General features: G+C 45.1%; 2 protein-coding genes and 1 long non-coding RNA gene across 5 annotated transcripts; 1 reads left to right on the forward strand and 2 right to left on the reverse strand.

Annotated features, from left to right (window-relative positions):
* Positions 1–22425: 22425 nt before the first annotated feature.
* LOC136488543 (trihelix transcription factor GT-3a-like) lies at positions 22426–35305 on the reverse strand. Of its 2 annotated transcripts, XM_066485446.1 has the most exons (3): positions 35140–35305; positions 32539–33989; positions 22426–22627 (listed from the first exon to the last, which is right to left on the reverse strand). In XM_066485446.1, the coding sequence occupies exon 2, from the start codon at positions 33889–33891 to the stop codon at positions 32581–32583; it is 1311 nt and encodes a 436-aa protein (XP_066341543.1). In that variant the 5' UTR covers positions 33892–33989; positions 35140–35305; the 3' UTR covers positions 22426–22627; positions 32539–32580. The 2 variants fall into 2 exon arrangements, with proteins under 2 accessions (XP_066341543.1, XP_066341544.1); XM_066485447.1 differs by lacking the exon at positions 22426–22627 and having other exon boundaries at positions 32491–33989.
* Positions 35306–44992: 9687 nt separating this feature from the next.
* LOC136486379 (actin-7) lies at positions 44993–47473 on the reverse strand. 2 transcript variants are annotated; one of them, XM_066483255.1, is made up of 5 exons: positions 47358–47473; positions 46656–46727; positions 46173–46566; positions 45474–46087; positions 44993–45355 (listed from the first exon to the last, which is right to left on the reverse strand). In XM_066483255.1, exons 2-5 carry the CDS (start codon positions 46713–46715, stop codon positions 45290–45292), a joined length of 1134 nt encoding a protein of 377 aa, XP_066339352.1. In that variant the 5' UTR covers positions 46716–46727; positions 47358–47473; the 3' UTR covers positions 44993–45289. The 2 variants fall into 2 exon arrangements, with proteins under 2 accessions (XP_066339352.1, XP_066339353.1); XM_066483256.1 differs by having other exon boundaries at positions 46656–46718; positions 47358–47426.
* Positions 47474–52326: 4853 nt separating this feature from the next.
* On the forward strand, positions 52327–55078 carry LOC136488556 (uncharacterized). The gene is made up of 4 exons (XR_010767392.1): positions 52327–52443; positions 53553–53630; positions 54550–54639; positions 54739–55078. It is a non-coding gene; the product is annotated as an uncharacterized lncRNA (long non-coding RNA).
* The last annotated feature ends 17011 nt before the right edge of the window (positions 55079–72089 follow it).

The raw sequence follows: 72089 nt of genomic DNA on the forward strand, positions 1-72089 counted from the left end.
TATTCTAATCGACCAGGATCTTGCTTGATCTCCAAGTCTGTCTTGACTCCTTGTGCGGGACTCCGAGCAGATCGGCCGAGCCACGCGTCGTCTTCTAGTGGACCGGACCCCCTAGACTAGGCCAGCCCAAACCTAGCCGTAAGGGTATAGGGGTTAATACCCCCATAGCTAGTCCCCGAGCACCATGTATTATGTTGCGACACGCTATTTGATCTTCTTCGGCTAATGCAGTCTGTCTTCATGTCATCTCCAACTGGTTGAAACATCGACCAAGCAAATATGCTAGTATTCTGGTCTGCACAGAGAGTAGTAAACCATGATTATAGCCAAAAATTCCGGTTGTCCGAAGAATGCATGGCGCTCTAAAGAAAAAAGAAAAAGATTTATTTCCTGATCAAGTGTGCCCACTTGTATTTCTAAAAAGAAATATAAGTGACCCTTGTACAGTAGTTGTTATGGCCAACAGTCAGAGCGTAGGGGTCAATAAAATAAACACATTCACTGCAAGGTGAAGTGTGCCCACTTAGTCCCCGAGCCTGGTAGTAGGTGACGCAGGCACGTGGTGCCAGGGTCTAAAAAGAATTCCCAATTAAGTTGAAAATCCAATCATCATACAAGCGATACGAGATGCACCGGCAGGTGCATCGTACCGATGTAGTCCCCGAGCTTGCTGGAAGGCGAGGTATCAGCCTTGTAGCAAGGTCTAAATAAATGCCTCTCAACTATATGTGAGTACAAATCACATGTAGCCGAGGAGAGCGGTCTCCGAGCAATGTTCGAAGAGTGGTCGGGGCAGTCCTCAAGCATGAGAGTGGTCGAAACAGTCCCTGAGCACGATAGTGGTCGGGGCAGTCCCCGAGCATGATAGTGGTCGGGACAGTCCCCGAGTATGATAGTGGTCGGAACAGTCCCCGAGCACGATGGTGGTCTGGACAGTCCCCAAGCACAAGAAGTGCGGCGAAAAACCATATGCCACTTGTGCTATTATCTTTTGTATTTATTTAATTACTTGACCTGTCAAGTCCAATCTGACATATCTGGTCAAAAAAGTAGACGGGTATAGCACGTCATACTGCCTTCTTGTCTTTTCAAGCAAACAGTTGCGTGACACCTGTAAGTAGGTGCGTCAGTGTGGGCCCTCTCACACTAGCAATGAAGAGGCACATACACTAGCAACGAAGAGGCACATATATAGGCATAGATCTTGAGGTTGTGAAAACAACCGTCTGTGGCCCGTGCGCATGTCTCCCAAGAATCTCGAGCAGACAAAATGACATAACTCTTGGGTTAAATACAGTATAGGATAGGTAAGTTACTTTTTACTGAACCCCATTGCCATTCATAGCCGCATCCATCTTCTTCCTCTTGCCAACCCTAATACCCCCAAAATCACCACCAATCAATCCTCTGCCAGTTCCTCGTTCATCAGTAAGGTCAGATTCATGGCGAAAAGTGACGCGTAGAAGAAAGCAGGAGTCATGGCGAAGGAGTGGTGGAAATCGAGAAGCAACGAGCAGACCATTGAAGACCTCGTCACCATGGGGGTACTCTAAAATAAGGAGCTCACAGGATGGCGTGTGCCAGAGGGCGAGGGGTACCCCGATCCACAACCAAGTGAGATCGTGGTGTTCGAGGACTTCTTTAAGCGGGGATTTGGGGTTCCTGTTTATCCTTTTCTTCAGGGGCTCTGTCTATACTATGAGATTGGGATTTGCAATCTGCATCCCAACTCGATCCTTCTTGTCGCCACTTTTATTCATCTTTGCGAAGCATATGGTGGCTTCCAGCTCCATTTCAATTTTTTCTGCCATCTTTTCTGTCTGTGGAAGAAAGGAAGCGGCAGATCAAAGATTGCCGGAGGTGTGTACCTCAACCTCCATGATGGCATGAAAGCCCAGTACCTGCATTGCCCATGGAACACGTCGCTTGACGACTGGTATAAGAAATGGTTCTACATCCACGAAGAGCTGAACATGATCATGCTGTGCGACATGGGGTACATTCTGGAGAAGAGGACAAGCTGGTTAGAGAAGCCTGAGCACCTGGAACAGATTCCAGAAATATTTGGGATGATTCCGTGGAAAAAACTGGACAGTCCGAGCATGGTCGAGAGCTTCATTAGCCGACGGATCTAGCCCTGCCAGAGGAGGGTACATCCTGGCTACGAGTATCAAGGTAGCGCAGACCTGACGAGGACGAGGCAGGTGGCGCTTGACAAAAACGAAGTCAGAGCCAAAATTGGAGAGCTATTTAACTTAGCTGATCCAAATTATGTCAGATTGAGCGACATCGAGCACGCTTTCAAGCTCGCCCGACCTCCCCCAAAGGTAACTCATCTTGCCTTGTACTCGTAGTCTTATATTGTGGTAGAAACTTACTGTGTTCACTCCCTTTTGTTTCCCAAATTAATGGCCGAGATAGAGCGATAGTGTTTGTGTCGCCACCCCCTGGAGTAGATTGGCCACAAGGAGTTGTCCCAGCCACCCAGACTAGCATCGGGATCAAGGACATCGACTAGGCGGTGCTCAGAGCTAGAGAGGAGGCAGCGACCAAAGCTGCTGGTAAGCGGCTGGTGGCCAGCAAGCGTCGTCAGGCAATTTTTTCTTTATCGGACGATGATGCTGAGGAGGGAGAGGATGCAGCCACCTTTCGACTTGTCCCTCGAAAGAGGAGGAGGCAACTAGAGTCGATGGAGCAGGGTGGCTCCTCCGGGCCAATGGGACCCATATCGCCAACCACCGTTGTGCGAAGGACAAGCGGTGGAGGGGTCGAGCACCAAGGCCCAGCGATAGTGCTGGATGTAGAGGGAGACCAGGAGTCACCCGCATAGCACATGGAGCAAGCACGCCCGAAGAGACGCGCCTTCGCCACGTCATTCCATGCTTCCAACATGTAAGTATTTGTAACCTTGATGTAAGCTAGCAATTTGCATTGAATATGATTGCCTTCTGAACTTATCCTAGATGTACTAGCTCAGCGTCCACCGAAAATCCAGACCGCCTGGCCGGAAGCAGCGTGGCTCCGCTAGTAATTTTAGAGCAGACTGCCTAGCAGCCGGCCATCGAGGAACCCATAGCAGAAGATCTGTTGGGGCCTCAGCAAACAAATGGTCAGACAATAGTCCCCGAGCAGGGGGTCAAGGGAAGAGCTGAGCCGAGCATGAGTGCTACGAGCACTAAACCTGCTGAGGGCAGCACCTCAACATCGAGGGTAATGGAACAGACCGAGGAGCAGCGGTCGAAGGTGAGAGCACAGAGCACGTTAGTCGATGCTGCAGCCCATGTGAAGGCCATAGTGATCGCAGAAGCTACTAACGCCGGACCAGCACTGAGATCCAAAGAAGAGCCCGAAGAGGACGAAGTGGAGGAGGTCCTAGGCCATCCGTAAGACAAGCAACAACATGTGTATGTGTCACGTTGGTGGAACAATGAATGGGTTGTCCATGAGGAAATCCCAGAGGTCGAAGAGACCAAAAATTTTGAAAGGGCAGCGAAACAGCTAGTGATGGAGGTCCAGGTAGGCTTTGCTTCACCACCTGATCTTGTTGTCTATTCGAGCTGTCTTACTTAGCTATCTGCACATAGGACTTAATGAAGGCCATGAGGTAACGCAAGAAATGCTTCGACCAGATTGAGGGGATCACTGCAAGCAACAAGGAGCTGACGGTGGAGGTGGAACGTCTGCGCCACCGACTTGAAGCCGCCAACCATGAGAAGGCAGAGCAAGAGTCCTAGAACTAGAACCTAGTCGTCCAGCTCAGTAATAAAGAGTAGGAAAGAACAAGTAAGTAGCCATTTTATCACAACGAATACTAACAAGTGTTGTTGCATTGTGGGTAGTAACAACTGTAGTGTAGGCTTAGAAGCCGAAGTGGTCCGTCTCTGAGAGGAGAACAGTTGTGCGGTCATGGAGTGTGATCGCCTGAAAGAGGACAATAGAAAACTAGCGCATGACCAGTCGCAGCTCCAGGACCACACGACCAAGATGACAGAGGAACTGAAAAGTAAGTTTTCCAAACCCCTTTGCTCACTTTTGTTGCCCGCCTTATTTTGTCGTGGTATGCGGTTTTAATAGCTTTTGCGGTTTGCAGTTTTAAAAGTCAATGCCAAGAAGCCTCTAGAGGCCGTGATAAAAGAACGTGATGGCTGGAAGGTGCAGTGCGAAGAGATCACCAAGGATCGGGACACCTAGAAAAACCAGTGCCAGGAGGTGGCAACGGGCATTTTGCCGGTCCTTAACCTCATCGATCCAGCACTAACAAAGGACATTCCAAGGACGCCGCAGATGGGATTGATCGATAGATGCCAAAAGGTATGGGGATGGTTCCAGGAGTTCGTGAAGGAGGCGGGTGAGTACACAGGTGCACATGTGCTAAGCATGATACGTGCTCACTACCCCTTGATCGATCTCAAGCGCCTGAAGGCTGGATACCCGAAGGAGGTAGATCTAGACAAGGCTGAGGAGCTACGGATGACCCAGCTAGACTTGTCGGCAAAAATAATTGGTGACATTAACCTATGTGGAGGTGGAACAACACCTGTACAGGCAACACCATCAACAAGTCAGCTGGAAGCGCCATCATTTCTAAGCCAACCGGCGAAGCCTGCGGTCTCGACCAGCCAAGCCTCGGCGGGGCCATCTTCTTCAGCTCGATCAATGCAAGAGTCCTCGAGACCCTTGCACGATGTCAGGCCCAGTGAGCAGCAGGTGCCGCGTGTCCCGACCAGCCCATAGTATAGGCTATAGCTATAGAAGAAGATGTAGTTGTGTTATTGTAAACTTGGACCTTTTTAGGCAAGCTTGTAATAACATAATTGTATATCAGCATAAGCTTATTTGTTTTGTAGAAAACCTATTTAAGCTTGGATCTCGTGTTGGTGTAACTAAGTGAGAACATGTTAGCATTCTGTTTAGTTGTACCAGTTTAGTCGACACGTCATCCATAAAGGTTTGTATGGCCCTAGTTTGTCTTGTGGTTGGATTGTGAGGTGCGTAGCTTGTGCACACGTAGACACACACAAGTCAATCCAGAGGGGACCTGCTGATCACCTGTAGCATAGAGAGCAGATCCCATGCACACGTTGGGAGGAACCGGAGATAGGGCCTGCTCCAAAAACCTGAGAAGGAATGGTGGTCGGTTTTAACCGGTTGAGTTAGAATAACAATAGACTTCGAAGTGACACATTAGAGTGGTCGGAGAAATCATAATAGCTTTATTGAATTAAATCAAAAGTACAAGAGGAGTACATATCTTAGTAGTTAAGCATAGAAATGCCTAAGCTTGTCGATGTGCCATGAATTGGGTATGTCTATACCGTCCAGGTGAGCTAACCTATAATACGTTGGTCATGTAACCTCCTTGATCATGAAGGGCCCTTCCCATGGAGTTGCGAGTTTGTGGACACCAGCCTGATTTGTCTTCCACTTCAGGACTAGGTCCCCAACCATGAAGAAGCACTCCTTGACGTTCTTGTTGTAGTACCTTAGCAAAACAGCAAGGTATTTTGCTGTACATACACAAGAATCGAGCCGCTTCTCTTTTGCACTATTCACTTCTAACTCCCATACTTCATTGGCCTTGTCTTTGTTGAAGTTCTCTACCCATGCTGATCTGAAGGCTATATCTGCTGGGAGCACTGCCTCAGCATCATAAACCATAAAGTATGGTGATACGCTAGTATTGTGACTAGGCTGGGTTCTGAGACCCCAGACCACGGCTGGTAACTCTTTGAGCCATCTTTTGGGAGCTTTATCATTTTTCCCTGTACATCCTCTTTTTAAGTGTGTCCAAGATCATACCATTTGCCTGCTCAACCTATCCATTAGCTCTAGGGTGCGCCACCGAGATGTATTTTACTACTATGCTCCTTTCATCGTAGAAGTCCCAAAAAGCGTTCCTGGTGAACTGAGTACCCAGATCATTGATGATGCTGTTGGGTATGCCGAAGTGGTGGATGACCTGGTCGATGAACGTGATAGCCTTTTCTGAAGATGCCTGTACCAAAGGCATATACTCTATCCACTTGGAAAATTTGTCGATCAGCACAAAGACGCTTGTAAATTTCTAGGAGCAAGTTTGAAGGGCCCGATCATATCTAGTCCCCAGCATGCGAAGGGCTAAGAGGCTGGTATTGTCTGAATCTCATGTGTTGGTACATGTATTCTCTTGGCAAAGAACAGACAACCTTCACAATGGCGGACTAGCTTCTCTGCATCGGCTACGGCTGACGACCAATAGAACCCTGCTTGGAAAGCCTTGCCAACCAGCATTCTCGAAGCCACATGGTTGCTGCAGGAGCCAGAGTGGATTTGGTCCAGGAGATGTTTGCCATCCTCCTAGGTTATACACTTCATCAAGATTTCCTCCTTTACGTTCTTGCGCCACAATTTGCCATCGACGAGCAGATACTGCTTACTGCGACGCATCAGGCATTTGTTTTCTATCCGATCGGTGTAACCGCTACCATCTATCAGTTACTTGATGAAAGGTACTCTCTAGTCAGGTTCCTTAGTGGTCAGAGGTGGTTCAGTGGTGTTTGACGCTGGAACCGTAGCCACCAATAGCTGGTCTGGAGACTTGTCGACCATGTGATCTTCCTTTTCGATGGAAGGTGTGAGCAGGTCTTGAACAAATACGCCATGTGGGACTTTGGCTCGGGATGATCCTAACTTTGACAGCGCATCTACTGCTTGATTTTTGTCCCAGACCACATATGTGTACTTGATGCCATAGAACTTGCCATCCAGCTTTCTGATCGATTTGCAGTATGCATCCATCTTTTCGCTGGTCGTATCCCAGTTCTTGTTGAGTTGGTTGATGACCAGAGCCAAGTCTCCATAGACATAGAGATGTTTGACACCGAGCTCAACCACAATGCGCAGACCATGTAGGCATGCTTCGTACTCGGCGGCGTTATTGGATGCCGGGAAATAAATCCTGAGGACGTATCGGAGCTGCTCCTTGGATGGTGACACGAAAAGGACTCCTGCTCCTACACCATCGATGTTGAGAGAGCCATCAAAGTACATCTTCCAATACTCACCGGGCCCCTGAGAGGCAGGTGTGCTTAAGTCTATCCACTCAACGATGAAATCGACAAGTGCCTAAGACTTGATTGTATTATGGCTTGCAAATTCTAAGGAGAAAGGGCATAGCTCCATTGCCCATTTGATGATGCGCCTGTTCGCATCCTTGTTGCGAATGATGTCTCCCAGAGGCTACTCGGTCATGACCACCATATAATATCCATCGAAGTAATGTTTCAACTTTTGGGATGTTATCAGTATGGCGTAGATCAGTTTCTGAATCTATGGGTACCTGGTCTTGGATTTATTGAGTACCTCACTGATGAAATAGATTGGTCGATGTACCTTGTAGACGTGGCTAGGCTCATCGCGCTCGACCACCATGGCAGTGGAGACCACTCGATTAGTTGCCGCAATGTAAAGCAGGAGGGTTTCGTCTTCTCTGGGAGCAGTGAGGACCGGAGGTGATGTAAGGAATTGTTTCAACTATGTGAAGGCAGCGTCTGCTTCCTTCGACCACTCAAACTTCTCAGATGCTTTGAGCAACTTGAAAAATGGTAGTCCTTTTTCGCCTAATCTTGATATGAAACGACTGAGGGTAGTCATGCATCCGGTAAGCTTCTGAACATCCTTCACCTTTTTAGGCGGCTTCATGTCCAAGACAGCTTTGACTTTCTTCGGGTTAGGGCGTATACCGTCGTGACTGACGATGTTGTCAAGCAGTATACCAGAAGGAACACCAAAGATGCACTTCTTTGGGTTTAATTTCCATTGGAATGTATTAAGGGCTGCAAAGGTGCGTTCCAGGTTGTCAACTAGGGTATATGCTTCCTTGGTTTTGACAACTACAACATCAACATAAGCCTTAACGAGGTCGTCTTTTATCTTGTCTTTGAGGCAGGCCTGTATGGCGTGTTGGTAGGTAGCTCCGGCGTTCTTGAGCTCGAATGACATGGTCGTGTAGCAGTAGGTGCCAAAAGGCGTGATGAAGGATGTCTTGATCTGGTCATCCTTTTTGAGAGCGATTTGGTGATAACCAGAGTAGCAATCGAGAAAGGAAAGCAGCTCACAACCGACAGTTGAATCTATGACCTCGTCTATGCGAGGTAAGCCAAAGGGGTCTTTAGGGCAGTGTTTGTTGAGATCAGTGTAATCAACGCACATTCTCTATTCATTATTCTTTTTGCGTACAAGAACCGGGTTGGCTAACCACTCCGGATGATACACTTCTTTAATAAATCTGGCTGCCAAAAGCCATATAACTTCTACCCTAATAGCCTCCTTTTTGTCGTGAGCGAACTGTCGTAGCTTCTGCTTGATAGGTTTGGCCTTGCCGTCGACATTTAAGGAGTGCTCGATCAAGTTCCGAGGTACACCGACCATGTCAGCGGGTTTCCATGCGAACACGCTCATGTTGCTCCTCAAGAACCTAACAAGCGCGTCTTCCTATTTAGGATCCAGGTTGGCCCCGATAAGGGCCATTTTGCTAGGATCACCGTTGACCAGCTGGATCGCTTTGTGCTCTTTGGACTTGATGTTCTTGCGTGGGGCCTCGAGCTCTGGGATCTCCAGGTCATCGGCTAGGGTCTTCTTGGCATTGAGCGTGGTCTCGGCCATGCGAATAGAGAGGTTGTGAGCCTCTGCTATTTTGAAGCTGTCGTCCTCATAGGTATAAGCTGCGTATATGTTGCCCCTAAGAGTTAGAACCCCTTTCTCGATAGGCATCTTGAGCACCAAATACATGTAGTGAGGTATGGCCATGAATTTGGTGAGCGCTGGTTGACCAAGGATAGCATGGTAGGTGCCGTCGAAGTCAGCGACCACGAAGTTGACGTAGTCGGTGCAGAAGTGGTCTAGGGTACCAAACTGCACAGGTAGCATGATCTGCCTGAGAGGTGTGGAGCTCTATCCGGGGAGAACACCCTAGAACTGTGCCTCATATGGCTTGAGATCCGCCTAGGTTATCTTCAGGGCTGGCAAACTATTCTTGAACAGTATATCGATGGAGCTACCACCGTCAATCAGCACTATATCGAATGGGACCTTATTGATACAAGGATCGAGGACTAGAGGAAAACATCATGGCTCAGGTATTGTGGCCCATTGGTCCTTTCTACTGAAGGAGATCTCACGGTGAGACCAAGGAGGGAGCTACGGATCGGTGATGAGGTTGTTGGCGTTGGCCACGTTCAAGCAAGCGCGAGCGAGCAGCTTGCGTTCTCGTTTGGTCTTGATGGACACTTTGCCTCCAATGATGGTGTGGACACGATCAGTTGGCTTGACATACTTATAACGGGGATCTACGTCTTCATCATCGTTGTCCTCGTTACGCTGCTCCCCTACGTCGTTAGGCTTGTCGGATGTATCCGGAGCCTGTTGGTGCGTGTAGATAGATTTGAGGACATGACAATTCTCCATGGTATGGTTTGACTTGGGATGGAGCTGGTAGGGTCCTTTCAATGCTTTGGTGTAGTCTTCTTCATAGTTGCGACGTCCGCCACCTTTTTTAACGGTGTTGACCTCACTGTTGTCTTCCCGAGCACGCTTGCCCCTGTAATCGTCACGGCGATTGCGCCGCTGATTACGCTGGTCGTGGTGGTCGCGGGAATCGTTGCGCTAGTTGTGGCGATCAAAATTGTCGTTCCGACCACGGTTGCTGCGGTAGTCGTCACGGTGTGGGGGGTGGTCGGAGCGTGGAACCCTTGCTACTTCTTCAATGATTATCTTTTTAGCATCATCGGCATCCGCATATTTTTTAGTAGTAGCCAGGAGCGCTGTGACTGATTTAGGTCTCTTGTGGAGGAGCTTGTCCCTTAGGGCATCATGGAAGCAGAGACCAGTGATGAAAGCCTCGATTGCCTTATTGTTAGAGATTGATGGGACCTTGATGCATATCTCCGAGAAGCATCGGACATACTCGCGTAGTGGCTCATCTTTGTGATCTCGGATCCGCTGCAGATCATATTTGTTGTCAGGTTGCTCGCAAGTAGCAATGAAGTTGTCGATGAATGCTTGCTTGAGCTCTTGCCAAGAATCAAAGTAGTTCACCGGTAAGCTGACCAGCCATTGGTGGCCTACATGGCCGACGGTGACTAAGAAGTAGTTAGACATGACATGCTCGTTAGCCATGGCTGATCTGCACACGGTTTCATAGAGCATGACTCATAATTCGGAGTTCTCCTTGCCGTTGTACTTTTGAAGTTTTTCGAGCTTGAAGTTCTTAGGCCATATGACTTGGCGAAGGTGCAGAGTAAACTACTTCAAACCCAGAGGGCCATGGGTAGTATCATTTTCCATACGACGATAGCTTTCGTGGGATGCACGATCGTTAGCTCTTTGGTTAATGCAATCGCGTTCTCCGAGGTAATGGTGGAGATCATTATTGCCATCACAGCGATCTCGGTTGCCACCCTGGTTATCCCTACGATCGCGGTTATCACGATGATTATCGCGGTTGTCTCGACGGTTGTCGTCCTAGTAGTCATGGTGGTTGTCATCCCGGTGGTGATTGTCGTCCCGACCACCATCATGGCCACCATTTCTGCCTTGACGGTTGTCTGATGGGTCGTTGTTGTGCGAGCCACGTTGGTTGGGTGGCTGTGAGCGACTTGAGTACTGGCGGCTGTGGCTTGATTCGACTAAGACGGATGGAGCCTGGGCTTGATTTACAATCTCTGTGGTCTAGGCCATAGCAGCCGTCAGGTAAGCTTGTATATCATCACGAACTGCCTGAGTTTCCAGGGTATTGGGTAGTCGTTGCATTGTCGCCATAGCAACAGCTACGTTGGCGCTTGGAGTCCTGAAGACCTGCTTGTCCCCCACCCTTTCAAAAGCATTGTTAAGGTCATGTGGCTGGACCCTTATGCGTTGGGCCTCCTCTTCTGCCTCGGCTTCGATTTGTCAGAGATTAAACCGGTCAATATTGCACGCTTCGTGTGCTAGCCTTTCTTGTTCTATTTCACCAACTACCGGTGGTTCGTCGTTACTGACAACATTGATCAAGTCTCCTCTCCTTGGTGGGAAGGATGGGAATCGTGGGAATCCTGGGGCGTGGTCTGGGATATCTAGATCGTATTCAACGCCTTCATCATCATGATGCTGGAGCTCGGTGTGGACAGAGGCATTAGATGCGATGCCGGACGAGGAGCTTGAGCCATCCTCTTGAACTGTGTGGACCGATCCTTCTTGATAATCCTTAATCCAGACCATGTTGACAAAGTTGTGTAGGCCGTAGGGCTGGGCGTAGTGGTTCTCCATCGAGGCTTCATACTCGGAGAGCCGGAGACCCATCGTGGGGGCTGGCCGGCGACGAACGGAGCGCCCTTCAGGAGTAGATGTGACCACGAGATCCGTACCAAGTCGTGTAGGATGACTGGCCCGAGCTGGTCGGGTAGATCTGTTGTGGGTAGTGGTTACCTGCTCATTAGGTTGACTTTGAATCGAACTTACCAGAGCTAGGGTTTTAGCAAGTTTGGTGCTGACCCGATCGATGGAGTTGAGCAGGTCAGTGTTGTCGATCTGCCTCCCTTTGTAGCGAGGAAGCAGACGACGGGTTGTCGACGTGGCTAAAGACGATGCTGGCATGGTCAGAGCCAGACCCACCATGGTCGGAGCCATAGCCGATGCAGGTGAAGCAGTGGTCGACGCAGATTGAATCCATGCCTCCTCCGGGGTCATGGCGATGAAGTCATCAGAGCCTGTGGTCCAGGTGATCTAGCCGATGGTGAACATGAGGCCATTCGGCGTAGCCATGGAACCGGGGATGATGACCATCTTGTTCGCCTAGAGAGTAGTACGCACACCCTCTACCTGGCACGCCACTGTCGACAAAATATGGTCGGTAGTCTACCTAGGGGTATGCCCAAGGTAGTAGATTATCGGCAGCCAGATGCGCAAGCTGCAAACAAGATGGTGATGCAAGACAGACATGAGGTTTTATCTAGGTTCGGCCGCCGTGAAGGCGTAATACCTACGTCCTACGTCTGATTGTATTGCTGTATGTTAATGAGAGATGTTTTTTAGAGGGGTCCCCTGCTAGCCTTATATAGTCTGGGGGCAGGGTTACAGATCTAGAAACTAATCCGAACCGGTTACAATTGCCATAGGTGGCCTGATAAGGATTCCTATTCTAACCGACCAGGATCTTGCTTGATCTCCAAGTCTGTCTTGACTCCTTGCGTGGGACTCCAAGCAGATCGGCCGAGCCACGCATCATCTTCTAGTGGATCGGACCCCCTAGACTGGGCTGGCCCAAGCCTAGACGTAAGGGTATAGAGGTTAATACCCCCACAACTGCCAAGGTAAGCGGGTAGGGTACACTATGAATCCATTTCATAGGTTTCTCTAACAAGTTAGGGCCACTAGGTTTCCTCGGCAGGCAGATATAGGAACCCCCTTTCCTATGGCACATATCCATCGCGGCTATACACATAGGAAAAGAGGCAGTCCTATACCCAATGTGGCAAGCCCCTTTTGCGCCATAAAGGTAACCTCTAACAAGCTAGAAAATGTCCTATTACTAAGCTAAAGTCAGAGCCATATGACCCTCACGGTTGCACTGTTAGTCCCAGCTTTTGCCGACAGATAAGTCCTTATGGAGGGCCGAGAGCTATCATGATCAAAAGTCATTTGCTCCTTTGCCCTATAATTCAGTTGTTTAAAAGTAACTTTTACCTTTTCTTTTCATAGAATCATTATTTCATTATGTAGATCATGTATAGTAACATTGAGCGCTAGCAAACTACCCATATGCATATAACCCATAGGAGAAGAAGGAACAGGATAATCAATCACTAGGATGTCCTTACGGGTATCAAAATTAGACACATGCAAATGAGTAATTAATAAATGGTGAATAGGCATCAAGGTAGATCCCATGCTATACTTGCCTTGGTTAGCAAACTCCTGCTGGTCCTGCTGGTCGTCAAAGAACTCTTGGTCTCCAACGTTCTCCTCACCGTCTGAACGCGACCAACACAGCAACATACAACATTCCAAAGGCATTCATGCAAAGCAACAATCCTATAATTAGAATAGTACACCAGCAGTATAGAAAACAAGATAAAATGTTTATGAAAAGATTCTAGGTCTCGCTACGATCACGTCAACGCGAAGTTCATGAAAAACGGAGCTAAAACGTGAAAGTTATGATTTAAATGGGATTTTCTATAGCAATTCATTTAACTAAATCTAACCTCAAAATTTAAATGTTGCAAACAGGGTTAACAGTGGTATTAACATGTAGAGAACTTAATTGCGAACCTAACGAAATTTAAACGGGTCAAATCGGAGCTATAACGACAATTTTATAAGCAAAACAATGCAATGGCATTTATGTAAATACTGAAAACGTATTTTGGACTAAAACAGTATATTTTACGTTTTCAAAAGGAGAAAATGTACTTAGGAAATGTGTTTTGGACTGTGGGTTAGGATTTAGAAAAGTTCAGGGACTCCTTAGCAAAACTGCCACGCGAAGGGGTATGGGATGATCTATGCCGTTGGATCAAGAACGATCGGCTCAGATTAGAAATAAGAGGGAGAGAGAGAGGGCATCGGCTGAGAACAGTGGCTCCAGCGGTGGCGCTGCCATTGCCGGTGGCAAGAAGGTCACCGACGCGTGCGGAACTCAGCCTACGGGCCACGATGTGCCCATCCGAGAGTACTAGGGGATAGCGGGGGTGAAGAAGACCTCGGCCAGGCCGAGAAGGCGACCGAAGGAGAGGGCCAAGGCGGCGGTCGCCATGGCCGGCGATGCAGAGCTCACGGGCTCACGCAAAACAGACCCTAGAAGCCGTGAAACAAGAAAACAACGGCATAGGAAGAAGGAGGGGAGCAAGGGGGTTCTCACAGCGGGGAAAAACGGAGTCGACGGCGGCTCAGAGACGGCTGTCCACACGGAGGGGCGAACGGTGGACCTCAGCATCCTTGGAGCGGCAGTTGTGGCTTCCCCTGCGCTCGGCGAGTGCGAAACTGGAGTGGGGAGGCAGCAGGGAGGACGGCGGAGGGTCACGGCTCCCTTTTGTAGAGGCCAGGCATGGGGGACACTCCCACGACACGTGACATTGGCGCTGCGGTGGTTTCACCTTGACCGAGCGCGGACGCGGGATGCGTGGAGGTGGGGGACGGCACCGACAGGCGGGCCCGGGTCATCAGTGGCTGAGGCGCGGGCGGGGGTTGCCGAACTGTGCTGGGCCGCGCGAGGCAGTTGCTAGCTTGGGTGGGCCAGCCTAGGAAGGAAAGCAGGAGAAGAGGAAAGGAGGGAGGCGCGCGGGCCGGCGGGGAAATGGCCTGCGGGCCGAAAATGAGGGAAGGAGGGGAGGGAAAGGAATTTCCTTTTTCTTTTTCCAAATAAATTTTCCAAACCCATTTCCAAATGATTTTTGGATCTTTTTGAATTTAAATCAAAACCACTCAACATATTAAATACAATGTTCCAGCATGAGTGCATCAACATGTATAAATCCTTATGAATGATTTTATTTTTACAAAAATTATTATTTTCCTATATTTGAATGCACACATAATTGCATAAATAAATCAAATTTACTATTTTTAAAAGAATGCAAGTTTTAGGGTGTTACACAGCAGCAGCAACAGTAGTAAGATGCATGCACTATTATCTGTTTACTTGTGCATAGCTGTTTGTTTTGAATTTTGAAATCTTTTTGTATATTGTTATTTTCAGTTTGCTCAGTATCTTAAGAAGAAAAAGAAGTCAAAATGCTCTAGAGATCATAGGCATACTAGAAAGATAAATTCAGTAGTAAGTGTCTTTTTGACACCATGTTTAATGAATTAATTTTTTTTGTAACTAGAAACTTTTTCCATCAGTTTTTAGAATATTAGAAATGATAAAGCTAGTGCCAAAGAAAAAGAACTGTAGGTGATAGTCCATCAACTTCAACAAGCAGTAGGTGTAATAGCAAGTATTTTGGAGACATAGTAAGAGAGTTGGATGAGTCTAAAAAGAAGATTATCAAAGATCATGAGTTTAGGATCTTGCTTGAATATGATGGTTGCTATGCACCTAAAGCATTTGCGCAGTGGCTCGCCAATCAAGCTGATTTAAACTGTGGTGATATAGTTATTGGAGGGAAAATCATCCCTTTTTCTACACAGTCAGTCCACCTGTTCTTAGGGATCCCGATTGGTGGTGAAGACATCAACCAGCATTATGATGATTACATAAAATCTAGATTCCTTAAAGAAATCAAAGAGACTTCTCTTCCTGTCACAAAGACCTTTGGTAACAAGTTGTTACATATGGGAATTTGTCCGATGATGACGTCTTTCGGTACTTCATGGTTGTTGCTTTGTCTAGTTTCCTCTACCCAAATTCAAGTACTCTTCCTAGCCCTAAGTACTTAGGAGCTTTGATTGCTGTGAAAAGTGTGAAAGATTAGGACTGGTCGAAGTTTATTTTTGAATGGTTGTGGTCATCAATTTTGACCTACAGGAAAAAGAAAAGACAAACAATCGGTGGCTGCCGATACTTCTTTGCAGTAAGTCTTGTCCCATTCCTCTTTTCTTTCCTACTCATTCCTTTACCATGTACATGTATTTTATTTACTAATGTATTTGTAACTTGTTTGTAGGCTTATTATCTAGATTTTGTTAACTTTGGATCTCGTAAGCCTGTCCCCCAAAATTTGTCAAGAATTCTTTGTTGGAACGGTTTGATGATCAAAGATTACTCTTCATATGATTGTGTTTCTGGTGATAAGTATGGAAAGCGTTCGGTAAGTGATTGAGGTCTTATAAGTGTTTTTTGTTGTTTTTGGTCATCTTCAGCTTACTGAGTCCCTCACTGATTGTAATATATGTTTTTTGTAGGTGAAATCTATTGAAGAAACATGTTATGCCGTATCATTGTTACCGGATGGTGCTTGTGCTTCTTTTAGGCAGTCTCTGGATACTGATTGCTATTTCCTTTCTCCACAAGTAGGTGCCTTGTTCAGTATGTTGATGAGCATTCCCTAACTTGCTTTTTTCTTACTGAATCTATGTTTAGTTGCTAATTTTTTTGTATTGGGTGTTGGGGTACATGATTGATATGGGTACTATGAATTTGATAGGATAAAGATGCTCTGTGTGATATTTTCCAAGAGTATCACGCAGCAAATGATTTTAGGAGCCCTGACAAACTTGTCATCTCAATGTTCAAGGAAATATACGAGCGCCATGGTCGTGGAGATCGTGACGATCCAACGCCTGGGAACTCTGATGGCAGAATCCTTTCTACAGCTAATGTTAGTGAGGAAGATTCTCAACCATTGTTTCATGATCATGCAGCCCCAATGCGTGATGAAGATTATGAACCAATGGGTCAAGGAGCTAGAATTCCAATGCCTGCTGGTTCAACTACTAACATTGGGGAAGATTTGGCTCCCACAATGCCTGTTGCTACTACAGTCAATGAGCAGGTTGTAGAATCACAATGCCTGCTGGTTCCTACTAACATTGTTGATGACGAAGTTTCTATGACTGAGAGAGTTGATTCACATGGTACATATAATGGTTCTACTAGTGAGAATTGTGTAGTTTCACAGGCAACTGAAGTCATTCCTTCCAATAACATTGTTTCAGCACAACATTGAGTTTCCTATGTTTCTGTTGATCATACTCTTATGATTGTTTTTATGATGTAGATTGAGGCACAAGGAAGAGGAAGCGGAGAAACATTGCATCACAATCTCTTAAAAGTGTCCACTGTCTCATCATGCAGGAAAGCACATCCGAAAGACAACGTTGCCCATGTCCTGTGATTCCAAGAAATGGTGCAAAAGGTAATTTGTATCGATTGGTCATATATGTCGTGTCAAAACTTACACATTCTCCATAATCTGCATAATATTTCATAAAAGAACAGTCTATCTAGAACAAGTTGCTCACTCGCTTGTCCTCATCTAAATCAAACTTGTAAAAGAAAGACGGATCCTCGGTTTGTTTGTTTCTGAAATAATCTAGTACTTGTGTCATATCTGATCCTTTAACTTCTCTATTCAGCTTTGTCCTATAGTTGCTGATATCTTTCTTTGTCATCGGTAGAGCTGTAAGCCCCCCTCTCAGATACGATAGAATAGAAACCATCTTCCTAGTTGGGATATTGTTATCGTTCAGAGTCTTGATAAGTTTTTTTCCATTTCTGTCATATACTTATGACCAGAAAATAGCTAATCCCTGTCTCCAAGGCATAGCTCGTGATTATGCTCCAAATCAAGAGTTTTAATCTTCCATACAGCTCCTTCTTTCACCATCATAACACAAGGACAATCTGACTTCTGCTGAACATTTATTTTCCTTCTCCTTACTGGTTTATTTCCAACATCCTTGTCTACTTTAGCTTCTTCTTGTTCTAAAGACTTTTGTTCCTTTTCTTTTCCTTGACGATTGCATCTCATTGTCACTTTGACTACCTCATTATTTCTCTTCTTAGTTTGAGTTCTTGTCGTATGTGTTATGGCAACTTGAAATCCGGCTAGGAACACATAGAAGTCGAAGAAATGGTGAGCATCATGCCTAGTCTTAAATTCCATCGATAGTTGTGGGGTGTACTTGCTGTTGATTGGTGCATTGTTGCCTTTAGATGCTGTAACCTGCTCATTTTTTATGAATTGTTCAATCTCTTCCTCCGTCGGTTCCTGGCTGCCATTTACATGCTCATTATCATATGTTATAGCTGATGTAATATCTGTACTTGTTGGTTCTATTGCTATGATCCTCAAGTCATTTTCTTCCATTGTTGGTTGATCATCTTGATTTTCATACTGCACCTGTAAATATATTAGCAGCAGTCTTAGTTTTTTAGTAATCTCATTTATAATATAAATATTTTTTTAGTGTGGACTGAAATAGTTCAAGAGATCATTTTTATGTACCTCATCAATGTCCATGTTATTGAATACATCAGTTTGACAATGGTATTGTTGAATTTTAGATCTGTCATCATTAGCTATGCTTGTCGTTACTCCATCATCATCAGCGACGATTGCCATTTCTCCATCCTATTTTGCAAAGATAAGTTTTACTTTGATGCCAGTACATATTTGTATTGCTTATAAATGTAATCAAATTGGCTCAGCTGTTTGTATCTACCTCATATGACAACCTTGACTCTGATATTGACCAGTCAGTTTATGGTCCAAAAATTCCATCTAGATCTTCAAGGCTCATATTATGTTTTTATTTGTTTGATAATGAGAATGGTTACCATTTATAATATAACACAAGTAGTTTGACAAGCATATATAATATAGTTTTACCTCATTCTTGCCATTTCCAAGTATCATCTTTGTTAATGATCCTTGCATCTCTTTATGTTGCTGCACAGTTTATAATAAAGCATTGAAATTATAGTCCTGTTATGCTGAATTACATTGCACATATGTGTGTAATTTGCGTATGTCTAAATTGTAATTTTTGTATACTGGTATTTATAAATTTTACCTGCGTATTCCTGTTAGTCTGATTATCCTTCTGAGAGTTCATCATTTGTTCCAGCATAAGTTTAGTGTAGCCTCCCTGCGTTAAAATATATTTTAGTCCAAAAACAACATTTTTATCTTGGCTTTCCTAGGAGTAAGCAATGATTTTGCTCACCTTTTTGTATATGTAGAAACGTATAAGTTTATTGATGTTGGATAATCATCAACTCTCCTTGTTGTCATATACATACTATTCTGCTTCATAAAAAAGAGCACCTGAGTACTTATTTTGCTTTTTATCAGATCTTCTTAATTTTTCATTACATCTATGAAATGTGTTTTTTATCTCAAGTAATTGATCAAACTGGACTGGTGCTTGTATCAAATGCATTAGGGAACCAAATGAATGTTGCAGCAAAATGTAGAATTCAGTAGTTGACATATTTTCATTGTTTATGACAGCATTTTAAATTAGGAGTTATTTTACCTCATGCATGTCCTTGGTGTTGACATCATTGTTGTTGTATCCTTGCACTTTCTCAGAATTCTAAATATGATATTATGACTCTGACATTTGCTCCTGTCTTGTACCTCTTCCTTTGTTCTTGTCCTGTTAAAACATCTAAAATTGTGTAAGATGTAATCTGCTGCTCATACAATCACCTATAAATAGTTAGAATCAGGGTTGTTGTAATCAGGGCTATTAAAACATCGACTAGGGCTGTTGTAAGTAGTTAGAATCAGCTATAAATAGAAAGCATAGTTTGCCACATTCAGAGTTCACAGCTGCTTCTTGCAGCTCATTGTAGTGTGTTTGGGCTGTTCTCACCCCCTTGGTTGCAACATCCAAAAATGTTTGTTTAATCAGTATAATTGCATTAGCAGCAAATACCAGTTGCACTATTTGAAATGAGCAATTTATTTTTTGGTATTCTGTATTTTTATTTCCTAAGTTCCTTAATTTATGAATCTGTAATTCTGATTCCTGAATTTGGTTGCAGCAAATACTAGCAGTCTTGGATTACATCTTCATGAGGAAGTCGGTGTGCTTACCTTGGTTGTTGAGGTTAGTGGTTCCCCTTCAATCTGTTGGTTGCTTGCCCCTTTCCTCTGCTCTGCTTGCCCCCACGCAGAGGAGATCTCCATCTTTGATCTGCTGGTTGTTTTCTCCTTTCCCCCACTCTGCATGGGGGATCTGATCTGATCTGCACGCAGGGCGGTGCTCTGCTTGCCCCCACGCAGAGATCTGATCTCCACGCAGGGTAGAGGCTTCCCCCTATTTGCTCTGCTTGTTTCCCAAGTATATCGATTGCTGTTTTTGGGCTTATGTGCTGACACATCTTTAGTGGGCCTCTCTATCTTCTGAGTTATTAGGCTCTGAGCTGACTTACTCTTTACTTGAATAGAAGAAACCACAAAAAACTTGGACAGAAGACAACAGCAAAAGACAAAAATAACAGAGTCGTGAGTCTTGTTTGCCTGATGGAATTTGTGTGTTACATTTTCCTAAAACACACATTTTTTCGTGTTTTAATTTGTGTGTTTCTTAGGCATCCAACAACCATGTGCTAGCTAGTCCAAAAACACATGGTTTTTCCTGTGTTGAAATCTATGTGTTTTACATGTAGCCAACAATCATGTGTTGGCTTGTGCTAAAACACACGTTTGTAGAGTAGATAGACTCTTTTTTATGGGCTGGTCAAATTTTAGACTGAAATCATATAACAGCAGCCAAAGTTCAACGGCAGGCTAAAACTTTGGCTTGACTTTCAGTGACGGAGTTTGAAATGAACTAAGAGCGGGTTAAACAATATAAAAAGTTGAAACATTTGCTAGATGAAACTAATAGGTATAATAGAAGTATATCCTTGTTCTAAATTATATGTCGCGTTGGTTTTTCTAGGTATAGCTTTTTCTGTGTATTTTTTTAAAATGATACTAGAAGCATACCCCGCGTGATTTCGGATGAAATTAAACTATTCATACAATTCTTAGGAAGGGATTAACTATTATAAACTAATGTTAGAGGATAGCGTGGTATGCTGATGTGGATAATTAAATATATGTTGTTAGTGGTTGATGTGTCTCGTTGATGTGGATATCATAATTGCTTGTGCTAGTGAACTTTAATTGCAAGTGATAGTGGACTTCTGGAGTGGACATCTTGCATGTCAAAATAATATTCTAGTGGGGTTTAGGATTATAAGAGATATAGATATAGATATAAATATAAATATAGATATAGATTTCTAGATACATAATAAAGGTTGAATATCTAGAAAAGGCAAAAGGAATTATAAATTAAAATGGAGGCATTAATAAAAACACAAATAATGATATCAATTTAAATTGCTCAAACATATAGAACATCAAGGATAGAAAAATGCTAAATAAAGAGCATTCGATAATCAGAAGATGGCCTGGGGAGGATATGGTAGGGTGCAAATTAAAAGGTGTCGACACCGGTAGTTAGGCGTGGTTGCAGAGAGGAGGGGCGGCGAGCCGGCGAGGGCTAAGGGGTGCCTCTAGTTGAGCAAAAGGGGTTGTGTGTTGGACAATTAAAGGGGGATTAAAAAGTAGGCCACACTTGGGGCCGTAGCATCGCTGGCCGCGACCATGTATCCACCCTTATTGGCTTTTATTTACATAGAAGTAGAATCAAACCTGCCAATGTATCTTTTGACCTTCCTAGCTTATAGTTTTTAGGAAAGTATGAATCCTACCTAGAGATTTACCAAAAAGATGGTAGGAATCAGGACCACCAGGTTTACTATGGGCTTGTTTAGGACTGCTCCACACCATCAAAACCATCTCTAATCTACCAATTCTATCAGAGGAGCTCCACAAAAAACTTTTCTAAAGTACCCATTTAAATAGGTGCTGCAGAAAACACCTAAAGTTAGTCATCAAGTCTACCTTTTTTGGAGCAAAATGTGTGTTTGGCTATCAAAGTTAGGAGCAAGACTAAAAAAGATGGATGTGGAGCCAAGTTTGTGAAGCTATTCCTGTTTGGCTATCGAAGTTGAAAAAGGTGGAGCAGAGCAGCTGAGCAGTTGCAAACACGCCCTACGTAAAACACGAGGTTTAATTTGTTTAGTTCTCTCTGGTATGAAATATTGACGCACTTTCGCAATAGAAAGATGACCAAACACAACCGGTGCATGTGCTCCACATCTAGCAGGGATAGGAACTTGATCTTTTTACGAGTTTTTCTCAGGTTTTGCTTGTGCTATCACTAACTGGCTTTACACCTTTAAAATGGAAGCGTTGATCAACCACAGATCATGCATGACTCCCCTGGCATTTTAGCTTAAGCACTAGCTCTAGTTGCTTGTATGTCTCAGCTCAAGTTCGAATGTGAAATGTTGATATGCCCATTCTCTAGTGCCATTCTTTCTCCCTTTCTTTTTTTCTTCCTGAATCGCTTCCACTTGAGACGTTTCTTTCTGGAGTTCCAGTTACGTCGCTTCAATCTCTGAAAGCGACGTTTCCGAATCTCTAGTGCTTGTGAAGTCAGTCCTGTTGCAACAAATAAAGCCAAGTTGGTTGCATCCGGGAAAGCCTTGTTGATGTCCACTGTGATGCCATGGGGACCAGTAGAGCTCTCACAAAAAAAAAAAAGGTCTCACTAGCAGTAATGGTTTAACCCAAACTAGGCCCCTTCATGACAGCTTCAGAGGTGGCCAAAGCCACATCACATCACCTTGATATACGTGCTGAAGAAAAAAAATAGCTAGGCAAGTTGGAAGTCAGAGTCGGCCTTGTTTAATTCTAAAAAATTTTTTTAAAATGTGCTACAGTAGTCATCACATTGAATCTTGCGATACGTGCATGGAGCATTAAATATAGACGAAAAAAACTAATTGCACAGTTTGGTTGGAAATCACGAGACGAACGTTTTGAACCTAATTAATCCATGATTGAATACTAATTATCAAATGAAAATGAAAATGCTACAGTAGCCAAAATCCTAAACTTCATCCAACTAAACACAGCCCTATAGACCACATCAAACCCAACAATACTACTGTCGCAGAGGGGGTGCTACAAGCAGTAGGCCCAACAAATACATCTCACAAGACAGAAAGAACACAGAACAAAGTCATACGCACAGGAATGGTTGTCAGAGTCTACTCTAATCTACCACCTCTCTCTTCCAGAAGCCCAACCGCGACCTGAAACATCAGAAAAAAGAATGAGTATTAGTACTCACCATCAAAGCACAGGACAACCAGCGTCTGGTTAAGTTAAGCAATAAGCAACAAATCACCAAGCTTGGACTAAATTAAAAACCATGTAAATTACAATGTTTGGGCTTTCAGTACCCCTAAGAACCAGCATCCGCTACCTAGGATCTTCGAGCTGTCAACTATGGAACTTATTGCAAAGCTAATGAACAAAGATCCTGTTGCTAGTTATGAAGAATGCTTAACCCATGATTCATTCAAACAGAAGTAGGAAGAAACAACTCATTCGTTCCAAATACATATTGGACAGTAATATGTACAACTGGTAAAGGAACCAACACAAAAAATGGTAGCAAATCCTAGCTACATTATTCGGTGATTCCCAAACGACTCACATAAAAGATCTATCTCACATCTACAAGTGTTCCAGCATCACAGGGGACCATAGAGTTTTCAATTTAAGAACCATATGATAGGATTTATAGGATCATCTAGGCGTAGATCAATGGGTAAAACTTAGACAATACCTTATCGATGTACCTCGCCAAGCGCAGTCGCGGCCAGGGCGACACAGTGATGTGGCCTCGAGTGTCGGAGTAGAGGTAGCTGTACAGTGGAGACGCGATCCAGTGGCGGCGGCGAAGGCGGTGGCGCTTTCCGTCGCTCACAGTGCGCCCTCTTGATCGGACTAGGGTTAGGACGTCGGTGGGGCGCTGGTGGCTGCGGTGAACCTCGTACCTTGCGTTCCGGCCCCCACCTTCCTCTTTATAGCACTGCACGACGGGGGCCCATCAGCCAGGAGAACGGCTGGGCGCCCTCGATTAGGGCGCAGATCAAGGACCCAATTGGCCGTTCGGCCAACTGGTGGAGATCAATGTAACATTCCCCCCCTTGATATCACCTTATGATTTAAACTTAACTTACTTTATCTTTTTCACATTCCATCGCAGATCAGTGCATAGAGCATGCCTTATCGTCACGGTCAGTTGCCATTAGATTAAATAGCTACAATGCACCTCTCTGTTTTGAAATAGATTCTCAACTAGGCCCTTAGTATCCAGAAATCATAGGCTTTTCTGTAAACCCATGTCGACTGTGTGTTCTCTGAACGCACTGGGTGGTTAGCCTTTGGTAAGCGGATCTGCAAGTACTTGCTTGGTACTTATATGATCAATGCTTTTAAAATGATTCTGGATTTTCTTCTTTACAACATATAACTTAATGTCAATGTGTTTGGCAACACACTTGACCTGTTGTCTTAGGAGTTAACTACTTTAAATGGTTATTGTTGTTGACTACCATTGTTAAATCCGGGTACATATTCCCTTAACCACTTTTGCCTGTTCCTGAGGCCTCATGACAAGCTATACTATGGTATGCATCATTGATGACACCACAACTGTTTTATTAGAGCTTTTCTACAATAATACTCCAACTATGAGTGTTAGCAACTACTGTGGATTTCACTACACATCTCGCCAAAACTTAACATTTGTACCCACAACTGTTTGAGAGTACTTATTCTTTCTTACTCAGCATGGGGCCTATGATACTTTACAAAAATTGCAAGACATTCTTAACTCTATTTCAGTGATCTATATCTGGACTGGACTTCTGCCAAAATATCCCGGATACGTAAGCTATGTTAGGGTAAGTTCTTACTTGTACATTCATTAAGCTTTCAATAACTGAAGCATATGGAATCGTGTTCATTTGATCGATCACATTGAAACTTGAGGACAAAGACTTCTTCTCCAATGGCAGATTAACATTACCACTAGTGAGTAGGATGTCATCTATACACAGGATGTGGAAAAAGAATTTTTTATTCTAGAACTTCGTATAAACGCTATTGTCCTTCTCATTTTCTTTAAACCCAAACTTTCTTATCGTTTCATCAACTTCAAATATTACTGTCTAGAGACTTGTTTTAACCCATAAATGGATTTCTACAGGCGGCATCCCATACGTTCTTTTTCTTCCACGACAAAACCTTTGGGTTGTGCCATGTAAATGTTTTCATACAAATCCCCATTGAGGAATGTCGTCTTTACATTCATCTGATGTAACTCTAAATCATAATGTGCCAATAACACCATTATGATTAAAAAGAATCCTTACATGAGACTGGAGAGAAAACTCTCATCGTAATTTATTCATTCTCTTTGCATAAAGTCTTTTGCTACAAGTTATGCTTTATATCTTTTCACATTTCCTTTGGAGTCACATTTTGTCTTGTAGACTCTTTCACAGCCTACTGTTTTGGCTCCATTAGGAATTTCTTCTAAGTCCCAAACATCATTGGTATTCATCGAATTCATTTCAACTTCCATAGCTTCTTGCCATTCAAACGAGTAAATGCTTCTCATGACTTCTTCAAATGAGGTGAGATCACCCTCCATTTGAATTTCTTCACTAACATAGACTTCATAGTCATCAGAAAACTGGTTTACTAAATTTTTTAGACCTCTGGGGCCTCAGCTACTGGCACTTTCATGTGGGGCTGTTGTTGCTCTTCATTGCCAAGAGGCAATTGATTTTACAGGCTCTTGTATCACAAGATCCTTGTTTACATTATTTATCTTCTTCGAAGAGTCAACAATGGGTGTTGTATAAGTCATACAACATCAACAAGTATCGAGAAATTTGTTGTTTTAAATCACAGAAGTGGGCACGCAGTCCCGCTTCTCTTCAAGTCATAGGTCTCTACATACCGCGCTCCCCCATATCGTCCCATCTTTTATAAAGATAGTGTATCTTCCATTTTCTTATTTGGGTTCAATCTGTTAAAACCTTATACGACGCTTTAAGCACCGCTTTAATATCTTTGATGCTGACTACGCTATCTTCCTCTCAGAACTTTAAAAAATCTAGGAATTTAGCTGTTTCTCTGCTTAGGGGTATCATTGTTATGACCAATGATCACATTCATCAAAATCTTTATCTCACTCTTAATGAAGAGTAGTTTCTTAATTTATCTTAATTCTTACTCTTAATTCATCTCACAATTCTCCCCCCTCGAAATATGGCATGAACTATACTGCCCTAATTTTGAGAACTATTTAGAAAACTGTGAACGAGGAGACACTTATGACTTACTTCATTCACATGATTATGCCATGCAAATAAAGTTATTTCTTGATCCGTATAGGAGTACACTTTCCTCATTCCACTTCAAGAACTCGATGAGGTCTTTTATTAACTGTACTTTTGCAAGTCACGCTTGCATCTTTTTCTTGTCCTTTGATTAGTATTGACCATGACGATGCATTTTTATTGTGCCATGGTCAATACTAGGATAACATAAGAGTTACCCAAACTTCTGTCGCTATGTGGGATACAAAAATATGAGTCATCACAAAACTTCTCCCACCATGTAGGATTGACTAGCATAAGTACTATGCCAAACTTTTCCCCATGCGCGACGGCGGTGGTGACGGTGGCGAGAAAACTTCTCCCTATGCGGGATAAGTACTATGCCAAACTTCTCCCTATGCGAGATAAATCTATATAAAAATTACCGTAATGAAAAATTTAGTCATGATGACTAAAACATTCACTTATACTTTATTTTCCAATTAAATCTCTCCGTTGGTTCCAATTTAATCAGAAAATTAGTAAACTAACAAAAAACTATCCTAAACTGGCTTGACTCAAGCTTTTCATTCACATACCCTAGCATTACAGCCCATTGGCATGCAGCCGAGTGATCTCATCGGTTAAAAAATAAAACTTACAAGATGCTTCTGCATCAATTCTACACCACTGTTGGGCAGAAAATAGAATTAATGCATAAAACTCATAAATTAACTTGAAAGACATATAACTACTCTTCAAAATTAAAATCTCCCATTGGTTCAAATTTAAATACATTCTATTAGTTCAGGAGCATTTCTTGGTCTTTATCTACTCTTTGAAAAATTGACCATGTTGATGTAAAATTTATCAGAGATTTAAACTTCAACCTTAAACTTATTATAATATTGTTATCAACGTTGGTCAGAAAATAATAATACCATAATTTAACATAAACAAATCGGACTACTCCTCTCATTTAAATTTTTTCGTTGGTTCTAATTTAATTAGAGGATAAACATAATCATAATTTACTAAAAGTAACTGCTCTTTAAATTAAATTCTCTTGTTAGTTCGGATTTAATTACAAGATAACCAACATTAAACTTTGCAGCGGAAACATGAAAAAATAATTTATCTACTTTTTAGAAGCATTTTACTGTACTCATCTACTCTCTGAAAAAATTATTCCGTAGGTTCAAATTTTGACAGAGATTTAACATCAAAACTTGACAAAATTCATCAAAATATGCTTCTGAAAAAAGGATAACTTAAATCAGCGTTTACCATTAATTCAGCCCAGCATGGGGAAACAGTCCGTGGCCCATCTCTATTGCGCGTCCGCGCGCGCGACCTAGCGGCGTGAAACACGGCCCATCCGCCTGCTTCGCCCCAGCGCGCGCGCCCGCTCCCCGTGCCTAGGCCGCAACCTGGGCCTAGACCGGGAATCTCCTTCCTCGCCTAGGCCAAAAGTGGCCCGTGCAATCTGAGTCGTCCATCTTGATCCGATGGACGCCCAACGATGTCACAGGTACAAAACGGATTCCCGGCCGCCTCTCCCTGTAAACCCTAGGTAATTTCATTTCTTCCCCTGCCTTCTCTCTCTTTGCCGCACACAGAAAGGAAAGAGCAGCGGAGCGACGCCGCCGCCAGTCCCCTCGCCAGCGCGCGCGCTCGCCTTGGGCTGAGTGCGCCGCCGTCGAGTGGTCTGGGCGACAGTGCCCTAGTCTCCGACGCGCGCTGCGGTGGGGTTCGCCCTAAACCCTAGCTCCTCCCCCTTTCTCCTTTGCTAGCCCTCAGTGTAGCAGACCGCCGTGGGTCCCCTCGCTAGAGCACGCGCTCCCTAGTGGGTGAGCATGCCGCCATCGAGCAGTCCTATGACGGTGCCCTCGACCCGGGCTCGCGCGCACAGCGACAAGCGCAGCTCGGCTATCTCCCCACGTGCCGATGAGGCGACGACAGGGCTTCTTCCCGCGCAACGACGATGGTGACGGCGGCGAGAAAACCGGGTAGGTCCCTCCCCTCTCCGTCCATTCTTCTAGGGTTAGGGTTAGGGTTGGAGTTTGATCCGATTTGAATCACCTCCTTCTCAATTTCTCGTTCTGATCTACCCCAAAGGCTAGATCTACACCTAATAAGGCTCCGATACCATTGATAGAATTTATAGGATCATCTAGGCGTAGATCAATGGGTAAAACTTGACTTAGACAATATCTTGTCGATGTACCTCGCCAAGCGCAGTCACGGCCATAGCGATGCAGTGACGTGGCCTCGAGTGTCGGAGTAGAGGTAGCTGTGCAGTGGAGACGCGATCCTATGGTGGCAACGAAGGCGGTGGCGCTTCCCGTCGCTCATAGCGCACCCTCTCGATCGTACTAGGGTTAGGACGTTGGTGGGGCGCTGGCGGCTGTGGTGAACCTCGTACCTTGCGCCCCGGCCCTCACCTTCCTCTTTATAGTGCTGTGCGACGGGGACCCATCAGCCAGGAGAATAGCTAGGTGCCCCCGATTAGGGCGTGGATCAAGGGCCTAATTAGCCGTTGGGCCAACCGGTGGAGATCAATCTAACACTAGAGTTTTCAATTTAAGTGAAAATGGTAATGGATGTTGCCATATCAAACCGGATGTTGCCAAAAGCGGCAAGGATGTCTGATCATCCCCAATAACCAACAAGTACATCATGCACAAGCATTGTGAAGTCATGGTAGCGTCTGGATGAATATCACAATTCTTCCACATTTAAATGTAAATAGTCTGTTATTCCTAGAGCATTTATATGCATTGTGAAGTCAGGGTAGCATCAGGATGAATATCACAATTCTTCCACATTTAAATGTAAATAGTCTGTTATTCCTAGAGCATTTATATGGGTGTAATCTACCATCTACCATTATCTATGTTTTTGTACAACATTTTTTTGTTCCCTAGAGAAGCCACGTCGCCTAGTTTTCCTATCCCTCCGATTCACAACCAACGCCCAGCAGAGCACTGCCTCCATGGAACCTTCCATGAAGTTCCAGCCCCCCCAAACGCTGAAAATAGGGCCGCTCCGAACGCACGCAGGCCCCGGCGCCACGCTTCCTCCGCCGCCGCAGCAGCCATAGCGCCTCCCTCTACCTTCGTCGTCCCCTCCACCTCTCCCTCGCGCCACACTCGCCCCATCCTTGGTCGCCTCCCGCACTGCCCACCAGAGTGCCTGACCCTGTGCTGAGCCGTCGTCGCGCCTAGCACCAGGCCACCTGCGCGGCCACGGCGCAAGGAAGGCCGCCCGAGCGAGCGCCTCTCCACACGGCGCGGATGACACCGGAGCCCCAATCTGGCATCCACGACGAGGTAAACTACCATTTCCTCTCTATTGCGCTTCAATCTCCTAGCATAGATGGGATGGTGGTGTCTTCAATTGCTTCTCCTTCATCCCTGAGCACCGTGAGCTCCCCATTTGTTGTTTCCTTTGCTCTTGGTGTTCTGTGCCCTTCAAGTGACCGACGAAATGCCCAAAAGGGCCCTGCTTGCTAATTTTGCGTCAGTTCAGCGCCTTGCAGTCATCTAACTATTCCTCTATGCTACTTATGTATACGTTAACAGGTGCTACCTTTGCAGCTTCAGTATGCATGTACATAAATATCCATTGGTTTTGCTTTGTGGTGCAGGAAATGCTACCGATCAAAAGCTGAATAATGTTGACTTGCAAACTCTGCAGCACGGAAGCAGTTCAGAATGACCACATATAGGACCAAGATGTTTCAACATAGAGCACCATCTGTCGACCTAAACTCTGGTAATCATAGCGCGCACTCAAATGACAGACAACAATGAACATATAATTTTGATTTATTTTGGCTATGCATGCTAAGATGGCTAAACTACCATGAACATATTGTGTATAGGCTTCACCATACCATAGCTATACTGATAATATATTGCAAGGTTATCCAGCCAGGTATACAAAATAATGGAATTATAAGTGAGTTCACACCATATTATGTGCATTACTGCCTATTGTTTGTAGATGCTTTTCAGTTATACTATTTGTTGATGGTCACTGACACATGTTTTTACCATCAACATTCCACCCAAAAGCATGATAAAATGAGGTAAATCATCATCACATGTGTTGCATTTTATTTATAATTCACCTAGTTCCACTGGTGCTTGTAGAATTATTTGTATGCGGGAAATTATAGCAAAAATAGGCCAAAATGGTGTCAAATATGAACATAGGGAGCAAGTGAACGTGGCAATGGGGCCAGGGGCCCACATGCCACGCCGGCCGGCCCCACATGGGTGCCGCCCGGCGCCACCCTGGCCCCTGTCGTGTCACCGATCTGTGGGAGCTGCTCCAGAAGCATTCTCATGCGTTGATCTAAGTCGGTTTGCACCGATGGACGAGATGGAGTTGTTGTGGATCCACCGGCCCACCGTCATAGACTTGGGAGGCACCAACCGACCTTGGAACCGCCTTACCGACCAAAACTTGGCACGTGCTAGCTTCACAACCGCCTTTGGGAGCCAACCAGCACCATAGGATGCAAAGACGGTGCATCCTAGGGTCGGCCGACGTCCCTATGCTGCCGCCCGGAGCCCAAGGCACCCCAACCGACCTCCTAGTTGCCTACAAGCACCCCCCATGCCTCTCTACACTATAGAGGGTGTCGTGCTCGGTGGAGAAGTGCACCATTCAATTCCAAGCTCTCCAAGCTCTCTAGCTTAGTAGCTTAGTAGTAGAAGTAGTCTAGTAGTGGAGTAGAGCAAGAGCGAAGTTTCTCTCGGAGTCCGGAAGAGTCTTCTGGGTCTGGTATAGCTATTTTGTAATTCTTTCATTTAGCATTTACTTTATTCAGTACTTTATTTAGTATTATTGCTTTGATTTGCTTAAACACTTGTTCATTATTGTTCATCATTAGTGAGCTTAGGTGCTTATTGCTCGGCATTAGTAGCATATGTTATCTTTTAGTTAGTAGTCTTTCGTTAGTATCGGTTCCACCGTCTGGTTTGGGTACTTTGATCCTATTTCATCGAAGCTCAGATCAAAGTAGTAAGCCTATAGATTAAACGATGTGCTTAGGTTATAGATTACCTGTGGATATGGCTAGGCCACCGGATAGATTGTGGTAATTGGCAAGTGGTGATAGCCTTGTCCATCCTGCATATTCCACCACATTAGGTCTAGTTATTAAATCGTAGAGCTCATGGCAGACCTTGTATATTTAACTCTCATAATTGGTAGGCGGGTTGTGCCCCCAAGTACTTGCGCATTTCTTCTAGTCATTAGTTTACCCTTTGTTACTGAAAGATATATCGCTCGCTCTTCCACCTAGCTATCTCTAGTGTAGCTTGTCTAGTAGTTAGTTTAGGTAGTTCACACTCAACCATATTTATTGTTTACCTAGGATACACTTAGGTTTTACCTTAGCAATCCTAACTATAAATATAAGTTCTAGCCTTCTGCCTCCTGTGGAAAAAAAATATAAATTCGACACTCAGTACTCATCGAGCGAAGTGCTACGCGATAGTTCTATGCGTTTACGGAATTCCTCCACTGGTCATTAAGAAGTATTGATGCTACCCGAACAAACTGTTACTTTTTAGAGTATGAGTGATGTCTTCAATGCTGACAGCGACTTAGCATTTGATTCCTGAACATTTGATGAAACCTAGATGTGTATATGTTAGAACCACTGCAATTCCCATCACGTCGGTATGTCACATGTTATAAACGTTCTCATGATCTCGTCATCTATGAAAGCTAATGATTTCTTGATGCAACAAGCTAATGATTCCCATCCGTGTCAGCAAAGCAAGGCAAAGCACGTCCAGAACCAATGGCGCCCTTAGCTTGAAGCCAGAATGTTTTCTTTTGTATTCACCACTAACTCGGCATCATTTTACATGTCCTGTAGCAAATTTTTCTTGCTTTTACTAAGCATGGACCTTAACCTGTTTTATACATAATAATAATTTTACATGAGCCTAGCAAAACAAGACCAGTTTCAACGGAATTTCGTAATATTCTTCTCAGGTTATTCTTCCCATTACCAGTCCAAATGTGATCAATAATACCTCACCAATATAATTTTCTTTGTTTCTGCTTACAGGTGATAAGATTCTTTTACCACCTTAAGCTCCACCTTACCTACAAGAAGATTATTTTACAGCCTCAAGTTGTCAACAGTGATGCACCCTAACAAGGATGGATATTGGCAATTCTGAAATTTCGGTAATACTCGTGTACCAACGCTGTTTTTAGCACATGGGTACGTCATGCCATACTCAATAAAATTGTAAAATTCAAGCTTTCTGAATGTGGATATCTAAAGGCATCGAGAGTGGTAATCAAGAGCATCTTTCCCGGTTCATACCATCTAATATCTACTCAGAAATTTATTCTGTCCTGACATGAAAAATAATTGCTTAATCTTTGCTGTGTGCTTTACATTGTTTGTAACCTCTCATGCTACATTTTTATGCTTCCTAGCCCGCGCAATTGCGCAGGGTTCCTGCTAGTTAGCATAGATACAGGCAATGTAGCCAATCACAACTTGACTAAAGCAATGCTTTTCTTATATGCAAATCCAATATGAGCAGAAATGTTAGGAATCGCCTAGCTTAAAACTAATGACATGTTTTTGGTTCCCTTCAACGACAAACATTGATGCACTTTTAAATATACAGATAAAAAGATGTCTATATTAACAGAAAACACAAACAAGAATGAGTTCCATATCTAGCAAATTAAAACGGAAAAGGTTCATAAAAAAAAACAGCTGCTCAAGATGATGAATATAAAGCCTTTCCTTAGTAAAGATAGTTCAAAAGCCCACTTACTTGTTTACCATCTTACATATTGTAGTGTTGATCAAGCAAAAGTTACGGATGGTTCCCCTGGCCTTTCAGCTTAAGATCTAGCTCTAACTCCTTATGTCTCAGCTCAAGTTCCAAGCGTTTGTTCTCAATCATCATATGTTCATTCTCCAATGCCATTTTTTCTATCTCCCTGTCCTTCTTCTTCCTGAACCGCTCCCACTTGAGACGTTGCTTTGTGAGTTCCAGTTCCTTTGCTTCAATCTGCAAGCGACGTTTCTGAATCTCTATGGCTTGTGAAGCCAAGTCCTGTTGCAACAAAACCATGTTGGTTGCATCTGTGAAAGCCTTGTTGATGTCCACTGTGACACCATGGGGATCAGACCTCTCACTGCCTTCATGAGAGCTTGATGTGACCAAAGCCACATCACTGTGGCGCTTCCTTTTGTGCGTTGAGGGCTCCCTCATGTTTGTATGCACAGGATGTTGCTCTTCGTCATTCTCCTCGTAATCAGAATCCGCGCTTTGATCGTCTTCATCAGCATCTCCACTTGGATCCCTCCGAGGATCATGCTCCTCTTTACATCTAAGGGCAAGCAGTAGTGAATGCTGAAGTGCATGATCTTCAGGCAAATTTACACGGTTGTTGTTGTGATAGGAACACATCTCCTCATAAAATAGGTGCTTTGAGCTAAGTATCTTTTTTGCATCGTCTTTCATCTTATCAGAAAGATGATTCATGCTATCAAGAAGTGATGGATTAGCCACAACATTGCAAGCAGTGCCCCTACCAAGGATGTCTGTCAGCCTTTTGTATCTCTTGTTAAGGTCATTGAACTTGTCCTCGCACTGTTGCGGTGACACATGACAGCCTCTCTCTCCCATAACCTTCGATATCGCCTTCCATTTGCCCTTCTTCTGCATTATTGTAAAGTTCCTCCTGCCACCACTGGAATCGGCACCATGATCATCTCCAGTGTAAGACACTGCTGTAATCAAAAGTTTTACCATTGAATCTGTCCACTTCATCCGATGCCATGCAGAGCCCTTCTTGCCTTTGCCACTTGGGGTATCAGTAGCATCTTCAGCCACATCATGTTCTTCACCATCACTCTTGCAGTTCTTTGAGTGATGACTATGGTGTTGGTGGTGGTGGTCATCACTCTTTCCATGTTCTTTGAACTGAAATCCAGTAAAGTCATCAGGCTCTGTAGCCCTGGTCATAGACATTGTGAAAGTCCCCGGCATCTGGGAGCTGCTGAAGATCTGTTTTCCAGAGTTTGGAGCATGTTTTTGCATTGAGCTGCCACGTAAGTCTAAAGTATCATAGGGAACCCCTTGCAACATGTTTCCAGGGGGTAGGTCGCTGCCTTCCATTTGCTCAAATGGATCACCCAGACAATTAAAAATATTGTTAATACCATATAAGGGATGCAGGAAGTGCCCCAAAACTCACATCAATATCATGGTGGCACCTGAAAAAGCAATTTGGGATGAAATTTTAAAATCCATTTCATGCATATTTCACTTTTTTATAAGTGTGAAACCACACAGCAAAAACAGAGTTCAAATTTTTAGCAGGATCGCCTAAGATCAAAGGAAAAATGTGGAATTTGATGACACAATTAAGTATTATATTTCTCTAGAGATAAATTGCTCAGTGGTATACAAATGAAACCATTCAGCCCATCAAATCTTCCTGATGGCATTGATGATATCATAAATTTGTAACCAAATGAGTGCGGCAGCATGAAAAGGAAACATTGCAGGGACTGCAAGAGGACACTGTGCAATTCTGAACTATACACAGGGCAAACACGGCTCCGCGCCAAATCAGCTGTATTGACTTATATAAGAGAACCATTTGTTCACCTAGTCATCAAAGATGCCATTTTGATGTAACAGTGAGCCCTTGAGAAGTGAGTAAGTGACTGGCTTCACTATCTGAAAATTTCCACAAAATTAGTGTGGTGATACCTATAGCTAGTGGTAGCAGTCTTTTCGTGGTTCAGCAATGGGTTTGTTGACAACAAACGCCTCCTAAATGGGTAGCCATCTAAAGGTGAACATAAGGAGCTGCGCTTCCCCACACCCAAGACACAGATTCTTTCCAAAAGAGCCATCTGTATCTAATAATGATTTTATTTAGGATAACAGTGATGTAGCAAGCATCAAATTCTCATTGGGATAAGAGGATACGTCCAAACAGGGCAAAATTGCAGAGCCAGTACCACCACCAGGAAACCATTTCTTCGCCTAGCCCCAATAGATCTCATACTATGCCCTAAATAACCGAGACTTCGCGGAGCTTCAATCAAAGGTGAAGAAGGAACCCCATCACCCATCGATTCCCCCGACACCTATTATCGACGAGAACGAATCTGCGCCGACGACGGTAGTCCTACTCCTACAAACAAGCAGCCTACCAACGGAGCAAGAATCACCTGCCCACTATTCCACTAAGGCCTGTTCCATCCATGATCTCCCCCCACACCAGGAACAGCACATTGGCCTCACCGAAACGGCAGCAGAGAAAGACACCCAAAAAAAAAAAGGACGGCAGCCACACACAGCAGTACATACAACATACCATGTCCCAAAAAGGAAGCGAGGGGGCAAGCTCACCGTAGCGGCACGGCGAGGAGAAGAGTCCCGCGGCGCCTCTGTCCGGTTGCCACCAGCTACGCACCTCCCCAGCTCCCCTTCGGTCCTTCCCTAGGCAGGGCTGTTCTTGGGGTTGGCAGCCACCAGCCAGAGCCGAGCCGACGAGGACGGAGGCGGACGGACGACGACTAGTAGACGGAAAAACCATTAAACTAGACCGAAAGGCTGGAGCACGAACTGAAAGCGACGCGCCGTGCCCGTGCGTGTCCGGGGACGCCGTCCGGCCGCTCTCTCTGACATGCGGGGCGTGAAACGTGGAGTCCGCGTGTCAGGCACGGCGGTGGGATAAAACTGTGGGCGGGTGCCCTGGCCCTGGCGCGTGGGTTATTTTAGTGTGGGCCCCTCTGTTGGCCCACCAAAATCACCAACCCGCCTCCCACCGTCTCGGGGCTCTTGGCGGCTGTTCTGGGCCGAGCCCGGCGGAGTTGGCCCGTCATAATTTGGCCCAGAGTGAAATTGTACGCCCAATAGAGCCGACGTCAGTGTCGCGCCTTCACGATAGTAGTTAGGAGTCCGTCTTTTCGAAAGCAGGACGGAAAGTTTGTGGCAGTAAATGGGTCAGTTTGTCCCTTTTTTTTTTCCCGGTAGGTAGCGTGTCCGTGCGTTGCTATGAAATAACTAATAATTTATACTAAAAACACACGGATCGTACGATAAGATAACAATACTGTAAAAATTAAATACCAACGTTAAAGTGATATTTAATAAAAAAACAAAGTTTATGAATTTAACACAGTCACAGAGTGCGCGGCATCGTAGGCTCACAACTCTACTTTATAGATCTTTCAGTGATGCGACTAAGATAATATTTTATATTGGCAGAAAGAAAATCTCCTTATCCATTTCTTTTATTGTAATCTATTTATCTGGACAATGTTTGAAGTGAGGGCACGGTTACAGTTTTTAGTAGCTTTACGATATTGTCCGAAGCTATGAGATGATTGATGTCTTACAATAATCCTTTCATTAATTTAGTTTTCTATCTATGTTTAATTATTTATTCAATCTATTTTATAGGCACGCCAGTAGATAATGGATGACAAAATTTCAAGCATCCATAATTTATCTCTTTTACTTTGAGCATGAGTTTTGTTTTTATTTTTTAATTAATATATTGTCCTTTTTGTTTTTATCGTAGCGTTAGCACGAGCATGCATGAAAAACGAAGATGTCTTTACATTGCAGAAATCTTTCAAGAAGATCATGCATAGATTATTCTTGTATTGAAAATTATATATATACACTCACATAAATATTTTAATTAAACTATAAAATTTTGAATTAGGATACGAGGTAAGACATGCAAACATATATTTTAAAACTGCATGTAGAGTCCAAAGAACTTAATAAATAAATCCTTCTAGAGGCAATGCAAATTCTCTCTAATCTTTTATTCGGTGTAGTTAGTGTTATCATAGTACCCGCATATATTCATGGGAAACAAATCGTGGACAAAACGTGGATATTTTTTGGTGCGATATTACAACATGGGTCCATAGTCCTGCCAATATCCTTAAGACAGATCACATAAAGGATGAGAGTTCCTTTATAAGATTACTCACAAGAGACTCAAACTTATATCTGATCATGGTAATATTGAATTGCTTTGCATCAAAAACATCGACAATGATAAACGGGGATATAGATTTTAGTATGTGTGGGGGTATTAACCCCTATACCCTTACGGCTAAGCTTGGGCTGGCCCGGATCGATGGGTTCAGTCTACCCGAAAGATGACGTGCGGCCCAGTTAACCTGATCGGAGTCCCGCACAAGGAATCAAGACGGATTTGGTGACCAAGCAGGATCCTGGTCGGTTAGAATAGAAATCCTTATCCGGCCACATATGGCAATTGTAACTAACTAGGATTAGTTTCCAGATCTATAACCCTACCCCCCGGACTATATAAGGCGGGCAGGGGACCCCTCTAAAAAATATCTCTCATTGACATACAGCAATACAAATCAGACGCAGGACGTAGGTATTACGCCTTCTTGGCGGCCGAACCTGGATAAAACCTCGTGTCTGTCTTGCGTCACCGTCTTGTTTGTGGCTTGCGCATTTGTCTGCCGATAATCTACTACCTTGGGCATACCCCTAGGTAGACTGCCGACCATATTTCGTCGACAGTATGCATAGTGAAGGAAAACTCAACATTGGTCTTCTCAGCAGCTTTTCTGAGGCTTTGCAGTGCTAACTTGTCCTTACTCAGATAGTCAAGAGGTGCACCATAAAATTATGCACCACTAAGAAAAGTGTCACCATTGGTTGCTAAAAGCATCTAGGCCCCTAGTTGAGTTTCGGTGATTAATGACAATACGTGATTACTGTGACTAACGTGTGTTTTACAGATGCAATTGAGCTAGGTCATGGTAATGGCAATTGATTGGGTAATCATGGTTGTCATGCCCCTACGATGGAAATCGTTTTGGTTTTCAAATGATGGACGACAAGGTTAAGGATTGACTAGTTCTAAGTGTCGTTTCGAGTTGAAGAGACACTTAGAGTAGTTTAGGACTTTATTTTTTCTTTGGTCGTACTATTAAGGGGGGTATGGATAGGTAGCTTGACCTAGATGAGTCTAGTGGATTCGGTGTGGTGCACACTTGCTAAATCTAGCACTAGGTAGCTTCTAAAAAGCCCTTAGACCAATTGGAGTAAACTTCATTCACATATGATTGCGAGATGGAAGTGAATGGAGGGTCAAATACTGACCGGACGCTGGTTCCGGTGTGACTGGACGCTGGCACAGAGTCCGATCAGTTCATTTGATCAAGGTGAAATCGTTTGGTGCGACCGGACGCTGAGAGGTGAGTGACCGGACGCTGGGTGCCAGCGCCCTGTCGACTCCAGTAAGGTTCCAGAGAGGGAAAATCATGACCGGACGCGTCCAGTTAGTGCTGACCGAACGTTGTCCAGCGTCCGGTCACAACATAAACACTGGGTTTCAGGGAGAACTGACCGGAGCGTTCGGTCAACATGACCAGAGCGTCCGGTCACCCCGCAGAGACACATAACGGTTTGTTTTGAACACGGGTGTATAAATACTTCCTCCATTCGTGTGAGGATGCACTTTTGCTCATTCCAATAGCTAGAAAACACCCTTGAGAGTGCCAAAAAGAGCAAGGTTCTGGTGAGGTGATTGAGATTTAAGAATCTAAGAGAGAGCCCTCATTAGTGAAAGCAAGAGTAGCAAAGTATGCATCCACCCTTCTCATTAAGCTTGTCGTGGTCTAGTGAGAGTTCATGCTTGTTACTCTTGGTGATCGTCATCATCTAGACGACTTGGTGGTGATTGGGAGCTTGGTGATCATCTGGCAGAGATTGTGGGGTTATGGGTGATTCACCATGATAGAATGTCAAAGAATCAGCCCATAGAGAGCACTTGATCCTTGCACGGATCAAGAGGGAGTTACACTCTTACGCGGGTGCTCCAACGAGGACTAGTGGGGAGTGGCGACTCTCCAATACCTCGGTAAAATATCGTCGTGTTCCTCCTTCTCTCTTTACTTTGAGCATTTACTTTGAGCAATTCAATTCTTGTTTTTACATTCATAGAATTGCCATACTAGAGTAGTATTGGAACTTAGGTTGCAAGTCTTTTTGTGTGGTAGAATATTAGAAACACTTTCTATGCATAAGGGGTAAAGTTGGGCTAATCGTAGGATTTAATTATTATAAAGAAATTTAGAATTAGCCCAATTCATCCCCCTCTCTTAGGCATCTTGATCATTTCAATTGGTATCAGAGTCAGTTTCTCACGTATTTAGGCTTAACCGCCTAGAGAAAGATGTCTCACGGGGATGTACCTCCTCCTATCTTTGAGGGGGATGATTTTTCTTATTGAAAAATCTGTATAGAGGCGTATTTAGAAGCTCTAGATGTTGGGATACTTAGAGCCGTCTCACAAGGTTTCCCAAAACCTCAGGATGCCACACACCTACAAGGTGATGAAATCAATTACGAAAAATAGAATGCAAAGGCTCGAAACACCATCTTTAGAGGCATCTTGTGTTGGTTGTGCGGCACCCTATTGAGGGTTTGGCATGTGAAGCCAATTAGCGCGTGAACATCTAAGTGTGTGAATCGCCACAACAAGGAGTAGCTTACCGGCTAGCAAGTGAACCTCGGTAAAAAATCATTATGTTCATCATTTAATTCTGAGATGATTGGTCTTCATTGCTATTTATTCTTGTGATTGATTGGCTCCTTCCTCGATATGGCGGTATAAAAAATTGCTCACTCTCTTTATTTTACCGCAAACTAGTTGTCAAGCTCTTTAGTATAGCTAGTTATGAGAGCTTGTTAGTTTGGTTAGTATGGCTCTTTAGTTAGCCTTTGAGAGCACATTAACTTAGTTTAGTGTCATAGCTTTTGTACGGATAGAAACTATATAAACTAGAATTGTGGTAGGTGGCTTGCTATTTTAGTAGGCTAGCGCAACACTTGCTTCGCTTTATAATTATCTAATCAGTTTGTTAAGTATTATTGTAGAAATTTTTAATAGGCTATTCATCCCCCTCTAGCCATTAGGACCTTTCACCTACCCTACTTGCCAGGGCTGACAGACTTACTCGGACGGACAGGCTTATATGTTCCATCTTAGATCTGTGAGTTCTATGCTACACTTTGGATTGACCTGCAGCACAAATTTATACATTTTGCTTTTAGAGGCCAAGACTATAGGCTGATGAGCTTTAGGGTTAGAGAGATACACAGGCTTCAGGAGCAGCCCATCCGGCTACATGAGGTGTGCTATGGATAGACAGATCCTCCTAGACGCCCTCACGGTGGTCTTGTACCCCCTACAGATCTAGTTCGCCATTGCTTCATAGAGTCTTTCGGTGAGGGGTTGAGCAGGACACCCAGAGACCTCACTCCTACAGCTAGAGTGCTTGATGCTATTATGAGGAGGACCCTGCTTTCGAGGATGGGATATCGCGAGGGCCTGACTCGCATACAGTTATGACTACCGAACTCTCTGATGCAGCAGACTGTTTTTGATATTTGGGATCTCTTACTATCAAAGATGGAGGATACTATTGCAGAGGGGTTTAGAGGTCACCGATAGTTGTCCTATGCTCACTGGATTACATTCTTGATTCATAGAGCAGTTACAGTGAGACCACCTAAGATGCTAGCAGAGTACAGTGGTGCTACTACAGAGTTCCCTGTATACAATATGACTCAGATGCTCCACCATAGTGCAGTGAGGACACCTAGCCAGCCGCACTGTCATCTAGAGGTGCCAGAGACTGCAGCCCAGCAGGATGAGACCATCAGGGGCATAACAGCTATAGAGGAGGAGCAGTTAGATGTTCAATAGGAGGGGATGGTCAAGAGCGACCCCAGTGACAGCTCAGATGATGACTATTAGGCTATCCCTCAGATGCCTCCATGACGATATGACCATGAGGCCAGTAGCTCCAGTTTAGCTCCACCTACACCACAGTCAGACTCTGCTCTCCTTGCTATACTTAAGTGGATGAGGCAGGATCAGGCTCGCTAGGCCTAGGAGACTATTGCTACATTTGCATAGTTTCAAACTAGGCAGGATGAGTTCTAGCGACAGTAGCAGGCTATACAGCAGCAGCAGTAGGCCATGCATCAGCAATAGCTCCTCATGCAGCAGCAGCTCCTCGGATTTATGCAGCATGTTGTGATAGCTATTGGGGCTCCACCGCCATAGCCTTCACCCCAGATCGGGCAGCCTGCTACCACTTCTACGACTCTAGCTTTACAGCCCAGTGGGCTTCAGAGTTAGGGACAGCCACCAACATAGTTTTCTTCTCCTACAGAGTAGGTGTCTCAGTGGTTTGCCTCACCAGTGCCAGCCCCGTAGTTCACACCTTTTCAGACATGCTTCACACCGGCTCAGACTTCCTCGCTGCTTGTGCTAGAAACTACAATCTCTAGAAGTCTTGGTGCTACATTTAGTGAGTTGACAGGGCAGCCTACTCCACTATATCTTCATGTCTCAGGTCCTTTCATAGTTGCACCTAATACCAGGAGTATAGAGACGCTCCCTTCTTCAGTTGCATCATCAGAACCGCCTGCTACAGTCATACCTGCAGAGTCTCAGGCCGCACCAGTTCCTGATCTGACCCAGACTGCTTCAGCATCGCTTTCAGCTATAGAGGGTCAGACTGCTTAGAGCTTAGGATTAGATGATGATGGCACACAGTTCCAGCTCGCTCCTCATACCTCAGCGCCTGACTCGTCCGCTGTAGCCCCATCGACCGACCCTTAGGTTTTGGTGTTTGACGTCAAAGGGGGAGAGGGATCGAGTATGTTAGACTTAGGGGGAGCGACTTATCTAGGGGGAGTTTAGCTTATCTATTATATTTGTTTTTTATGTGTGATACACTATTATGCATTCATGTGTTTACTTTCATGCATCGAACTATATTTATGTGATAGTGATATCTACGTGATCATGATAATAATGTGATATGTGACATGTGTGCTCTCTACTTTAAATTATTTATATGTCATATCACTTGTATTATGCTTATTTGCTTTACTTCTGTGTTTTACTCCGATACAAATGAGCTTTATTATTTGTACTCATGCTTATTTCATATATATTGAGTATATCATGTTGGCTTGGGTCATATAAGCTTGCCTAACTCTTTTGTTCTTATTGTCAAAAGCTTATATGAACCAAGCATGTTAAAAACCTTATCTCTTTCATGTACTCGAGGTGGTATTGTCATCAATCACCAAAAAGGAGGAGATTGAAAACATCTAGGCCCCTAGTTGGGTTTTAGTGATTAATGACAATACGTGATTATTGTGACTAACATGTGTTTTGCAGATGCAATTGAGCTAGGTCACGGTAATGGCAATTGATTGGGCAATCATGGTTGTCATGCCCCTACGATGGAAATTGTTTTGGTTTTCAAAGGATGGACGACAAGGTTAAGGATGGACTAGTTCTAAGTATCATTTGGAGTTGAAGACTTTGTTTTGGTTGTCATGCCCCTACACTTGGAGTAGTTTAGGACTTTGTTTTTCCTTTGGCCGTACTATTAAGGGGGTATGGAGGGGTAGCTTGACCTAAGTGAGTCCAGTGGATTAGGTGTGGTGCACACTTGCTAAATCAAGCACTAGGTAACTCCTAAAAAGCCCTTAGACCAATTGGAGCAAACTTCATTCACATATGATTATGAGATGAAATTGAATGGAGGGTCAAATGCTGACCGGACGCTGGTTCTGATGTGACCGAACGCTAGCGCAGAGTTCAGTCAGTTTATTTGATCAAGATGAAATCGTCTAATGCGACCGGACGCTGGGTGTCAGCGTTCGGTCGACTCTAGTAAGGTTCCAGAGATAGAAAATCGTGACCTTCCAGAGAGAAAAAATCGTGACCAAACGCGTACGGTCATAACTTAAACACTGAGTTTCAGGGAGAACTGATCGGAGCGTCCGGTCAGCCCGCAAAGGCACATAACGGTTCATTTTGAATACGGATGTATGAATACTTCCTCCATTCGTGTGAGGGGCACTTTTGCTCATTCTAACAGCTGAGAAACACTCTTGAGAGTGCAAGAAGAGCAATGTCCTAGTGAAGTGATTGAGATTTGAGAATCCAAGAGAGAGCTCTCATTAATGAAAGCAAGAGTAGCAAAGTGTACATCTACCCTTCTCATTAGGCTTGTCGTGGTCAAGTGAGAGTTTATGCTTGTTACTCTTGGTGATCGCCATCACCTAGACGACTTGGTGGTGATTGAGAGCTTGGTGATCATCCGGCGGAGCTTGTGGATGACCCAACTCAAGTTGTGAGCGGTTGTGGGTGATTCACCGCGACGGAGTGTCAAAGAATCAACCCATAGAGAGCACTTGATCCTTATGCGGATCAAAGGGGAGCTACACCCTCGCGTGAGTGCTCCAACGAGGAATAGTGGGGAGTGACGACTCTCCGATACCTCGGTAAAACATCGCCGCATTCCTCCTTCTCTCTTTACTTTGAGCAATTCAATTCTTGTCTTTATATTCATAGAATTGTCATGCTAGAGTAGGATTGAAACTTAGGTTGCAAGTCTTTTTTGCGGTAAAACATTAGAAACACTTTCTAAGCATAAGGGGTGAAGTTGAACTAGCCGTAGGGTTTAATTATTGCAAAGAAATTTAGAATTAGCCCAATTCACCTTCTCTTGGACATCTTGATCCTTTCAGTTACCTTGACCTGAAAAATGTGTCGAAATTAAGAATTACAATACCTAATTCAACATCTTGAAACAGACACTCAAGTGAATACCTTATTCTACAATATATGTTTGTGTGGAATAGTCCTAAAGCCACATATATTTATACGGTGAGTATAACATACTTTGTTTTAAAATTTTATGAGAGATTTTTTAAGACACGTAGTATTATTCATGTAATAGGCACTAATATTTACATATATACTCGAACCTGTGTGTACAGGATTATATGGAGATGCAGCGGAACTTATTCATCGATTTATTGGCGCATGAAAGAAATGGATATTAGAGAATTTTTTTCTGTCGATATAAAATATTATCTTAGCCATATCACGAAAAAGTCTATACAGTAGAGTTTGTGAGCCTGCGACGCCGCGCTCACCGTGACTATGTTAATTTCACGAACTTTGCTTTTTGAATTAAATATTACTTTAACGTCGGTATTTAATTTAACAGTATTGTTATCTTATCGTGCGATCCGTGTGTTTTTAGTATAAAACATTTAGTTGTCCCGTAGCAACGCACGGGCACGCTATCTGAAATAGCAAACGAGAGCGATGGAACACGTGAGCGTGAAACCAAATGAAAGAAGAAAAAAGCTGTCCTTTTTGCAAATGCAAAGAAGAAAGTAATTAAATGTAGACATGTTTAACGAGGTTCTCATAAATACAAAAAGGTTTATTTTTTCTTAATTCTCTTTCCTTCTGTGTTAATTCTCTTTCTTTTTGCTCGTTACCATGTATGTTGTTGCATGCAAACATGCAATGTGTATATGGATAATACAATAATTTTTTACTTTCTATTTTGCCATGATTACTCTATCACATGACATGCAATATTTAATCAAGAAGAATTATGCATGCGGGAGATGTCGTGGGATCGCAGGCGTGGGCAGACGGACGAACCAAAATAAATATCGTAAAAAAAAAATACCCACATTTTGTTCTTTTTAGTTGTTGGAGAAAACCAAAAGTGGGATTGGTTTTTTTGACACTATTTACCTGCTTTCTCATCAGGTAAAATGGTAAATAGGACTACACCTGAAGAATTATGGGTAAATGAGAGAGAGTATACACAAGACAATTACCAATGCAAAAACTTCTCCGCGCCAATGCACGACGATCATTCAGAATCTTTGGCTGCACGGCAGCTGAAAATGCTCATATCATAAGTAATTGCAATCAAAAGCCACAATTAAAAGGTGTCATTTAGAGAACGTGGGTACTGAAAGAAAGCTGGAAGGAGCAAATGGTCTGGTCCCTCCTGCGAAAGCAGCAGCAGCCCTGCCCATGGTCGGCGCAGACATTCGGACTGGGGCACAGCACAGGGCAACCGGCAGCCCATGTTCCTGAATTCATGCACTCGCTACGGTACCTTTTTAACAGTAACATGGGAACAACTTTAGCAGGCAGCAGGCAGCAGCACATGAGATTCAGAGATGACAAATCCACATATCTGGGGACTCACAAAGGTAATCCCAGGTAAGTTGCCATTCAAAAGCTTGAAACTGGTGGGATGACAATGTCACAACAACCAGCGCCAAGAAATCATTCACAGAAGTAGCAAGGCAAACCAATCAAACGAATTGCATGTCTCAGAGATGGATGTACAAAGAGAACCAATAATAATGTTACTCAGCACAAGTACAGTTACAATATGATCCTAGGTACTTTAATAATTTCCAACCTCTTTTTTTTTGGTGGTTCATGTTTTCACCACTAGCAACAAACTTGGCATGGAAAGGATCTGGAGCAATGCATGCATTGTAGTGATCCACAAAATATAAATCCAACAACATTGCCTCCTCAAAAGGCCTGCAATCTCACACATAGTAGCTTACATGAAAAGCACTCGCTGGAAAGGAATACATAAAATGGAGCCGAAGGGGGGGACGGGCCTTGAGCTTAGAAGCACTTCCGGTGAACAATCGCGGGTCCTGACTCGTCGTACTCAGCCTTTGAGATCCACATCTGTAGCATAAATATTGGAGCATGTTTTTAGTACGGAAGAACATACTGGAACTACTGAACGGTTGCAATAGTTGCCATAGAAACTGAAAATAAAAAAAAGAAAGTGTAAGTTTCTAACCTGTTGGAAGGTGCTCAGGGAGGCAAGGATGGATCCTCCTATCCAGACACTGTATTTCCTCTCAGGCGGTGCCACCACCTTGATTTTCATGCTGCTCGGGGCAAGGGCGGTGATTTCCTTGCTCATACGGTCCGCGATACCAGGGAACATGGTCGTGCCACCACTGAGCACAATGTTACCATACAAGTCCTTCCTGATATCCACATCGCACTTCATGATGGAGTTGTAGGTGGTCTCGTGGATGCCAGGAGCTTCCATACCAATGAAGGAAGGCTGGAAGAGGACCTCAGGGCATCTGAACCTCTCTGCCCCAATGGTGATCACCTGACCATCGGGCAGCTCGTAGCTCTTCTCCACAGATGAGCTGCTCTTGGCGCTCTCCAGCTCCTGCTCGTAGTCAAGAGCCACGTATGCGAGCTTTTCCTTGATGTCCCTTACAATTTCCCGTTCGGCAGTGGTGGTGAAGGAGTAACCTCTCTCAGTGAGGATCTTCATCAGGCTGTCAGTCAGGTCACGCCCAGCAAGGTCAAGACGCAGGATGGCATGAGGAAGGGCATAACCTTCATAGATTGGCACGGTGTGGCTGACACCATCACCAGAGTCCAATACAATACCTGAATGAACAACAGCAATACATAACTAAGACGGAAAATTTGCAGGTCCTAATGAAATTTGGTCATCATGTGAATGAATCATTACCAGTTGTACGTCCACTGGCATACAGGGAGAGCACAGCCTGGATGGCGACATACATGGCAGGAACATTGAAGGTCTCAAACATGATTTGGGTCATCTTCTCCCTGTTAGCCTTGGGGTTGAGTGGGGCTTCAGTCAGCAGCACAGGGTGCTCTTCAGGCGCAACACGGAGTTCATTGTAGAAGGTGTGGTGCCAGATCTTCTCCATATCATCCCAGTTGCTAACAATACCATGCTCGATCGGGTACTTCAAAGTCAGGATACCCCTCTTGGACTGGGCCTCATCACCAACATACGCATCCTTCTGCCCCATGCCAACCATCACACCAGTGTGACGGGGACGTCCAACGATGCTTGGGAAAACAGCCCTTGGCGCATCGTCGCCGGCAAAACCAGCCTGCCAATAGTTTGTAAGAAAGCGTGTCATTAAATCTTCAGAACAAGGTTGCTGAATATGAAGTACCAGCATGAACAAGAACTACAAACCTTGACCATGCCAGTTCCATTGTCACAAACAAGGGGCTGGATGTCCTCGCCGTCAGCCATTTGCTACAGATTCTGGAACAAAAACACAAGGAGACAAAGGGTAAAAATCAGTAACAGAACATCTATCTCAATAGGAAACAGCAGAATGCTTGATAACTGCATTTTCAGAAAGGAAACAGGACAAAAACGCTCTACACGACTACACTGAGAGACACAGGACCTTGGATCATCTCTATTTTCTAATTTAACAAAAGGATTCAGGTGAATCTTGTCTCTCTTGACACTGTGATTCGTCTAAATCTACAGAACCGGCACAGTTTCTGCAACCAATACCACGATATGCAGGGACCAATTAATGGCACTCCATTATCCAGGAATCGAATAATAACTATCTTTATCCAGAAATCAAGAAATAAAAACGCATTAACGGGCGGTTATCCTTGCGAGGCAAGATGGCAAAACTGTTTGTCTTCTTCTTGTGAACCCGCAAGAACAGCTTCCCCGCTGTTTATGTAGATAACTAATCGGCAACAAGGGCCCAGCAATCAGAATGCCGCAGGAACAAATCGGATCTGATCTACTGTGCGCAGGAATGGGATGAGCTGAGCGTTTCAGACTAAACTCGACGCCACCAAAATGGCAATGGAGAAAGATTCTGAAATAATTCCTCTATAACCCTCCCTCTTTTCTTTGAGCACTTACCCGGAGATCTAGGAGAACCTGCCTGCCGCTGCCGCCGGCCGCGAGTCCGCCTCGCTCCCACGGAGAATGCACGAGACGAAACAGGGGAGAAATGGTTGTGGCGGCCAAGTGAGGAGAGCCAAGGGTTTCGCCGGTTTTTATATGCGATTTTCGGATTCACGCCGTTATAATTTTAAAAGTCCAGAGATAGAGATACGCCACTGCAATTTATCTATTTAGAAAATTGTCATTATAATTTCTTGTCTCTCCTGTCCATGTCATTTTCTGCGCTTCTCCCGTATATCGACCCATTGTCAGATACGAGATGTGTACGACGTTAAGGCCCCGCATTCTCTCCGTTAGAACAGGCCCGCCCGCGGCGGACTGCGCGCGAGCGGAGCGGCGGCCTGCGCCATCGTCCCCGGCGGCGTCCCCGTTCCCGTCCTCTCGCCCGCGCCATGGCCGGAGCCCACCCTTGTTGTGGCCATGGCCGGAGCCGAGCTTGCCTGCCGCGCCATGGCCGGCAACTTCCTGGCGCAGCACATGGTGGCCGCCGTGCCGTCAGAAAAGCTGTCGGAGTCCGACGTCGACCGGGCCAAGGCGGAGCGGCGGCGCTCGCCCTCAGCGGCCTCCGTGAACTCGCGTCGGCGTCGTAGCCCTGCGAGAAGAACCACGCGCCTCGGTCATGCCCTTGAACACCTTCCTGCAGCGTCATGTGGTTGGCCGCCCAGCGCTCGTAGTGGTACTGTGGTACAGGTACCTGTCCAACGACGCCTTGGCGAGCTCGTGGCGCGGAACGCCGGCGCCGCGCAGCACCAACAGCAGTAGCTCGTGCTCGCGGACGACAGGGCAGTGTCGCCGGAGGTCGTTGACGCAAAAGTTCAGCAACACGCGACGAGCTAGAGCGGAGCGCAGTGCACAAGATCTTCACAAGGTTTCCAGTTTGCTCTGTTTTGTCTCAAAAGTCTGCTGCTCCTTTTCGATATGTCATTGGACTATCAAAATTAATTCATTTTTTTGGTTCTTTCGTTTTTAACTCAAAGTAAGCAATACTCCCCATGTATATTCACTATTCAGACCAGTCTAACGGATAATCCAACAGTCAGTGGCAGTAGGTGACCACGAACTGCGAAAAGGGAGAGCGTCCTTGAGGGCCAATCCATTAGCTCGCAAGCAAACCATGAGCGCAAGGCAAAGCACAGCTCACTGCAGTGCAGAGAGAAGCCACGCTGCAGCTATTCATCGCGGAACAGAAACGAACATAGGGCACGGGGCGCTTTGCTAGTTTACCTCCATGATTCGGCCGTGGATGGTGTTGTGGAGGAGCTCTACGGCGCAGCGGGGCGGATGAGGAGGCGTTCGCCTGCTCCATGTACGAGCTCGACGACAGCTTCGCGCGCATCTAGCAGTCGCCGCGGACGTTGCGGAGGTCGAGCGGGAGCAGCGTTGACACAGGCTTGCGCGCGAGGCGGAGCGGCGGCGCTCGCTCCACGTCTACGGCACCGTCTTCCACGGCTGCTCCGCGTCCGTGCCGGCGACCCGCGGGAGCTGCCGTTCGGCAACCTTGGCCCCAGTGACGTGTGCACGTCCTCCAACACTAGGACGGGGACGCCGCCAGGCAAGCTCGGCTGCGGCATGGCGCGTGCGAGCTCGGTATCGAAGAGGGCGGCCATGGCACCGGCTCCCGCATGGCGCGGGCGAGGGGACGGGACGGGAACAGGGACGCCGCCGCGCGCGATAGCGCAGGGCCCCGCTCCGCGTGCGTGCAGTCCGCCGCGGGTGGGCCTGTTCTAACGGAGAGGAGGCGGGGACTTAACGTCGTACACGTATCTGTATGCATACATGTCTGACAATGGATCCATTTATGGTATAAGTGTAGAAAAATGGCATGGACAAGAGACACATGAAATTATACTAAATAGATAAATTATAATGGCGTATCTTCAAACTTGCAAAATTGTAATGGCGTGGACCCTAAAAACCCTTTTTATATGCGCATCCCGGGTGGGAGAAAATTAGTTAATATATATATATATATATAGAAAATAAAAAAGTGGAATAGTTGCTGCCCAGTTCTGAATTCATTTATTTTATAATCAGTTCTGAATTCATATTGCAAAATGGGTTGATTGTAAAATGGTACAGTTTTCTTTTTTTTTATTTGACAGGTGCACTTTTTTTTTCCTTAAACGACCTTTTCGTGTTCTTGTTTATGATAGGCGATCTGGGAAAATTAGGTGTGATTAAAATGATTTATACCAGTAAATATTACCACTAACTCGCTGCTTAAGAAACTTTTTGTGTGCACATAGATTACTTTTGGTGCCATTTGTGTACTACATCAAGCGGTGATTTATGCCTGTGCTCTAGTAGATCTAGATATATAAATAATTGTATCTAGTAAGAAAACGAATCATCTAAAGGCCCTCGTTGTACCTTAATTCTACATGCAACTTTTCTTGAAGGTACTGATACCTAGCTTTTTGGAGATCCATCGAACAATGCCTTTATTTATTTATAAGATAAGATTGGTATAATAATTCGTTAAATAGATGCAAGGAATTATTATGTACATATTTTTGTGATGAGTTATATCCAGAGTCTAGAGAAGAGTCGAGAACAGAGGATATAAATAGTAAAATTCCCTGTATCTGTAAGAAAAATCATATAAAAGGGTAAAACAATAGGTTTGCAATAGGATAATAAATTTTATTCCCTCTATTTCAAACTCTAAGTCATTTTAGCCTTTCTAGACCCATAATAGATTTTGTTATACACATAGATATATATGCATAGTAAAAAAATATAGACTTATTAATGAAACAGGTGTGAAGTCGGAAAAAAAAACTATAGACTTACAATTTAGAACCGAGTGAGTAATGTTTAGACCTTATTTGTATAGTCATAGCTAGCAAAGCGATCCACCAAATTTTAGTTCAGTTTGAGAAAACAGATAAAAATAATTCATTGCTATAGTACACGTAGGGCCTAGGGCCGACCAAAGCTCTACTAAAGAGGTGTAATCAGCATGTTCAGTTGGTCGTATTTCTCTCACACTAAACCAGCCAACAGTACTTTCAGCCATGGCTTATAAGCCAAACCAGCCTAAACTATTGTTTGGGAGGAGAACTTTTTCTTACAAAAATGGCTCCGGTTTTTAGAAAATATTGTATGCCGTAGAAAGGAGATATTTTTCTCTCTTTCAAAAATGAACCTGAAGCCGATGAAACCAGTAGGCATAGACTAAAGGCAACATATCATGTGCAAACCAACCAACCCATGCAAACTTGAAAACTACCGATCAGGACCACTAGATGCTGATCCAATGGATGGGGTGAGTGGGCTTAAGCGTAAAAAAAAGAACGACGGATGGGGGGCTTAAGCGTAAAAAAATCTCACCTCTCACCCCATTCATTAGATCAGCATCTAGTGATCCTGATTGGTAGTTTCTAAGTTTGCACAAGTTAATTGATTTACACATGATACGTTACGTAGACTAAAATGTGCACCACGAAACAACTCATACATAACCCACATGGGCATCCAGAGCCGAGCTAGTTAATGATGCCTTCAACTAAAGCAACCGGTGGTCCGTCCATCTAAGTTTATTTTGGGAGAAGCAATCAAGGAAGCGTGGGTGACGAATCAGTTGTCCTTGCGATCGATCAATCGCCCAAGATTCCAAGAACACAAATTATCAAGGGGTAGTTCGTGGGAGAAAAGCCAAGGGCCTGCGTGGGCCTTCCGATGGGCCACGTGGAGCAAGCTGACACCGTCCGATCGATCGGTCGATCAAGATGGCGGGCCCATTTGACTGGCTGGCCTAGCGTGGAGGTGCACCCTTCAGCCCAACCCATTCCTCGCTGGAACGCTCCTTGCGCCTGGGCCGGCTTCTCGCAAGATCCTTTTTCCCTTTCTTTTCTTTTTCTTTTTGTAATAACTGCTCTTTTAAACGAAAACAACTTGCATTCTTTTTGCATACTCTTATATGATATATATGCTGGGGGATCCATGGTGTACGGAATGAGAATGACACTGTTAGGCGGCAATTTGTTCGCTAATCAAGTGGTCACCAGGACCAGGACGGACTGCGAGTCGGCGACCATGCAGCCTGTTCGTTCCGTCGTAAACAATCGTGGATTATTTACTGCTGGCTGGTTTAGTGTGAAAGAAAAATACTATTCTAACTTATAATCCACCAGGAACAGGCTGCATGATCGCCCATGACACCGTGGGCGCACGGCAGCTGCAGGGCCAGCGAAGAACAGCTAAGCTGCCTGGCTGCCTCTGCGTGCTGCACACCGCGAGACTGCACCGGGCGGCCGTGTGGGTGTGCATCGCCTCGATGGATCGGAACGGAAAGGCGGGCCGTGTTCTTTCCTCCTAGGACGAAGTGACGAGGAAGGCTTTTATTATTCATGGTCATGGTGCTCATGGATGGATCGGATCGGATCTCGTCACCCTGCTCCTCCCAATTGTGACAATGATGATCCCCATGTGAGCACACCTGAAAAATTAAGGGATTATTGGCGCGGCGCTGATGGAATCACAGATCAGAGCTGCTGTTCATGAATTAGATTATTAGATGCAGATGAATCAGGCAGCAGCAGGCGGTGATGATGATGCATGCTGAGCAAAAACGGGCAATGAGTATTTTATTTATATACATCTTTCTCTTTGTAAAGAAAAATCTTTTTAAAAGATATTTTGTATACCGGACGTCCTTATGTTTGTTTCTGAAATTACCTAGACTGTTACATCCCAAAAACTCACAAAATTCTCCCAAACCTCGTGTATATATATAAATAAATAAATAAAATCACAAAGGAAAACAAAATGTTCAACTGGCTCCCAAAATACTGGGCCGGTGAGTCCTGAAGAGACTGAATTCGGCTGGCCCCGACGAACATTGGGCCTAAACAAGACCCAAGTCAACGGGCCACTTATCCAGCCTTCGTGTCGTCAACCTCGTGGTACCAGCAAACCCGCCCGCTTCCCCCAAATCTGCCACACTCGCAATCCCAACCCTAACAGCACCCTCTCTCGGATCCGATCTCATCCTCCAGTTCGTTCGTCCAGGTCTCTCCGTCAGTCGCCAACTCGCCATGTGAGTGATCCTTCCTCCCGCGACCTCCTGATTCTCCTCGGTCTGCTCTTCATTAGCTTCGGAATCCCGGTCCCTTGCGCCCAGCGCGCGCGCGCGTCTGGTGTATGAGTAGCTGTTACTTTCGATTGGAACTGGGTTGACCTAGCTAGGGATGCAGGCCCGCGCCTCGCGCCTAAAGATTCCGCGAGCTGGCTGGCTGTGTGCCGCTGATTGGTCGCGGGCAACAACACCCTTGCTGTCTATGGATTATGCGTAGCTTACTTGCTAGATTTTGGTTTTGTGCTTATCTGTGGGCTGTGTCAGCTTGATTACAGCTTTGGCTCAGTGAGCTGGGGTTGTGCTTGTGGGAAGTTGTTTATCTGGCCATTGTAGGTCACTGACTCGCTGCTTATGCTATCTCGTTTTACAAGCAGGCTCAACAGTAGTGCGCTGGGGTACTTAGCCCATATCTTCATGCAAATTCACATAGGAAGACGGTCCTGTTTCATCATAGTTGAGGATTGCTGCACATTAGCTTAACTGCCCACCTTATGTTGGGGGTTATTGGTTTGCTTTTCTTGTATTTGATGATACCAAACTATATTCTTGTTGGTGTTTTATCTTTGGAGGTTGTGCGATCTTGTACGGTTACACCTAAGAGACTTATAGTTTGCTGAGGACAAGCAGAGTGAATGAATCGGTATATCGTTTTCTTCACTGCCTGAGTCCAAAATGCTATTATATCCCATCCCATGCCATGTTCTATATGAGCATTATCTTTATGCTAAGTTGAGAACTGAGATTTGTTTGGCAAGCTTCATCTAGAAGATTACTGTAGGCATCTTGTCTGCTGACAGGGTTACTATGCAGATATCCTGCGTTTCACAAAAAAAAAGGGCGTACCCAATGCAGAGAGCTCACGCTCTGTGCGGGGTCTGGGGAAGGGTGTCAGTGGCAAGCCTTACCCTCGCCAAACCACAATATTAGTGAGCTTACTTAGTACATTCTTACATTGCAAACTCTGAAGTGTTATTCACAGCACAAGGGCCGGCCATTACTAGAATGTTTTGAATCGCTCCCCTTTTTTTTTGTCTCAAGTTCAATGCTTTTGTAATGTTGCTCTATCTCAGGGAGGACGAGGAACTTGTTGATCAGAAGAAATATCTTGAGGAACGATGCAAGCCACAGTGTGTAAAATCACTTTATGAGTATGAGGTCTGCCCTCTCTTTCTTCTTGGAAGCTCAAAACTTAGCACATCATTGCCCAATGATTTAACTAATTCTTCAGTTGATACAAGGGTTTCTATATGGTACTATTTATTTTCGTTCATGAAAGAATAATTTCTCATGAAGCTTTTTATCGACACACAAACCACACTTTGGATACCTGACCAAATTAGCCGGGGGCATGTTACTGGTATTATTGTATTAGTCATTGTTTTTGTCTGTGTGATCAACTGATCATGTGCAACCTATTTGCTCTATTCATCCATGCGAACATATGAATTTTAGCCAATGCTATGGTTTCACTCTCCCAGAGATGTGCAAGCCGTAACATTGCTTTGCCTTATATTAGGCTTATTCTTAGCGGCAAATACCAGGAACTAATATTGTCAAGTGATATTGGTCATATTCTTATATTCACATTTCATTTTGCCCTGGTCTGACAACTCAGTCATGCCATTCTGAGAGTTGTGTGCAGAATCCTTTAGCTGCAGTCATGCATACAGCATACTAGTGCTTTACTGATCAAGTCAAAAGTGATGGAGCAATGAAATGCTCTGAATATCAACTTTTGACTACCTGTTCAACCAATGTAATGTTTATTTCTTTAGTCTGTAGACTGATTGTGTGGTCCTGTTTTTGACATGCATAACATTATTGGGCCTGCCAAACTCCTATAGGTTTCTCATAAGCTGGAGGTTTGGAAATACATAAATCTTCATTGAAATTACCTGTATATGATGTTGTAGACCCCTACTAATCTTCTATAAACTGAATTTTAATATTAGCCTTCTTATAGTTTTATTTTACCCTAGGATGATAATAGTATTTGATTTTTTTAATATGCACGTCTCGCACATGAGTATTTTTGTTCAACCTTTAACGGTGGCCTTCTGTTTTCAGAAATGTGTCAAGAGAGTCGAGAGTGATGATACTGGCCACAAACATTGCACTGGGCAATATTTTGATTACTGGTCATGCATCGACAAATGTGTAAGTACTGGATTCCAGCTTGCACTTTACCATTTTTTAAAATTAGTTGTAGAATCAAGCTAGATAATAACCAATTTTCTATGAAACATGCATCTGCAGGTAGCAACAAAACTCTTTAAGAAGCTCAAATGATATATGGGATGCTACTTTCGAAGCGTTCCAAATGATGACACTAAGCGACTTCTGACAAAGTGAATCGAATTTGCATTACCTTGACACCTTTGGAAAGTGTCTGAGCTCGTAGATCTTGGAATAAAACAACAGATTTCCTTTGCACATGTGTGTGTCTTTGGACTGTGCATGGATAAGTTGATGAGTGAATCTAGTGTCAATCTTGCTCTTTTATGTGCTGTTTTGTGAGAAAACATATTATCAATTAGCTTTTCTGTGAGGAAAACTATATTATGAGTGAACTATAAAGAGAACGAACCTGAGCCTATTCTAGCTTGGCTTCAAGGCCCTCCCGATCCGGCATGCCGTGTTAGCTCATGCTGGCATCTGTGTTTTGTTCTCTTTTTTGCTGCATCAACGGCTTCGCCAAAGTAAGATAGCAGCAGCCAGCAGGTCACTGAGTGGCTGTGTGTTCGCTTGAACTTATCAACCATAGTATAGTATTTTTCTTTCATAATAAATTAGTGAACAATATTTTTCAGCCTGACTTTTCAGCGAAACGAGCTGGGCAGTCTGGACTCAGCTCCCAACCGTATGGCTTCCCCCGCATCCCATCCCGAGCGGCCGGTGTCGAAAGCAGCACGGAGCGCACGACGAGCCGCTGGGGAAGAGGAGGGTGGTCCATCATTAGGCAGCTCACCTCGCTGGCGGCGCTAGAGGTGGAGGAGCATGTCGACCGTGTGGCCGCCGTGGACGCATCCAGGCGGGAGCTGGCACTGATGGAGTCCAACGTCGACACCAGGTCGCAAGGCCATGGTAGAGTCTGAGGTCGCTGTCAGGCCCAAGCGCTCCAGGCACCGTCTTATCTCATCTTCTCTGCAACATCGCTCCTACCGACATTCAGATCTACTTTTGTAACATTCAAACGAAACACTTGCAACATTTCAATGAAACACTTGTAACATACGTCTGAAACAGCTGAAACATCCAGATAAACACAATTGCAACATACGTCTAAAACACAGCTGAAACATTTGGAACATGCACTTGCAACATACATGTACAATCATTGCAACATCCATATGAAACACTTACAACATACCTCTAAAACATCTGAAACACTTGAAACATACATATGTAATATAGGGGAGGGCAAGGCCGGAACCGGTCGATTCCGGCCGTCGGGGTGTGAGCCGGCGGCGAGCGGCGGTGCACTAGCACCACCAGCACCGGCCACGCTCATGGGTGCCCTTGGCTCGGCCGGGGAAGACCTGAGGCGCGGTGTGGCACGCGACGACCGAGAATGAGGAGCGCGCGGTGAGGGGAGGCGGCAACAACGAGGCAGAGTTGGGGTCATGCGGCATCGGAAAGGCGCGGATGACGTGGTAGCAAGTGAGGAAGCCACATCCAATCCATTCGGACGCCCTCACGGGAGCATTACCGAAAAAAAAGGTATAGCACCCAAAGAGATTTCTACTCTGGCTTCAAATGGAGTCCTACCATACATGGTTGAAAAAAAAAAACTCGGCCTACGGTGGGCAGACAGCCCCCGCAACTTTGTGCTTAAGGAAGAAGACCTTCTCACGTAGGCCGAGAAAACCCCCGAACACCTTGTCCCGCCCTTACACAGGGGCCCGTTACCCTATGAGTGGGCCGGTCCGTTGCCTGTGCTTTGGGAAAGTCGAGACAGACGAGGGGATTTTTTTTTGTGGGTACCGGAAATTCTGCCCACAGCGGGGCTCGAACTCCGGTCGGCAGGCAGAGGCCTTAAGCCTCACCTCCTGGCCAGTCGAGCCGAAGCTCGTCTCCCACCATACATGGTTGAACAAAATGGATCTTGGCTAGAAGCTGGAAGGAGCCGGATCTCTTTTTCTATGTTGAGGCGGAGCATCATCGGAAATTTAGCTTCTCTTGGCTGCCTCCATCGGCAAAGCTCACCTAGAGTTCTATAGAATTTTTTATGACAACAACAAGAAATGACACATGTGGTCTTCAACCACGATTAAAGAATTTGACCCTCTTTCATCAGTGCTTCTTCAACAGCTTAATTAAAAGCCCTGCCAAAGCACAGGCAACGGACCGGCCCACTCACAGGGTAACGGGCAGTGGCGGATCCACGGGGGGGGGGGGGGGGGGGGGGGGGGGGGGGGGGGGGGGTGGGGGGGGGGGGGCTAGGGGGGCAGCCGTGAGACTGATTTTCCTTTATAATTACTGTAGCAAAACGTAATTTCACGGTTAATCTTCGACATTTGTTCTAAATCTCTATTGATTAGCCCCCCCTGAGGTGCTCATCTTGGCTCCGCTAATGGTAACGGGCCCCTGTGTAAGGGCGGGACACGGTGTTCGGGGGTTTTCTCGGCCTACGTGAGAAGGTCTTCTTCCTTAAGCACAAAGTTGCGGGGGCTGTCTGCCCACCGTAGGCCGAGTTTTTTTTTTCTATTTCAGAGTAAACGTCTGAAGCCAAAATAGGGAAAGTCATAGCCTTTTTTTACGCATAGTAGCAAACCGAATCCACAAGAACGTGGCTTTCTCCGGTTCTTCCATGGCCTCCATAGTCATAAATATGAAAGAGAAAATTCTTTGTCGACCTTCCTCGAATCCTTTGACCCCTTAGGCTTAGGTTTTATACTCTCATTTTCACCTGTTTGTAACCTTTACTGTAAACTTTGAGCCCTTGGTGCTCAGCAACACAAATAGACATCCCAAATGTACATAGGGCACGTTAGCTGAACCACTATAAACCTTGCATCTCTGAGTGCTAAGCTACGCGAGCATACACCTGGCTCTTTAATTCATTAGTTGATAGCACGAAACGTCAGACACTAGTTCATTTGAGGAAAACTTTGTTGAAATGAATTGCTAACATGTTGAAAGTTTTGCATTTCAAAGAATAAAGTTATTGAAGGATTGGGGTAGATTTCTAGTGTTTGCTTGCCATATCTTATCGTTTCTCATAGTTGTCATTTTAAAGCCATATCCTATTGAGTTCTATAGTAACTATGATTTTTTTGGACTTTTGTACCTTAAAATAAGAGATAAAAAATAAAATTAGAAAATGTGGTACCCTCACTGGAAAAATTTGCTACCTTAAAAACAAAATGTTCTTACGAAGAAAAGTATGAAGCATGTTCTGGCTCTGAAGAAAATCTTCTAGCTTCACTAGGAAAATGTTGTAGCCTCATAAGAAAACTTTTCAGCTTCATAACCAAAATGTTCCATGTCGAGGAGAAATTTGTTCCAACATAACGAGGAAATTGTTCTAACATCACCAGAAAAAAATGCTACAGATTTTGTACAAAAATGCTTATGTTACATTTATGTGAAATAGCAATTTAACCCTTGAGTTAAACCAGAACATGTAGTTAAAAAGACCAATAACAATTTACAATAGGTTAATGATAGAAGAAGAGAAAAATCTTCACTAGTGGATTTGATAAAATAGCGATAATTATTAGTGACAATTTATAATAATGAAAAAGTTGGAAGCAAAACAAAACACAGGAAAAAAATTAAGAAAGAGAAGAACCAAGGGTAGAAGAAAAAAAACGGAGAAAGAATAATGTTGTTTCTCCAGTTTCATGGGCCGCTTTCTCTGATGAACGAGCGTAGCCATGCGCGTGCACCTGCAGAAGAAGAGAAAGAGAAAGAGGAATCGGCCCAGTAGCGCGCCGCGGAGAAGCAAGGAACAGCCCCAGAAAGAATTGCTGTTTCTCTTTTCCAGTACACCTCGCCGCCGCCGCCCAGGTCTTCGTCGGGCCCTTTGCCGGCCACTAGAACCCAGCTAAAGATACCCGACGGGCCCCGATACCCGATACCCGACGGGTATTTGATCCATTAGGGGACGGGGTTGGGATCATATCTTTACCCGCAGACATCTAAATGGGCAAGAATCCATCCCCGACGGGTATAGCGGGCACGAGAACGTTCCCTGTTTACCCGTCCCCGTTAGCCGTTGGGGAACCCGACTATTTGAGCTATCATGCGAGTATTAGGCCCAAAGAAGCTCAACATAGGTATTTTGGTCCAAATCTGAACAATCATATATATAGTTTGTGTGTTCTAGGAACCCTAGTTCAATTTTTTCTCACCATCTCCGCCAGCAGCACAAGCACGCCTGCCTCACGAGCGCTCGTGCCTCTCGCTTCCTCAGTTCGGTCTCTCTGCCACCTTTGCTCGTCCTCCTCCCAACCTCGCTCCTTCTCCTTGGCATCTCCGAGACTCCGACACTTATACCCGGGTGAAGAAGAAACGTCTCCGATTGCAAAGCTGCGACCCCAAGTGTCATTGTTTATCGGGTATGCAGTACCCGTCGGGTATTTGTTACCCGACCGATGCCCGACGGGTACGGGGAGGGGATGGATTTTTCGTAGCGGGAAAGAGAACGTTCCGGCGATACCCGACGGGTACATCCCCGTTGCCATCCTTAAACCCAGCGCACCAGGTTCGCCCCCCCCCCCCCCCCCCTCTCCTCTCTTCCCTTTCCTTTCTGCTGTGCAAAATTGAACACCGAACCCTAACTTGAGCTATGTGGTTATTTGTATTCGGATCTGATCTAATCACTAGTGTATACATGTACTATGCCTACTTAAATTCGGTCTCTTTTTTTGTTGGGTGTACATGCGTACACACCCATATGTCATTTATTGAGTCCGCCATTCATGTTTTCCACGTGCATGTTTCTCTTTTCCAGTACACCTCGCCGTCAGATGGCATTCCACCTGCATGTTTTCCAATGACCAGGCAGCACAGTTGGAGCACCGAGCATGGAGTTAGACCATCGGCATCGCCATTTCCAATGAATTCAGAACCCCATGGACGCCTACAGCCACGTATGCCGACCGATAATTCTCCGACAGCATACTCACATCCACATAACACATCATCATCTGAGAAGAAGAGAAACACAGTAAATGAAGAGTGTTATCCATCACCACCTCTGTCGCCATCACCATCCCATTCGCCTTCTAGCTACCCAATAAATCCTTTCTTCCGATATGAGAGTGCTCCTTTAAGTATTCCCACAGTGATGGCTGGTGGAGGTGGTAGCAGGCTGCCACCTTCTCCACGTAGGAAGGATAAGCAACAATGCTCATCTCAAAATGAGAATCTGACACATTCTCCCAATGATAAATCAATAGTATCAAAGGATTTGGTCAAGCTTAGTGAGTTTCAGAATAAGAAGTCTTTGCAAAAGGTAATTGCATGTTTTTTGTTGATCTTCTCGAGAAAAATGTGAACCTTGACACTACCGGAGACCGGCTCTTTGCCGAGTGTCAAGTGGTTTGCCGAGTGTTGTTTTTCGGGCACTCGGCAAAGACGCCTTTGCCGAGTGTTTTTGTTTGACACTCGGCAAAGAAGCTAAAGATACCCGACGGGCCCCGATACCCGATACCCGATGGGTATTTGATCGATTAGGGGACGGGGTTGGGATCATATCTTTACCCGCGAACATCTAAATGGGCAAGAATCCATCCCCGACGGGTATAGCGGGCACGAGAACGTTCCCTGTTTACCCGTCTCCGTTAGCCGTTGGGGAACCCGACTATTTGAGCTATCATGCGAGTATTAGGTCCAAAGAAGCTCAACATAGGTATTTTGGCCCAAATCTGAACAATCATATATATGGTTTGTGTGTTCTAGGAACCCTAGTTCAATTTTTTCTCACCATCTCCGCCAGCAGCACAAGCACGCCTGCCTCACGAGCGCTCGTGCCTCTCGCTTCCTCAGTTCGGTCTCTCTGCCACCTTTGCTCGTCCTCCTCCCAACCTCGCTCCTTCTCCTTGGTATCTCCGAGACTCCGACACTTATACCCGGGTGAAGAATAAACGTCTCTGATTGCAAAGTTGCGACCCCAAGTGTCATTGTTTATCGGGTATGCAGTACCCGTCGGATATCTGTTACCCGACCGATGCCCGACGGGTACGGGGATGGACAAGAATCTATACCCAAGACAGTTAACGGGGACGGGGAGGGGATGAATTTTTCGTAGTGGGGAAGAGAACGTTCCGGCGATACCCGACGGGTACATCCCCGTTGCCATCCTTAAACCCAGCGCACCAGGTTCGCCCCCCCCCCCCTCCCTCTCTTCTCTTTCCTTTCTGCTGTGCAAAATTGAACACCGAACCCTAACTTGAGCTCTGTGGTTATTTGTATTCGGATCTGATCTAATCACTAGTGTATACATGTACTATGCCTACTTAAATTCGGTCTCTTTTTTTGTTGGGTGTACATGCGTACACACCCATGTCATTTATTGGGTCCGCCATTCATGTTTTCCACGTGCATGTTTCTCTTTTCCAGTACACCTCGCCGTCAGATGGCATTCCACCTGCATGTTTTCCAATGACCAGGCAGCACAGTTGGAGCACCGAGCATGGAGTTAGACCATCGGCATCGCCATTTCCAATGAATTCAGAACCCCATGGACGCCTACAGCCACTTCTGCCGACCGATAATTCTCCGACAGCATACTCACATCCACATAACACATCATCATCTGAGAAGAAGAGAAACACAGTAAATGAAGAGTGTTATCCATCACCACCTCTGTCGCCATCACCATCCCATTCGCCTTCTAGCTACCCAATAAATCCTTTCTTCCGATATGAGAGTGCTCCTTTAAGTATTCCCACAGTGATGGCTGGTGGAGGTGGTAGCAGGCTGCCACCTTCTCCACGTAGGAAGGATAAGCAACAATGCTCATCTCAAAATGAGAATCTGACACATTCTCCCAATGATAAATCAATAGTATCAAAGGATTTGGTCAAGCTTAGTGAGTTTCAGAATAAGAAGTCTTTGCAAAAGGTAATTGCATGTTTTTTGTTGATCTTCTCCAGAAAAATGTGAACCTTGACACTACCGGAGACCGGCTCTTTGCCGAGTGTCAAGTGGTTTGCCGAGTGTTGTTTTTCGGGCACTCGGCAAAGACGCCTTTGCCGAGTGTTTTTGTTTGACACTCGGCAAAGAAGCTAAAGATACCCGACGGGCCCCGATACCCGATACCCGACGGGTATTTGATCGATTAGGGGACGGGGTTGGGATCATATCTTTACCCGCGAACATCTAAATGGGCAAGAATCCATCCCCGACGGGTATAGCGGGCACGAGAACGTTCCCTGTTTACCCGTCTCCGTTAGCCGTTGGGGAACCCGACTATTTGAGCTATCATGCGAGTATTAGGTCCAAAGAAGCTCAACATAGGTATTTTGGCCCAAATCTGAACAATCATATATATAGTTTGTGTGTTCTAGGAACCCTAGTTCAATTTTTTCTCACCATCTCCGCCAGCAGCACAAGCACGCCTGCCTCACGAGCGCTCGTGCCTCTCGCTTCCTCAGTTCGGTCTCTCTGCCACCTTTGCTCGTCCTCCTCCCAACCTCGCTCCTTCTCCTTGGTATCTCCGAGACTCCGACACTTATACCCGGGTGAAGAATAAACGTCTCTGATTGCAAAGTTGCGACCCCAAGTGTCATTGTTTATCGGGTATGCAGTACCCGTCGGATATCTGTTACCCGACCGATGCCCGACGGGTACGGGGATGGACAAGAATCTATACCCAAGACAGTTAACGGGGACGGGGAGGGGATGAATTTTTCGTAGTGGGGAAGAGAACGTTCCGGCGATACCCGACGGGTACATCCCCGTTGTCATCCTTAAACCCAGCGCACCAGGTTCGCCCCCCCCCCCCCCCCCCTCGCTCTCTTCTCTTTCCTTTCTGCTGTGCAAAATTGAACACCGAACCCTAACTTGAGCTCTGTGGTTATTTGTATTCGGATCTGATCTAATCACTAGTGTATACATGTACTATGCCTACTTAAATTCGGTCTCTTTTTTTGTTGGGTGTACATGCGTACACACCCATATGTCATTTATTGAGTCCGCCATTCATGTTTTCCACGTGCATGTTTCTCTTTTCCAGTACACCTCGCCGTCAGATGGCATTCCACCTGCATGTTTTCCAATGACCAGGCAGCACAGTTGGAGCACCGAGCATGGAGTTAGACCATCGGCATCGCCATTTCCAATGAATTCAGAACCCCATGGACGCCTACAGCCACGTATGCCGACCGATAATTCTCCGACAGCATACTCACATCCACATAACACATCATCATCTGAGAAGAAGAGAAACACAGTAAATGAAGAGTGTTATCCATCACCACCTCTGTCGCCATCACCATCCCATTCGCCTTCTAGCTACCCAATAAATCCTTTCTTCCGATATGAGAGTGCTCCTTTAAGTATTCCCACAGTGATGGCTGGTGGAGGTGGTAGCAGGCTGCCACCTTCTCCACGTAGGAAGGATAAGCAACAATGCTCATCTCAAAATGAGAATCTGACACATTCTCCCAATGATAAATCAATAGTATCAAAGGATTTGGTCAAGCTTAGTGAGTTTCAGAATAAGAAGTCTTTGCAAAAGGTAATTGCATGTTTTTTGTTGATCTTCTCCAGAAAAATGTGAACCTTGACACTACCGGAGACCGGCTCTTTGCCGAGTGTCAAGTGGTTTGCCGAGTGTTGTTTTTCGGGCACTCGGCAAAGACGCCTTTGCCGAGTGTTTTTGTTTGACACTCGGCAAAGAAGCTAAAGATACCCGACGGGCCCCGATACCCGATACCCGACGGGTATTTGATCGATTAGGGGACGGGGTTGGGATCATATCTTTACCCGCGAACATCTAAATGGGCAAGAATCCATCCCCGACGGGTATAGCGGGCACGAGAACGTTCCCTGTTTACCCGTCTCCGTTAGCCGTTGGGGAACCCGACTATTTGAGCTATCATGCGAGTATTAGGTCCAAAGAAGCTCAACATAGGTATTTTGGCCCAAATCTGAACAATCATATATATGGTTTGTGTGTTCTAGGAACCCTAGTTCAATTTTTTCTCACCATCTCCGCCAGCAGCACAAGCACGCCTGCCTCACGAGCGCTCGTGCCTCTCGCTTCCTCAGTTCGGTCTCTCTGCCACCTTTGCTCGTCCTCCTCCCAACCTCGCTCCTTCTCCTTGGTATCTCCGAGACTCCGACACTTATACCCGGGTGAAGAATAAACGTCTCTGATTGCAAAGTTGCGACCCCAAGTGTCATTGTTTATCGGGTATGCAGTACCCGTCGGATATCTGTTACCCGACCGATGCCCGACGGGTACGGGGATGGACAAGAATCTATACCCAAGACAGTTAACGGGGACGGGGAGGGGATGAATTTTTCGTAGTGGGGAAGAGAACGTTCCGGCGATACCCGACGGGTACATCCCCGTTGCCATCCTTAAACCCAGCGCACCAGGTTCGCCCCCCCCCCCCCCCTCCCTCTCTTCTCTTTCCTTTCTGCTGTGCAAAATTGAACACCGAACCCTAACTTGAGCTCTGTGGTTATTTGTATTCGGATCTGATCTAATCACTAGTGTATACATGTACTATGCCTACTTAAATTCGGTCTCTTTTTTTGTTGGGTGTACATGCGTACACACCCATGTCATTTATTGGGTCCGCCATTCATGTTTTCCACGTGCATGTTTCTCTTTTCCAGTACACCTCGCCGTCAGATGGCATTCCACCTGCATGTTTTCCAATGACCAGGCAGCACAGTTGGAGCACCGAGCATGGAGTTAGACCATCGGCATCGCCATTTCCAATGAATTCAGAACCCCATGGACGCCTACAGCCACTTCTGCCGACCGATAATTCTCCGACAGCATACTCACATCCACATAACACATCATCATCTGAGAAGAAGAGAAACACAGTAAATGAAGAGTGTTATCCATCACCACCTCTGTCGCCATCACCATCCCATTCGCCTTCTAGCTACCCAATAAATCCTTTCTTCCGATATGAGAGTGCTCCTTTAAGTATTCCCACAGTGATGGCTGGTGGAGGTGGTAGCAGGCTGCCACCTTCTCCACGTAGGAAGGATAAGCAACAATGCTCATCTCAAAATGAGAATCTGACACATTCTCCCAATGATAAATCAATAGTATCAAAGGATTTGGTCAAGCTTAGTGAGTTTCAGAATAAGAAGTCTTTGCAAAAGGTAATTGCATGTTTTTTGTTGATCTTCTCCAGAAAAATGTGAACCTTGACACTACCGGAGACCGGCTCTTTGCCGAGTGTCAAGTGGTTTGCCGAGTGTTGTTTTTCGGGCACTCGGCAAAGACGCCTTTGCCGAGTGTTTTTGTTTGACACTCGGCAAAGAAGCTAAAGATACCCGACGGGCCCCGATACCCGATACCCGACGGGTATTTGATCGATTAGGGGACGGGGTTGGGATCATATCTTTACCCGCGAACATCTAAATGGGCAAGAATCCATCCCCGACGGGTATAGCGGGCACGAGAACGTTCCCTGTTTACCCGTCTCCGTTAGCCGTTGGGGAACCCGACTATTTGAGCTATCATGCGAGTATTAGGTCCAAAGAAGCTCAACATAGGTATTTTGGCCCAAATCTGAACAATCATATATATAGTTTGTGTGTTCTAGGAACCCTAGTTCAATTTTTTCTCACCATCTCCGCCAGCAGCACAAGCACGCCTGCCTCACGAGCGCTCGTGCCTCTCGCTTCCTCAGTTCGGTCTCTCTGCCACCTTTGCTCGTCCTCCTCCCAACCTCGCTCCTTCTCCTTGGTATCTCCGAGACTCCGACACTTATACCCGGGTGAAGAATAAACGTCTCTGATTGCAAAGTTGCGACCCCAAGTGTCATTGTTTATCGGGTATGCAGTACCCGTCGGATATCTGTTACCCGACCGATGCCCGACGGGTACGGGGATGGACAAGAATCTATACCCAAGACAGTTAACGGGGACGGGGAGGGGATGAATTTTTCGTAGTGGGGAAGAGAACGTTCCGGCGATACCCGACGGGTACATCCCCGTTGTCATCCTTAAACCCAGCGCACCAGGTTCGCCCCCCCCCCCCCCCCTCGCTCTCTTCTCTTTCCTTTCTGCTGTGCAAAATTGAACACCGAACCCTAACTTGAGCTCTGTGGTTATTTGTATTCGGATCTGATCTAATCACTAGTGTATACATGTACTATGCCTACTTAAATTCGGTCTCTTTTTTTGTTGGGTGTACATGCGTACACACCCATGTCATTTATTGGGTCCGCCATTCATGTTTTCCACGTGCATGTTTCTCTTTTCCAGTACACCTCGCCGTCAGATGGCATTCCACCTGCATGTTTTGCAATGACCAGGCAGCACAGTTGGAGCACCGAGCATGGAGTTAGACCATCGGCATCGCCATTTCCAATGAATTCAGAACCCCATGGACGCCTACAGCCACTTCTGCCGACCGATAATTCTCCGACAGCATACTCACATCCACATAACACATCATCATCTGAGAAGAAGAGAAACACAGTAAATGAAGAGTGTTATCCATCACCACCTCTGTCGCCATCACCATCCCATTCGCCTTCTAGCTACCCAATAAATCCTTTCTTCCGATATGAGAGTGCTCCTTTAAGTATTCCCACAGTGATGGCTGGTGGAGGTGGTAGCAGGCTGCCACCTTCTCCACGTAGGAAGGATAAGCAACAATGCTCATCTCAAAATGAGAATCTGACACATTCTCCCAATGATAAATCAATAGTATCAAAGGATTTGGTCAAGCTTAGTGAGTTTCAGAATAAGAAGTCTTTGCAAAAGGTAATTGCATGTTTTTTGTTGATCTTCTCCAGAAAAATGTGAACCTTGACACTACCGGAGACCGGCTCTTTGCCGAGTGTCAAGTGGTTTGCCGAGTGTTGTTTTTCGGGCACTCGGCAAAGACGCCTTTGCCGAGTGTTTTTGTTTGACACTCGGCAAAGAAGCTAAAGATACCCGACGGGCCCCGATACCCGATACCCGACGGGTATTTGATCGATTAGGGGACGGGGTTGGGATCATATCTTTACCCGCGAACATCTAAATGGGCAAGAATCCATCCCCGACGGGTATAGCGGGCACGAGAACGTTCCCTGTTTACCCGTCTCCGTTAGCCGTTGGGGAACCCGACTATTTGAGCTATCATGCGAGTATTAGGTCCAAAGAAGCTCAACATAGGTATTTTGGCCCAAATCTGAACAATCATATATATAGTTTGTGTGTTCTAGGAACCCTAGTTCAATTTTTTCTCACCATCTCCGCCAGCAGCACAAGCACGCCTGCCTCACGAGCGCTCGTGCCTCTCGCTTCCTCAGTTCGGTCTCTCTGCCACCTTTGCTCGTCCTCCTCCCAACCTCGCTCCTTCTCCTTGGTATCTCCGAGACTCCGACACTTATACCCGGGTGAAGAATAAACGTCTCTGATTGCAAAGTTGCGACCCCAAGTGTCATTGTTTATCGGGTATGCAGTACCCGTCGGATATCTGTTACCCGACCGATGCCCGACGGGTACGGGGATGGACAAGAATCTATACCCAAGACAGTTAACGGGGACGGGGAGGGGATGAATTTTTCGTAGTGGGGAAGAGAACGTTCCGGCGATACCCGACGGGTACATCCCCGTTGTCATCCTTAAACCCAGCGCACCAGGTTCGCCCCCCCCCCCCCCCCCCCCCTCCCTCTCTTCTCTTTCCTTTCTGCTGTGCAAAATTGAACACCGAACCCTAACTTGAGCTCTGTGGTTATTTGTATTCGGATCTGATCTAATCACTAGTGTATACATGTACTATGCCTACTTAAATTCGGTCTCTTTTTTTGTTGGGTGTACATGCGTACACACCCATGTCATTTATTGGGTCCGCCATTCATGTTTTCCACGTGCATGTTTCTCTTTTCCAGTACACCTCGCCGTCAGATGGCATTCCACCTGCATGTTTTCCAATGACCAGGCAGCACAGTTGGAGCACCGAGCATGGAGTTAGACCATCGGCATCGCCATTTCCAATGAATTCAGAACCCCATGGACGCCTACAGCCACTTCTGCCGACCGATAATTCTCCGACAGCATACTCACATCCACATAACACATCATCATCTGAGAAGAAGAGAAACACAGTAAATGAAGAGTGCTATCCATCACCACCTCTGTCGCCATCACCATCCCATTCGCCTTCTAGCTACCCAATAAATCCTTTCTTCCGATATGAGAGTGCTCCTTTAAGTATTCCCACAGTGATGGCTGGTGGAGGTGGTAGCAGGCTGCCACCTTCTCCACGTAGGAAGGATAAGCAACAATGCTCATCTCAAAATGAGAATCTGACACATTCTCCCAATGATAAATCAATAGTATCAAAGGATTTGGTCAAGCTTAGTGAGTTTCAGAATAAGAAGTCTTTGCAAAAGGTAATTGCATGTTTTTTTGTTGATCTTCTCCAGAAAAATGTGAACCTTGACACTACCGGAGACCGGCTCTTTGCCGAGTGTCAAGTGGTTTGCCGAGTGTTGTTTTTCGGGCACTCGGCAAAGACGCCTTTGCCGAGTGTTTTTGTTTGACACTCGGCAAAGAAGCTAAAGATACCCGACGGGCCCCGATACCTGATACCTGACGGGTATTTGATCGATTAGGGGACGGGGTTGGGATCATATCTTTACCCGCGAACATCTAAATGGGCAAGAATCCATCCCCGACGGGTATAGCGGGCACGAGAACGTTCCCTGTTTACCCGTCTCCGTTAGCCGTTGGGGAACCCGACTATTTGAGCTATCATGCGAGTATTAGGTCCAAAGAAGCTCAACATAGGTATTTTGGCCCAAATCTGAACAATCATATATATAGTTTGTGTGTTCTAGGAACCCTAGTTCAATTTTTTCTCACCATCTCCGCCAGCAGCACAAGCACGCCTGCCTCACGAGCGCTCGTGCCTCTCGCTTCCTCAGTTCGGTCTCTCTGCCACCTTTGCTCGTCCTCCTCCCAACCTCGCTCCTTCTCCTTGGTATCTCCGAGACTCCGACACTTATACCCGGGTGAAGAATAAACGTCTCTGATTGCAAAGTTGCGACCCCAAGTGTCATTGTTTATCGGGTATGCAGTACCCGTCGGATATCTGTTACCCGACCGATGCCCGACGGGTACGGGGATGGACAAGAATCTATACCCAAGACAGTTAACGGGGACGGGGAGGGGATGAATTTTTCGTAGTGGGGAAGAGAACGTTCCGGCGATACCCGACGGGTACATCCCCGTTGCCATCCTTAAACCCAGCGCACCAGGTTCGCACCCCCCCCTCCCTCTCTTCTCTTTCCTTTCTGCTGTGCAAAATTGAACACCGAACCCTAACTTGAGCTCTGTGGTTATTTGTATTCGGATCTGATCTAATCACTAGTGTATACATGTACTATGCCTACTTAAATTCGGTCTCTTTTTTTGTTGGGTGTACATGCGTACACACCCATGTCATTTATTGGGTCCGCCATTCATGTTTTCCACGTGCATGTTTCTCTTTTCCAGTACACCTCGCCGTCAGATGGCATTCCACCTGCATGTTTTCCAATGACCAGGCAGCACAGTTGGAGCACCGAGCATGGAGTTAGACCATCGGCATCCACTGGTAGAGAACCGAGCTTTACTCCCGGTGGGGAACCCCCTCTAGTCCCGGTTCCCCACCCGGGAGCAAGCATCCGGGACTAAAGGGGGGCTCCTTTAGTCCCGGGTTAGGAACCGGGAGTCCCGGTGGGTAACACTAACCGGGACTAAAGGTGCCTCCTGACATGCCATGATGGCCGGCACCTTTAGTCCCGGTTGGTAATACGAACCGGGACTAAAGGTTTTTTTTCTTTTTTCTTTTCTTTTCATTTTTTTGTTTTCTTTTCAAAATAGGTTTTCGAAGTCGTATTGTACGCTGCTAATTATACATTTATACGCGCATATAGTATGTTTCGGTTCAAGCACAATGAACGTATTAAATCACACAATTCAAGCATAGAAATATATATATATATATATGCATGCATGCATCATATATATATTTACATGCATGCATGCATATGTGTATTTTACATTATATTATTTCATGTGCATATATTACAAAAGATTGCATTATAGTTGTTGTGACATAACAAGTTTCTTCTCATCCTCTAGCTTGGCTTCAATGGCAGTGTTGGGTCGAAGTAGAACTCGCCCTTGGAATCGATGACCTGCTCATTAAAAAATCCGGCTATAGACTCTTGAATTGCTTTGATTTGGTCTTGCCGTATGACCTTTTCCTCCAACCATCGAGTCTATAGGTTTGAATTAAAGGAAAATAAATTAATATATGTACATATATATATATAAAGACATAGTAACACAATCAATAATAATAATTAAATGAATATATAGTGTATTTTTAACGTACTTTGAGTCTCTCTGTAGGAGTTCTTTGGGAGAGCACCTTGATAAACTTGCAAACATAGTAACCACAGTAGTTGTTCCCCTGTTCCTGCCTCAGACATCACTTTACGAGAAAAAGATTTGTCATCCAATCTGGTGATCCGGTGAAAGCTATATGTTTAATTAATAAAGATGATGCGATTCAGGGGACTTACTTTCAATGGGATTACATTCAGTGGCGCTTTGCATTTTTCTATGTGTTGCTTCTCAATAAAGGTTTTCCAAACACTGCCCAATAAAAAATTTGCCACGTCATCAGATATAGTTAATCATCATGTTTGTGTGTATATATAGTTGCTAGAGATCCCGAAATTACCTCTGGATAATATCTATCATATCTTGGTAGTCTTGTTGTGGTTTTCTCATCGAGTCATAGATTATCAAGTGACTTTTCACCAGATCGATGTCCATCAATATCCAGTGATTGCTGCATGTGTTTATAGGATATAACGCATAACACTCATTAATTAACTAGAATCAACATATGAGCCATTAAGGCTATGATCGACATGATTAACACTCACTTGAAGTTATAGGGAAAGAGTATATCCTTCTTGTGGCGTTGGTTCACTAAGAAGTTCATGAGGTTACTCTCTGACTCAGACTTCCAATTAGTCATTGGAGTAATTGGGTCTTTGAATACTATATGGGGATCAACAAAACCAATTTCATTGCAGCCTTCCTTTCTGAGCTCTGTCATTGTAAATCTGCATATATATAGTACTTGTTAGGATAATTTATATGCATATACACACATATGATGAGTTTAATAATAGATCGAAAGAATTATTACTTACAGGCAATAGCAGCTAATGATAACTTTGTCCAGAGAGGTCAGGTGGCATAGTTGATGAAATTCTGCAAAGTCAACATACATAACATCATCGCCACGGAACCAATGTTCGTCTCTAATTCTGACACCAACGCAGAAGTCTCCACTGGTAGACGCCTGCATGTACCACTTGTTTAGCAGGTACATTTGCGTCCCCAGATCAGATAAGGCTTGAGGGTTGTATAGACTCTGGCCTAGTACAAATTTTTTCTTCCAAATATCAACCTCCGCCGCACTCTCAATGTTTCCATCACCAAACATCTGGTAAAGGTCGAGACCAGTCTCATCAAGAAATTCACCAAGGTGATCCAAATCGACATCCGGAGGTATGTTTGCCTGATGCATTAATCCTAAATTCGAACCATATTCATTACCAACAACTAGCGGGGGATTGATTGGTGCGCTTGTTGTCCGAGTTGGGCAACTCCTTTCCCTGCCCGCTTCTTTTTCTGTGCCGCCTCAATTGACTTGGTGAGAGTGCGGTCATAGTCTGATAACGTTGATTTGGACGGCTTACGAGATTCCCGCTGTTGATGCTGGTAAGAAGTCACCTTTTTTCTTAAAATATCCGGAGCTACGAAGAAGTACGGTTTCTCTGGGTTTCTCCTTGCTTCTTGATTCATTTTAAGTTTGTCATAGAATCTAGACATGTCTTTTTTATATGCATCAGTTCCTTCTTCCTTCTCTTCAGATATTATTTTGGGAATAGCCCTTGGTTTCACGGTGGCTTTCTTTGCAGGCGGGGACTGGTTCTTCGTTTGAGGGGCTGGCCTCTTGCTAGGCTTCTTGGTAGGCGGGGGTGGGGGAGGCGTTGGAGACCTCCTTGGAGGTGTTGGCAGCGGCGTTGGAGACCTCCTTGGAGGTGGCGGCTGCGGCGTTGGAGACCTCCTTGGAGTGGGTGTGGATGCAGCCTCGTCTTCCAACACAATGTCATCGTACAGAGCACTATGATGATCTGGCGATTGAACAATTGGATTTAGGTTGGGGGAGGATCTGCTACAAAAAAGGAATGACATATTATTATGAGCAGATTGTTAATTATTTAAGCCAATACAAATTAATGATGTAGTGTTTTCATCCGCACGTACCTATGGTGAGGTAGTTCAGGAGGAGGTGGAGCCGACATCCCTGGAATGATGATGTAGCGCTTGCGCCATAGAATGAATGTCTTCTCCGCTTCTCCTAGAGTCTTCTCGCCATCACCTCCAGGAAT

The sequence above is a fragment of the Miscanthus floridulus genome, chromosome 10 (assembly GCF_019320115.1).
Source record: "Miscanthus floridulus cultivar M001 chromosome 10, ASM1932011v1, whole genome shotgun sequence".
NCBI lineage: Eukaryota > Viridiplantae > Streptophyta > Magnoliopsida > Poales > Poaceae > Miscanthus > Miscanthus floridulus.

Excerpts from the sequence above, each read along its gene's own strand:
- LOC136488543 (XM_066485446.1), bottom strand. The coding sequence starts at position 33,891 with ATGGAAGGCAGCGACCTACCCCCTGGAAACATGTTGCAAGGGGTTCCC.
- LOC136486379 (XM_066483255.1), bottom strand. The coding sequence starts at position 46,715 with ATGGCTGACGGCGAGGACATCCAGCCCCTTGTTTGTGACAATGGAACT. Across the intron at positions 46,567-46,655 it reads ATGGAACTGGCATGGTCAAG|GCTGGTTTTGCCGGCGACGA; the intron begins GTTTGTAGTTCT and ends AACTATTGGCAG. Across the intron at positions 45,356-45,473 it reads CCCTGAGCACCTTCCAACAG|ATGTGGATCTCAAAGGCTGA; the intron begins GTTAGAAACTTA and ends TTTATGCTACAG.